The following is a 71,183-nucleotide window of genomic DNA, read 5'->3' as shown; positions in this document are numbered from 1 at the left end:
TATAATTTTTGGTCTTATACCATTAACAATATTCATTGCAAGATCGTAATCATGTTCAAAATTATTAAATGGTGGTTGTCCAGATGATATTTCCCACATAAGCATTGCAATACTATAAATATCAGATTTAAAAGTCTGTTCTCTTCCAATAATAACCTCAGGTGCTATATAAGGAAGATTTCCATATATACTTTTTAATGGTTTAGCTGCAGGCCCACAAAATCCAAGATCACTAATACGAAATCTACTTCTAAATAATATATTTCCGGAATGCAAATCTCTATGGATTTCATTCTCATAATGAATTTTTTCAAGTGCATTAATTATATCAATGGCAATTTGAATTCTTTCTTTCCATGTAAGTTGATTATGATTTTGTTGTAAATATTTTCTTAAATCTGTATCCAGTTTATTCATTACAAGCATGTAATTTCCATTTGATGGATCTTGTGTTAAACCATAACATTGGACAACTTCATTCCATTTATTGCTTATATTTAAATGTGATCTGGCCTATAAATAAAAAATATAATTAAAATTTAAGATATTATTAATGAAATTTAAAATATTTTAAATTCAAACCTCTTCAAACCAATTTTGATTTGCATTTTCAACATTTTCTAATTTTTTAAGTACTATTATTTGACTTCCAAATCTTTTTAATTGTTGTTCCTTAGAATCCCATTCTTCATATGTTCCTTCAATCCAAACTGCTGTATAAATTTCTGAAAATCCTCCCTTTGCTAGGTATTTAATATTTTGTAAATTATTGTATGGAATCCATTCTGGTATTAGACGTGGTGCAAGTGTTTTCATTTGACATTCTTGTATTAAATTATCAATATTATCATTTCCAGATGTCCAACTTGAAAATTTTGCTTTTAAATAATTTCGAACACAAAGTTCACAATATGTTATAGCTAAACATTCTTGGTTACAATTTTCACAAATTCTTTTTGTTCCTTTGTTATGAACAATCTTTTCTTCATCATAACTTTTAGTTATTATTCTTATTGCTTCAGATTTTTCTTTTTTTGTAAGTGATTCATCATCAAGAAGTGTTTGTTTTTGAAATTTATATCGTTTGTGTGTATCATTATGAACATTGTAATCTATTAATGCGTATGACCTCCTAAGTGCATTATTAATTAATTTATTTTTACCATATGACATAATAAAATACGTTATAAAGCTTTAAAATTCTTTTTAAAATATGAATTTGAAACAAAAAAGTTAAGCCGGTGTCCTAACTCCGAAATTCATCAAACTAACTAAATGAATATGCAACAATGTACTACCTATGTACGTCAACAAATAATGATGCCGATTGCCGATCATCCGGACCGGTTTAATCGCAGAAAATCTCCTGGAGTTCCACGACGATTTAGGGTCCGGATCACTGACGTTGCGGCTAATTATTTTTCGGCTAACTTCACAACAACATCATGCTATTATGCTTGTAATTATTTTCATTAAAAGCAAGATTTCACTGTGTTAGAAAAAAATTTTTTTTTCGAATTATAATATAATATCTTTCGTAAATACTAACTTTTCTTACCAGTCCATTTAGAGACATAATGATCATATTCGCTACTATGAATGTGACAAATCATTTTAAAATAAATAAAAAAAATAAAAAAAATTTAAAAAAAAAAATTTTATTCTACTAGCGCAGTTTCTGATTATAGGTCATTATTAAATGCGTTATAAAACTTTAAATTTCTTTTAAAAATATATTTGTGAATTCTGAAACAAAATGAGCCGGTAAATAATAGTCATCATTTCATTTTTATCTATATATTTTTTTTGTATGTCAAAATATTGTTTCCTTTAATAGTAATATCTCAACTTTTGGTAATTATAGCATTAAAGGAATGAAAATCGATCCTAATAATGGTGATTGAAAAATTCGCCATAGTGAAAGCAGCAAAAAGTGCTAAAAACGTAAAGCAGCTCAAGTTTGCATAATAGTGATGGGTGTAAAGTATAATTTGAATTATAATTTATATGAGATTTTGAGTCAATTAAAATATTCTGATTTTTCTGAGTCCGGCATTATGTCTCATGGTTTTTTTAGTAATTTCATATTTTCATGTTCCCGTACTATTTTTCTTCGAATATATATATATATATATTTGTAATGTTGTAGCAAGGTGTAATATTTATTAAATAGAAAGAACAAATATTTAGAGTTTAATTCATTTTAACGAACTTCATTAAAAAAACCGATTTAATAAAAAAAAAGGTCGGTCTTCCGGTTTCCTTAAAAAAAATCGATTGTTTATTAGGATAATTTGGTAAGTACTAACTAAGTACTAGGATTTTAACAAAGAAATAAAATAATACTAACCAAAAATGAAGATGAAGTCCACTGAGACTTATATTCTACTAGTTTATATTATTAATCATTAAGTTATTATTGTTAAAAAAAAAAAATTTTTTTTTTCTTCTCTGCATTTTCATTTATTTTATGTATAGTATATATATACATTACAAATTTTCTATTAGAGGATCAGCTCAAACCAATACATTAAATTGTATAGACAATTAATATTCTGTGAAAAAATTAGACGCAGTATTTTTAGATTATTAGTTTGGTCTAAGATAAGCAATTTTTATTTTATTTGTTTTAAAAAATCAGTATTTTAATAAAAATAAAGGAATAATACTTTGCTGAAATCGTTTAATTTAGACAATATACTGTAGTTGCGACGTAGTTCCTTATGTAACGTTAAGATCTTCGAAATCATGTGGTGCTAAAACAGCAATTGTCACATCATCAATAAAGTCAATTGTTGGTGGAATGATTATTATAAAATACGCTTTTTATAATTTATTAATAAACTTTATACTAGTAATATATTGACATAAATATTAAAAAAGTCTATTTATAAGATGTAAATAAGTTTATTTAAGGAAAATTAGACTTAAAATAATTAATTCACCGATCAGCTATCTTCTTTAACATGTAAAGTTGCATTTTAACTGAAGGTTTGAAAAATGCAAAAAAAAAAAATTTTTTTTTTGAAAATATATTAAAAAAACTTTTTTCGTAATTAAAAACTTTATTTGGTATTGAAATAATTACAGTATAACAACGGATATACTGTAGTGATATTTGATTCTATGAAAGAATGATTTAAATGAAAATATATTTGTAAATTGTAATAAAAACTGATGATACAGCACATATAAGATTTAATTAACATGATATAGGTCGTCCTATCACGTTATTCACGTATTGGAATAAATATTACCAGAAAAAAATTTCTAATCCAAACTAGTACTAACTACACTATTTATTGATTTAATATATTAATTTTTACATGCAAATATTATAATAAATGAAAGGACATTTACATCCATTTTTCATCTCTTAAAACTATCGGTCAGATCATTCGTTAAACTACTATCTACTGATCAGGACCCCGAGCAATATATGTATAGGTAACAATATCGTTTGCTTAGTCACATGCTATTTTAGCCACAGTTAGAGGTTAGATTTGCGTAAAATTAATGATATTTTTTGCCAATGTCATATTTTTCATTTGCTTATTTTCACAGAATTTTTGAAAAGTCATATATTACAATTGCTTATTTTTTGAGTAAATTTGGTATTATTTAATAATGCATTATATAACATTTAACTATATAAGCGATGGTATTATACTAATATGCAAAAGTTAATAGGAGATGAAAAAAATTTTAAGACAGATATTTTAGCTAAGATGATATTACTGTTGAAAAAAGTGAAATTGTAAATCATAAATGCGAGAAAATTTGATCAAATAATTTTTGTAAAATATAATATTATAAAGTCATATGGTTAGATTGCTTATTTTTGGGCAATTTGTGAAGTCACATGTTGAGTTTGCTTATTTATCTTAATAAAAACCTTGCGTAGAGCTATTATAAAAATTTTGACCTTTCTTGTTACCTATATATATATTGCTCGGGGTCCTTACTGATCATTTAATTTTTTCATTTTTTTTTAAAATTCTATTTATTTTAAATATTTTTTTTAAAAAAAAGTTTTATTGATTATTAAATTTTTTATGTGTGATTTTTTAAAAAAATTTGTCTAAGAAATTTTTTATATCAAAAGAAAAATTAGTTTTAGAAAAAGCCAATCAACCGAGACCGATTAATATTTTTATATAATATAACAAACCAATTAAAAAGTTCTTTCGGTTTGATAAGAACCGAAAAAAAAGTATTTGAAAAAAAAAATAAATTTCCGGTTTGCAAAGGGAACGGCTAATAATGAAATTTCATTAACCGGAACTGTATTATCCAGAATAATCAGGCGCAGACATATCATGTGCTTCCATGTTACACAACAAATTATTTTGTATAAATTTGTTCGAATAAACTTTTTCTAAATTCTATCTTTTCTCTTTCGTTCTGTTTCAAAATTCAATATTACGTCTCGTAATGGAACTTAATAAACAATTTTACCATAATCCTACAGAAAAAATATAAAGTGATGTTACGTAAAATGATGTTTTGATACTTAAAAGGAGGAAAATATAAGTAATTCCTTCGTTACTTTTTAATTTATCTTTTTTATATCGAATCGGAGCAAAGCGAAGGACTTCTCTGGAGACGAAATTGTAAATTTTGGTTATCCCCTGGTTAATAATTTGATTGGCAAAACGTCATTCCACAAAATTCACCACTGTTTCCTTTTTTGACAATCGTGTCATTTCCTTTTGAACCCCTAAAAATAATTGTCTTTGAAATGAATAATACGAATCATAATCATTTTTCTTTTCTTTTTTTCTTTTTTTTTTTAAAAAAAAAGAAAGTTTTAGTATTTTTTTTACAATTAAAATTTGAAAATTTTCAGTCGAACTTAGTCTCAGTTGTTATAGACTTTCAACGATTTCCGTTTTCCTAGTTTAATAACTTAAGAATTGAACTTGAAGATGAACAAAAATATATGTTTATCTAAGAAAATGAAGTAGACGGTAATTACGAAAATAACTGCTAAGATGATGATTAGATGATAATCATTACTTTCCTTCTCCCACGTTTCCTAATGAAGTTTAACGTAGAAGAGCGTTATGAGATGTCAAATACTTAATAAATCAAATGATGATGTTAATTTTGCTCGTATTGTAACTGTATTACTATCAAAAGAACATCTTAAAGCATCAATAACCAATGATACTACCGCTTTTAAATATGATCATCAATGGTTTAAAGCTGAAGATGGTATGAGATGCAGTGAAACTATTAGCGAGATAAGTTTTTGTATTATTATAAGAAGAATAAATGTATTTTTAACAGCCTGTTACATATCTTATTTGTAACATCCTTTTTTATTTTTTTTTAATAATAAATTTAGTATGTGGTTTACAAATAAAATTTTTATATGCAAAATTTAATTTGGAAAACTTTTACTTAATGTACTTAAGACAGTTTCATAGACAAAATTTCAAGTTATAAGCAGTTTCTTGAAATTTTTTAAAAAATTCTTTTGTCTTGGTTACACGACTGATCTTTTGTTTTTGTTTACATTACGCCTGATTTTAAATTTTAATTGGATAAAATTGGGGGTTGTTACAAATAAGACGCGTAACAGGCTGTTACAATTAGATTTATCCTTATAAGAAAATGATGAACTATTCGTAGAACTTGATTGCTACTAAGGATTGGAGATTTCGTAATAATCCTTTAGTTACTGATTCTCCTTAATAAGATTTTTATACTGGTGCTCCCTTTACGAACAGATGATGGTGATACGATATGTGTGATCGATCGTGAACCTAGGGATAGTTTTTCAAAAAGGATCGTTAAAGTTTAAGGGAAATTGCTAAAGTTTCATGCGAGAATTAGATTTATGGACTGATACTTTACATTTACGTGTAAGAAATAAGATACAAGAGAGTATAGCTGAATTTGGTAGATTTTGTTTGGAAATTCAGTTAGGTGAGTTAGCCAATAATTCTAATAATAATGAAAATAAAATAAATCTACTTTTGGTGATTTTATGCTTTAATATGACAGTTAAATTAATGAGGGACACTTTATACGTAGATTCAGTTTATTTATTAGAGATGCCTTGTTTTTATTTTCGTCCTTTATCTATAACTTCTCGTACTTCAAGTAGATGCTCCACTTCCTGATGTATCATCAAATCATTTAAGATCTCTCACTTCCGCTGGTGAAGTTTAATTATCTTCTGAAGCTGCTGTAAAAGCTTCTTTATTTCGCCTATTTAGTGCAAGCTCATTCACAAGGTTTGCATTTATCAAAATTCTTTACCTCCATTGCCGACCTCTTTCCTGATTATGTTCATTCCGGTATTGTTGTACCGATTTATGATGGTACACAAATGCTTTTGGTTTCTTAATCGCTATGACAAAGATCCAAGACAATTTAAAAATGAAGAGCGTGTTTATTTGAGTAATTTTGGTATAAATGTCGTTAGTGAAGTATTAAAAGAAGAGTTATCGTCGCTGATAGAGCAAAAAGGTGCATTCATCTTTTCTATCTCTCACGAATTAAGAACTCCTCTTCATAGTATTTTAGCTAATTGTGAATTAATGGAAGAAAGCAAGTTAAGTGAAGCTCAAGCTGAATTGGTTAAAACAATACAAGGTTTGTGGAACTTCTTTAATGAATATTATTAAAATTGTATTAGATTTTGCGAAATTAGAAAATGAAAAAAACAAGATTACGTTGAAGATCCAATCAACCAAAAGAAATTAGGTGAAAAAGACAATGATAATAAAATAGTGAATAGGAATAATAAAAAGAAAAAAAGAACAGATTATTAGAAAAAGTATTTGAAGCTTGTTTCGTGGGCCAACAGGTGGTTACCGCTTTATATAATGAAAATAATAAAATAGCCAATTCTATGAATAAAAACAATGATGATGAAGAAAATTTATTAATGGAGAAGAATAATAATACTGCTATAACACAAGCAAGGAAAACGTGTATATGATTTATTACATCCTAATCAATCTTATCATCAACAAGCTGATGATGTTTTACTTATGATTTGGTGGGTTGATGGTGCATTAAAACAATTATTAAATGAATGTAAATTATGAAAATAAAACATTACTTTTCAAAAGAAAAAAAAATCTGTTTAAATTAATTTATAATTTGATTATTTAGATTTTCGGTTAAATTTATTATTTGAGTTTGTGTCAATCGTAGTTTATCAGTTATTGACCTTATATGAGGATAAGCTTGTGAAGTATAATTTTGGATTTTACCAAAATTACACGAAAATTAGTGTGCACATATCAAAATAAGTGTAACAATAACAGATATAACGGATTGTTTATGGTAAATTAAAAGAAGTTGTTGAAAGATATTTTAAAGGATGGCTTAAAGTTAAAGAACTTATTTGTGAAGATAAAGAAAATGTTACTGATAGTAATTTAGATGGCGATATTATATTATTAATTATGATATTGGTCAACTGAAAAAAATTATTTCTAAAGTTGATACTAACAAGCTCCTATAGTATTTACTACTACTTTAGCAAAACATGGTAAAATAGTGTCATGTCGGCGATCATCATGTGCCACTCCGAAATTGATCGATGTTGCAAATGTTTAACATGATTAACATGTCGGACATAATTAATATGCCGAACATGATTAACATGTCGAACCTGATTAACATGTTGGTTATGATCAACGTATTGAACATGTTAGTCATATTATACATAGTAAATATATTAAATTTCTTCATATATGTATAATTTATTATAAATATAGGTCAATTTTCTTGTTGTAATGTTAGGGAATAAATAAAGTTTTATTTAAAGTTATAAATTGATAAGTTTTTATCAAGTGAAATCCTTTATTCGTGTTTGGAAGTATATGCCGACGTACAGCGCTATACAACACGTCTGATCGGATAAATTTTGATGTATTGTTTGTCTATACACTACATAAACCTTCTGCTACCTAACCATACAAATTGCTTAATATTTTTAAGCGTAAAGAACTGATACAACAAATTGGTGCCTTCTGCCAGAAATTTCCGATCCCTACCTTTAATCCCCTTTTTATGTTCCAAAATCATTTTGATCATAATACTATACACGACGCTATACATAGACAGTTAGGGCTAGATAACGTAACCGCCTATCATCGTGACCTTTCGTGTAATAACTGTTACCCATCAGAAATTCCCTTAACACCCACTTTTCAGCAGTTTTTGGATTGGATTTCCTCCAACTATCCGGTTGTAGAATACACCCGATACACTCAACAATATTTTGAAGAGGTTGCGTATTCGATTACTAACACAGATATCGATAACGCTATACATAACCTATTGTTCAGCATCCGATACGCTGATATAGAACCAACAATAGATTATACTCTATTGCGTCAGGACCTTATCAAAGCCTATAACCTAACTAACGGATTTCAACAGGACCCTAACGAAGTCCTTTATCAAGTTAGTGAAACTACCACCTCACCAGAACCTGAAGTTTTAAGTGACACCGAAACTGAAAATTCCGAGGAAGATATTCCCTGATTTCACATTCCATTACCACCTATATACGATACACCAAATAACCCAGCTCCAGTAGCCCTACCGGTGATTAACATGGCACAACCTAACCAACAGGACTTTCAGCAATTACGCGCAGCAATTGCTGCATTGACCCAAGCATTACCTAACACCAACAATGCTTTGGCCGGAAACACACAGGCCATTGCCAACCCGCCTAGACGAGAAGGAAAGGTGGCCGAGTTGCCATATTTCTATGGCAGCAACCAGGACCCAGTTGCGTGGTTAGAGGATTTCACCAGATCCTGTAATGCAAATGGTATTGCAAATGTACGAAAATTAGAAGTCGTACCAGCATACCTAAAAGGAGCTGCCTCTACTTGGTGGAATGCCAATCAAGCATTACCAAATAATAATCCGAATAAGATTGTTGCATGGACTGGCAACAATAACAATACCGATTTTATAGTGAATTTCCCCGCTGCCTTCAGAATGCAAACCTTGATCAAAATCTGGACCACAGAATTGGAACAAAGAAGACAGCAGCCTGGCGAAGACGTAAACACATACGTCGCTGCTCTACAAGAATTGTATAGAAGGGTGGAAACTAACGCCTTCGCATATCCAGAAGCTATTAAAGCTCGTAAATTTGTTAACGGGCTGTTGCCTGACTTGTACGTCACCGTAAAGCCCCATAACGATCAGACTTGGAATGCCGCAGTAGACCGAGCGAAGGCCTATGAGTTAACCCATCAAGACCAACATGCGGTAAACGCATATCTTAATAAATTCGCTCCTGCAGGCACTAATACTCAGATGGAAGACCTATACAAAGCCATTCAAGATTTGACTAGACAGGTGCAACAGTTGAGTACTGGAAATAAGGGATATAGGGGAAACAATTATCGAAATCCGCAGCAAGTGACGCCGCAGCCTCAACAATCGTTAAATAGAAGGATCGTTTGTTACTCCTGTGGACAGCCTGGGCACATAGTAAGGAATTGCCCTGACCGAAATAACAATACGACATCAGTCGCAAACAATGGTGAAGGAAGATCTAATCCTCAACCAACTAGTGTAGGCAATTCCAATAATAATCAACTCGCCCAAATACAACAATTACTAGCCCAATTAGTCCCACAAGAAACTGATAAGGATCAATCTTTAAACTAGGAGGTGTACCTCATGAGGGTGAGAGTACAAGCCAATATACAATTCCCTCAAACCTTACATTATTAGAAACTTATCCCGCTACGAGAACTACGAGAAGCAAAACCAGGTTAAATCCTTTAGAAGGAATAGCAAAGGATAAAACGGTAGAAGAGAATGAAGCTCAGATATGGGCTACACAATTTTATCCGAAGAAGAAACAACCCGTAAAAACTGCGGAACCCAGAAAAACGGTATTACAAAAAAATACCAAAAAGAAATCCACCACTACCGCTCCGATCAATAAGATGGTTGAACCCTATACCCTGCAACAGTTTTTCGACCAGGTAGCCAACATCACGAATGGACAATTGTTGGCGATGAATCCTAAGTTCGGTCTAACGATAGCAAAACAGCTACGAAAACTGGTTATACGAAAAAAGGATGAGGATCCTGAGAAAATTCAAACCAGGAACACTGTTAATAACGAGATGCCAGAAGATGGAGGTATAGCGGAACTACAAGATTTGATGCAGGCGAACACATCAAGTGCTAGCAAGTCTTCCGCCTTGTATTGTGATGCTTTGATCAAACATATACAATTTCCGTTGATCTTGGATTCAGGATCAGCTGGTAGTATTATCTCCCTGTCCTTGTTAAAAGATCTAGATATGGAGATAACTACATCAGGAAATTTTATAGCGCGAAAAATTGCGTAAGTTTACGATTTTGTAAGTTTATGAAAGTTTATGGCATAATATTTCGAAAAATTTCAAAATATTACGTAAGTTTACAATTTCGTAAGATTTATGTGATATTACGGTTAAAATATTACGTAAGTTTACAATATCGTAAGATTTACGCAATATTACGGTCAAAATATTCTGCAAATTTACGAAACTGTAAACCTGCGTAATATTACGGTTGAAATATTTTGAAAATTTACGAAACTGTAAACCTGCGTAATATTACGGTTGAAATATTTCGAAAATTTACGAAACTGTAAACCTGCGTAATATTACGGTTGAAATATTTCGAAAATTTACGAGACTGTAAATCTGCGTAATATTACGGTTAAAATATTTCGAAAATTTACGAGACTGTAAACCTGCGTAATATTACGGTTGAAATATTTCGAAAATTTACGAGACTGTAAACCTGCGTAATATTACGGTTAAAATATTTTGAAAATTTACGAAACTGTAAACCTGCGTAATATTACGGTTGAAATATTTCGAAAATTTACGAGACTGTAAACCTGCGTAATATTCCGTTTCGAAAATTTACGAGATTGTAAACTGCGTATGCAGTAGAACGTATACAAGGGGCATGTGATACTATTGAATAATCAAAAATAATATAAACACCTTTTCTTTTATATAAACACCTTTTTTTTTAAGTTTGGGAAAGCAAATTTATTTTTATTTACGAATTTTTTATTATTTACAATTTTTATGTTAAAAATTAAAGTAAATTCTAATTTTTATTATAACTTAATAAAAAAATATACATTTGATACTTGTTCGCTACTATTTTATAAAATAGTACCCAGGCTGTACGGCGTGGACGTCAGTATCAGTCACAGCCCAAAAAAAACGTGAGTCTCCAGCCGATATTTGGTACGGACTGGGCCTAGCTACTCACTTAATAAATAAAAAAATAAAAATAATTATCTTCTACGATACGTAGGTAAGTTTCTCCTTCTCCTACGATCGTCACGCGTATCTAAAATTGATCAAATTTATCAAATTTAAAATGTGAACGTAAAATAGAATGTAATATTAATTATAAAATTTTATTATAGTATAATTACCCGGCCTCTCCCAAAATCTCGTTCTAAATTCGCGATAATATCTTTGGCCGGTACGCGTCCACAGCCGCCGCCCAGGCCGATCAGGGGTACCATTACGATAAAGGACATAGTTCTAAATATCAAAATCAGTTTGAATATTCGGTAAATACATTTAATTTAAATGAATGTAATTTTATTTATTTACTTACATGGTAATCCCTGACGAGGTTCCTCCACTTTTGGCTGCACTGTTGCCCGGAAACCCTCGTTCGAAATATTCTATTTATTCTGATTCAATTAAATGGATTGGTTAATTTGAATTTAAATTCTTTCTTAAAGAAAATTATAGATATTAGTCATATGAACCTATTGGCAACAGAGTCCCAAAAATCATGGCGGCTTCTACCATTAATATTATGGTAGGCGCGGTTTCTGTCGCGGCGTATGTCGACAAGTTCGTCCATCATAGCCCAGTTCCAATGGACGTTATAGGAACGACGACGTGTTTGGCGAGGCATTATTAGATTTGATTTTATTTTTATAATTTGATTTTGGGATGAGTAAAAATTTGAAAGAAAGTCGTAAAATGTCACTTTAAATAAAATTTGAACAATACCTCTTTGGTTTGATTTTATTTCTCGTTTCAATTAAAATTTAATTTATTAGACTTTTCATCATTAAACATATTAATTAAATCTCATGCGGATATGGATTATCTAAATATAAATATCATGATTCTAAATATAAATATAAATCACTTAATTTATTTTAATTTTTTTTTAAAAAAAATCTTAGTTTGATTTCAATTAAAAATAATTAAAAATCATGTACATGTTTTGGTTATTTAAATATAAATATCAATATATTATATTTAAAAATAAACCAATTTATTATTAGCACATTCTATTGAATTTTAAAAAAATCAATTTTTTTTTTAAAAAAAAATCAATATATCATATTTAAAAATAAAACAATTATATTCTGATTAAATATTTTGCGTACATTTCTTAAAAAAATCATAAAAAAAAATCTTGTACGTCGTACATGCAATTACTAAATATCATCCCCTTGTGATAAATAAAAAATTACGCAACACAAATTCAACACAAACTCAACACAAATTTAACAAATTTAACGAAATTTGGCCAAAATTAATAATTTTTTACCAGAATTATCAACACAAATTGAACACAAATTGAACACAAATTGAACACAAATTTCAGTCACGATTTATTTATGTCACACCCGCTGTACAATATACATAATTTTTTAAAATGCGGATTTCCGTAATTTTACGATATCGTATTTTCTGGCCAATCAAATTAGGCTGATCCTTGCATGTGATTTAATCATTTAATCATTTAATCATGCACGCTGTAAACGGCCGAATATCAAGCACGAAAAGATGATAAAATTCAACCGCCAAATGTAATTATCAAGTATTAAGAACGAACAAATTAATCGTGGATTGGTGTGGATGGATAAATAATTAGCCGAAAAGGATAAACATTTAAGAAGAGTAATGATCTACATGATGTAATATTTATTGAATGATTGACAAAGAACCAATAGGATAAATAGAGTCGATCATTTGCGACTTAGCGATCTTTAACAATGAGAACGACAAGAAAGAATAATTATAAGCCACAAAAGGTAGATTATGAGCGAAACACATAAAGTGGATTAAAAGAATATATAAAATAATGTCGGAAAGATTGGAGAACACAAAATAATATAGAAGATAATATGAAAAGATGGCATAAAGATGGAATATAAAAGATAACATATTAAGAAGAACATATATAAAAGATAACACAGCCACAAAAGATGAATTATATCTTTACGACATAATATTTGAAAGATTATTTTAAAGAAAAGATAGCACAGCCATAAAAGATGGGTTATAAATTATTTCTTTACGATGTAATATTTGAATAATAGAAAAGATAATAAATAAGATAGCATATTAAAAGATAGCGTATTTAAAATATAGATAGTATATTAGAAAGATAGTTCAAAGATAATATGTAAAGAACATAAAAGATAGTATATAGATAGAATAGAAAGTAGCATAAAAATTGTATATATAGAGAACGGAATTCAAAGTAATTCCACAGTTCTCATCCACAGAACTCAATAAAAATATAAGTTTTATTTTTTAATTATTTGTTAGTAAAGTTTAATGTTAATTAAAGGTAATAGGTTCGCCCTAAACTTTAATTAATGTTTGCTTAATTAATTTTAATTGAATAAATGGAAATTTTAAGATGAATTAAATATACACTTTTGGAAAGTAATAATTCGTAGCGAGAGCTATCGAAGTTTGAAATTAAAGGTAAAAGTGGATATAATTTGGGGAAAATTTAGAGAAGTTAAATTTTATTTTATATCGTTCGACGTTTTATATTACTAACGCTATTTATTTTGTGAACCAAGAATGTTGTTGTTATATGTTGTTGTATGTTGTTCGTTGATTATGTTGTTTGATTATGTTGTTGATTAATTGTTCGCTCGTTTAATTGTTCGTTCGTTCGTTTATTCGTTCGTTCGACCATGAGAATGCCCGTTCGATGTGGCAACTCTGTAAATTGATGACAGAGGGAATTGGGGGATCTCATATGGTGCATGCTCGCAAGAAAGGAAATGATCATCATCACATGATTATTATTATAATGAATATGAAAATTTAATTTCGTTAGTAAGTCACTGATAGGTATTATTAATCAATATTTTATTTTAGAATTTATTTTTAGATTTCAGGTTTTGACGAGTTCAAAGGGAACCAATAAATCAATAAGGATTTAATTGAGTTAAAAACTTGAAAAGGTGAAAGATTGAAGTTTGTCGTTGTGCAAGTAATCACTTAATCGATAGAAAGCACAAGAATATTTCTTTCGGGAATAGAGTACCTGAGAAATTTCATAAGGAGATGGGGAAGTGAAAGATGAATTTTGGAATAAAGATTAATAATGGGAGAACACCAATGCATTATCTGGGGTTCATCTGTGTGGTATGGGTTACCTCTGAGTTTGAATTTTGGATAAATGTTCGAGATTGGAAAATTTTTATTCTTCGACATTAAAGATTATAACGTATGGGTTACGTCAAATCTGGATACCCAGCTCAATAATGCGCAAATTGCTTTGGGGACGGGGAATGAAGATTGTAAAGACACCTACTATCAAGAAACATTGAATGGATAAAATGGGACAAACCTGTAAACTATCATGCTTTTACCCAATGGGAAAAAGATAGAGATAAGCCCAGTATAGGTCCACCAATTTGAGGAAAGATAAGTTGGTTTAGATGAGTTTTATGGATAGCTGATGACTTTTGAAACTGGATTTTGGAAGGTTAGATTCACCCGTTAAGAGACAAGTCGGCCAACGAAGGAGGAAAAATGGATACGTTGTATTGTTACAGGTCCTAGGCTACATTTCAGATGAAGGTTCCTGGTGTAGTGTCCTAGTTCACGCTCTCATTACAATGTTCCGTTAAAAGAAGAAAAAATAGAAGGATATTTACACATTAACGAGCCGTATAATGAACACTACGTGCAGTATTTAATAATAGAGTAAAATCCGAAAAGAAGGACATTTATTTAAAAGAAGAACATTTATTTAAAAAAGAATATTTATTTGAAAAAGAACATTTATTTGAAAAGAAAGACATTTATCTGAAAAGAACGACATTTTGTGTGTTATAGATTAATTTATATAATATAGAATATATAATAAGAAAGATTTATATGGATGATAAGAAAGATTGGAAATTTGCAAACCTTAAAACTTCAAAATTTTCATAAAGTTTGTGATATGTGATATGTGAAATTATGAATCTCGGCGATAAAAGATAAATTTTAGAATGTGATATGTGAAATTATGAATCACGGTGATAGGGGATAAATTTTAGAATGTGATATGTGAGATTATGGACCTTGGTGACAAAAGATAAACTTTGTGGCACAGTAACAACCTCCGCAGTCTGAGGAGATCGTGGACTTAGAATAATTTTTGAAATTTTGAGGCGCAGTAAAAATTAATAGTAAAATATGGCGTAGCGAATACATAAAAATTGAAGGATGGAATCTAAAGATTGAAAGAAGCAACCTATTTAAAGATAAAAGAATGTTTAGAAGATCAAAAATAGAAATGATAAGAGTGAAATATATATATATAGAGAGAGGAATCTGATTGAGATTCTGGATGGATATTCATAGCAATTTAACTAAAGCATATAATGGAATGGTACCATCAATGGGAAAGCGAATATAGAACACATAAAGAGGAACACGAATTAGGAACGGAAGAATTGGATGAATGTTTAAATTGTGAATTATGTTATCCAATAGTAAATGAACCAATAGTATTCAAGAAATTTTGGGACGCGTTATTTAAATTTGAAGATGCAATAATAATATACAATGACGTAACGATTAAGGGAGTATTAGATTTATTAAGTATGAATAATTCAGAAAGGGAAGATACAATACATAAAGGGAAATGTAGAGACATAATGGATAGAATAACGGAATCAATAAGATATAGAATACAACCAAAAATGAAAGAAAGGGGATTACGAACAATTATATTAGTAATTGTAAGAGACTGTATTGAAAGAAATCTGGGGAATGAAGTATTTGATAGATTAATTGGAAATCCTGAATTAATAGAACACAAATATATTTTGGAAGATTGGGATGTTGAAAGAAGGTTTGAGAAATTTTGGCAATGGTATAGAATCACATCAAAAGAAATTGGACCATTACGAGTAGAGACAGGAGCAATAAAGACATTTAGGGAATTACTATATGAAGAAGAAGGAATAGCCATGAATGAGGGAAAAGTAAAGGAACTAATGTCCGAAATAGAATATGAGAACATACATATAGAAAATGTTCACGAATATCACAAAAATATGATGCAAAAGATAATAAGAATATTTATAGATACTAGGGGATTTACAAAAGAACCAGAAGATTCAGAAAGTGAAGATAGTCCAGCAAGTTACGAATTGGAAAATGATTCCGAGGAAGAATTAGAGATAATAATAGGAGATAAATCATGGAAATTTAGTGAATTAAGAAGAAGGTCAAATGTTATGGATGAAGATCAACTGAGGTACATTTGGAAGATAGGGATAAAGTTGATGATAGAAATGGATATATTGGTAACGAGAATATTTATGGATAAAATTCAAGAGATAGAGGAATTGGATGAAAGGGAAAAAGAATTGAGGATAAAAGAATGGTTAGAAAAAGAAACAATAAGATGTGAAAAATGTGGTAATAGAAGGTTCGAAATGGACGAAGCGGATAGCGAATGCGGGGAATGTGTTAAAGAAGCGCAGAAGAATGAACAAGATGAGCTAATAGAATTAAGAAACAACTTAGAAAAATTGGGATATGAAATAGATGTGTCAGAAATTCAAAGAATGAAGAGTTTTGGGGTAAATAATCGAATAATAGTAACTAAAGAATTTGTGGAAGAATATATGGAAATGATAGATTTGGAAGATAAAGAATTAAGAAAAGAAATTCATAAGTGGTTAAACAAGAATACAACTTGGTGTGAAAGATGTGAAATAAGATGGATGAATGATATGTTTAGATTGGGATGGATGGATGATATGTCTAGAGTAAGAGGAATGGTATGCAAAGATTGTGAAGAAGAAAATATCGATGAAATTGATGATCGGGTAAAAAGATTACAGAAGATTTTTGAAGATATTGGAACAATAATAACCGAAGAAGAATTGTTGAGATTAACTAGTATGGGATATACAGATGGAGAAATTTTAGATAAAGAATTCATTGAAATCTTTCAAGAAAATAAAGATGAGTCGGAAAAAGAATTGAAGAAAAAATTAGATAAGTTGTTGAAAGAACAAGCGGGAATAATAGATAGTGAAGAAAGTGGCGAAAGAAGCGATAATGAAGAATCAGAAGAAGATAATACAGATGATTCAGAAAAGATTGGAGAAATACTAAGTCCGGATGAAAGATGGGATGAAGATATTGAAAATTTTAACAAAGAAGAGTTTGAAGATGAAGTTGAAAATGGTATAAATAGAGGGGATAGCGATTTAAGTCAAAATTCAGATACGAATAGTTCATTAAATATTAAAAATTCTGACAACGAAAGTGAATTATCTGATTATAATTTACAAGATTTATTTCAAGAGAATATATTGAATATGGCAACCGAGGATCAAGTAAAGAGATTGATAGAGAACGCTTTAGGCTATCCGGCTAATACTTTGAACGCAGCAGTAGGAGCAGGAGGAAGTTTGATAGATAGGATCGAAAATGCAGGAAATGAAGCAGGAGGAACAATTAGTATACCACTCTTTTATGGAAGAGAAGATGAAGATGTTACTGATTGGGTTAGACAATTCGAGGTAGCATTTGCAGCAGTCGGAAAAGCAGCGGGAGCTAATGGCGTAAGACAAGCGGTATACGCAGCAGCACATTTAAGAGGAGCAGCAGCACAATGGTATAATGAAATGAAAGAAGTAAATGCAGGTCACTTAGTGAATTGGGCAGATGCAGATAATGATAATGATTTAAAGCATAGAATAAAAAGAAGATTTACCAGAGAGGATGTTAGAAGAAAGAAAATGCTAGAATTAAGAAAAACTCGACAAGAAACAAATGAAAGTGTTGAAGAATATACAAGAAGATTTAGACAAATATTAAGAATAGCAACTAGAGGACATGCATTAGCAGATGAATATCAAGTAGATTTTTACATCGAAGGATTAGAACCAACAATAGGATATCAAGTTAGAAGACAGAATCCAGCGAACTTAAATGGGGCGATAGAAATAGCAGTAAGAGAAGAAGGTGCAAAAGACGAATTTTTAAGAAAAGCAATAGGAATACCAATTAGTACGAAGATAGATATCGGAAAAGATGACAATAGACAAAATATGTTCGCAAAACCATTGAACGAAAATTATGAGGACGAATTAGCTGAAATGTTTAAAGAGAAGGCGAAAATTAGTAAATTAGAAAGAATGGTAGCAAATATGGAGAGAAGATTAAATGACGATAATAGGAATAGGTATCGACCAAATATGGGAAGGAGATTAAATAATGGTAATAGGAATAGTTATCAACCAAATCAGAATAGGGTACCAACGTGTTTCGGATGTAATAGAGTGGGGCATTACAAGAATAATTGTCCCGAAGGAAGGAATGCAAGAGTAAATATGATAGACGAATATGATGATCAAGAAGAATATTATTATGATGAATATGGATACGAGGAACCACAATATAACGGAATATATTACACACAAGGCTATTACGATGATTATGAAGATGGAGAATTAAATTATCATAATGAATTATACGCAAAAGATGACGCAGTAAAAGGAAGAAGACAATCAAGAAGAACGAGTCCAATAGTGGGATATAAAAATAATAATGAAGAGGGAAATTTACAAGAAGAATTAAGGGAAGCAGGAAATAGAATGGATGATAGAGAAATGCCAAGTGGTACAACGGCACCAAATTATATACCTGAACGCACAGAACAAAATGGGGGTAGACCAATAGGACCAAAAGGAATGAGATGGAGTAATAAAAGACAAGCTTATTACGACCCAACAGAAGGACTAAGAAAATGGAGAGAAGCAGGAGGACCAACAAAACCCAGAGAGTATGGACCAAGATTAACTGACGGAATACCACCTTATGATATTGTGGAAGACGTGAAAAATTGTAGAGCGAATATAACATATGGACAATTAATAAATGGGAATGTTAAGTATCATAAACAATTGAGAGAAGGAACATATAGACCAAGAAGTATAAACGAAAAAAATTGACTACACTCGGTGGGAACTATGAAAAATGAAGAGAAGAAAACTACAGCAATGAGAACAGAATTAGAAGTTGAAGATCAATTAGTGAGCGTAATAATAGATACCGGAGCAGCAGTAAGCGTGATAACAGATAAATTAAGAAGAAGATTGAATATACCTATATTTGGAAAAAGTAAATTTAGATGTACAATAGCAAATGGGCAAAAGATAGCAGCGTTAGGAAAGGCAAATATAACTTTGAGATACAAAGATGAATTGGAAATACTAAGAGAAGTTGAAGTAATCGATTCAGAAGAAGAGGATCTAATTTTGGGAAATGATATATGGAAGTTATATAATGCAAAAATAAATTTTGAAGATCATACCTTAAGAATGGAAGAACAGGGAGAAATAATAACAATTCCAGTAGGATACGAAAGGGAGGTATATGAAAGTGAGGAGAGCGAAGACGATGAAGAATATGAAAGTAACGATGAAGGGGAGGTATTCAGAATGCATCAGAATTTTAAATAAAGAGTCTTGGCTCTGAAGAGAGAGAGACGGAAAAGAGGCTCGAACCAAGTGAAAAATTTATGCAAAAACTAAGTATAGGGGAAGTAGAAGAACCAATTTGGGAAAATATGGTAAAATTACTATTAGAATACCAAGATATTTTGGAATATGACGAGGAAATAGAAGGAAGAACAAAAGCAGCGCAGCATGAAATAAAGATAAAAGAAGGGGTAGAACCAATAAAGCAAAGAAGATACAAAGAAACAGATGAAAAGGCAAGATTTATAAGCGAAGAAGTGGATAAATTGTTAAGACAAGGAAGGATAAGGAAATCAAAAAGTCCATGGAGTTCACCTGTTACGTTAGCAGGAAAGAAAACGGGAAAATATAGATTCTGTATTGATTATAGAAAATTAAACAAGATAACTATAATGGATAGTTTTCCTTTACCAAGAATGGATGAATTGTTAGACAAATACAGAAAAGCAAAATGGTTTTCAAGTATAGATTTAGCGGCGGGATTTAATCAAGTAGAAATGAAAGAAGAAGACAAAGAAAAAACAGCATTTGTATGTTCAAAGGGATTATTTGAGTATAATGTAATGCCGTTCGGTTTAACGAATGCACCAGCAACATTTCAAAGATTAATGGACGAAATATTAGAAGAATACATAAACGATTTTGTAGTAGTATATATCGATGATATTATGATATATTCAGAAAATTTGAAAGATCATATGGAACACGTGGAAAAAGTATTAAAGAAGCTACAGGAGAATAATTTGATAATAAAATTAAAGAAATGTAGATTTTTGGAAAGAAACATAGAATTTTTAGGACATATAGTAGGAAATGATGGGTTAAGGCCAGACGATAAAAAGATAGGAAAGATAAAAGAAATGAAGGCACCAACAACGGTGAAAGAAGTAAGATCATTTTTGGGACTTTGTTCATATTACAGAAAGTTTGTGAAAAACTTTTCAAAGATAGCAAGACCAATAAGTGATTTGAGAAAGAAGGGAGTACCTTTCATTTGGGGAAGAGAACAACAAGAAGCGTTTGAAAAATTGAAAGAAAAGTTAATACAATATCCGATATTACGACATCCAGATTGGAAGAAAGAATTTTTATTAATAACAGATGCATCAGGAAAAGGATTAGGCGCAGTATTAAGTCAAAAAGATGAAAAAGGAAAAGAAGTAGTAATAGCATATGCAAGTAGAAGTTTATTACCAGCAGAAGAAAATTATCCGATAACAGAATTGGAATGTTTAGGAATAGTTTGGGGAATTCAACATTTTCATAAATATTTAATCGATAGAAAATTTAAAGTAATAACAGATCACAGTGCATTAAAAGGACTAATGAATGCAAAGATACCAAAAGGAAAAAGAGCAAGATGGGTGATGGAACTACAGCAATATAATTTTGAAGTAATACATAGATCGGGAAAAGAAAACACGAATGCCGACGCATTAAGTAGATTATTAAAGATAGTAGAGGATCAACCAGAAATAGTAATAATCGACGGAGTAGATGGATTAGGAAAAACAAGTATAGTACAAAATTTAATTAAAGAATGGGAAAAACAAGGATTAAAAGTAAGATTCAATACTTTTAAAAGAAGAAGAAAAGATAAAGATGAATTTCACGAATCAAAGATGGATACAGAATGGAAATTTAGAAAAGAAGTAGTAGAACAAATAAATAGAAGAATGTTAGAATATGATGAAGATACAGATATAATAATTTTAGACAAATCACCATATTGTGAATATTATTACCAAAAGACGAAAAGTTTTGACAGAGGATTAATTACTCCACATGGAAATCATGAGATGGAAAAAGAAATATTCAGACTGAAAGAAACGATAGATAAATCAATAGTGATATTTTTAGAGAAAGATGGTGACGTATGTTGGAAAAATTACATTGGAAGAGAAACAAAGAAAACGGAAAAATCATCATATCCAACATTAAAGAAGGATGAATATTTGGACATGGTTAAAATGTTTGAAGAAAATCAAAGTGTGTATAAAGATACCAAAAGATACAGTCGAGTAAAAGTTAAAAATGACAATAGTAGTTGGAGAAAAGTATTTAAAGAGGTGGAGAAATGGAGAAGAGCACAGAACTAAAAATACAGAACACATAACGAAAATAACAAATTTAGAAGCGAAATCAATTAAAGAAATATTATGGAAGAAAATAATTACAAGAGAATAATTGACAATATCGAAAAGGAGAATAAATATGAATTGAAAGAAGGAATTCTATATAGAGTAAAAGGACAAAACAAATTTAGAGTAATCAGGGATTATGAATACGAAGGATTGATGTACATGATGCATGATAACGAATTATCAGGACATTTTGGAGTGGAAGCGACATTAGATAGAATAAAAGAAAATTATTGGTGGAAAAATATGAAAGAAGATGTAGAAGAATATGTAAAAACGTGTTGGAATTGTCAAATGAGAGGAAAACCAAGAGGAAAGAATGAATTATTGCCGATAAAGATAAATGAACCATTCGAGATGATTGGAATAGATATAGTTGGACCATTAAAAGAGACAGAAAAGGGAAATAAGTATATTGTAGTAGCAATGGATTATTTTACAAAATGGCCCGAAGCCGCACCACTGAAAGAAGCTACAGCAAAAGAAGTAGTAGAATTTATTTGGAGAGACATAATTTGTAGACATGGATGTCCAAAGAAAATAATTAGCGATAGAGGGACTCACTTTAACAACAAGATGATGGAAGAATTAGTAGAAAGATGTGGGATAAATCATAGATTAAGTACACCATATAGGCCACAAACAAATGGTTTGGTCGAAAGATTCAATAAAACTTTATGCGAAGGATTAGCCAAATTAGGAGAAGAAAATTGGGATAAACATATACCATCTGTATTATTTGCATATAGAACAAAGAAGCAGTCGTCAACAAGAATTAAAACTTTCTATGCAACATACGGAAGAAGAGCGAAACTACCATTAGATAAAGATGAAAACAAGATAACATTAGCTGACAGGGTAAAAACATTAATTGAAGAGTTACCGGTAATAAGAAGAAAAATAAAAGAAAATGTGGAAGAAGCTCAAGAGAAACAAAAACAACAACACGACAAGAGGGGAATTAGAAAACCTAAATTTGAAATAGGAGAAAAAGTATTATTATATGAAGCATGGAGAGAGAAACAATGGTCTGGAAAATTACAGAACAAATGGAAAGGACCATATTTAATTCACGAAGAATTTGGAAATGGAGCATATAAACTTAAAGAATTGGACGGAAGAATACTAAAGACACCACAAAATGGAGAATGGTTAAAGAAATTTTATGATCGAGGGGGATTTACACCAAAAATAGTAATTAAAGGAAAAGAGGTATTCGATAAGACCCGAGTTCGATTCAATTAGAATTATTATGAACGAGACCCGAGTTCGATTCTTTTAAAGTTATTTGTGAGGTCACAAATAGCGAAGAGGGGGATAATGTAAACGGCCGAATATCAAGCACGAAAAGATGATAAAATTCAACCGCCAAATGTAATTATCAAGTATTAAGAACGAACAAATTAATCGTGGATTGGTGTGGATGGATAAATAATTAGCCGAAAAGGATAAACATTTAAGAAGAGTAATGATCTACATGATGTAATATTTATTGAATGATTGACAAAGAACCAATAGGATAAATAGAGTCGATCATTTGCGACTTAGCGATCTTTAACAATGAGAACGACAAGAAAGAATAATTATAAGCCACAAAAGGTAGATTATGAGCGAAACACATAAAGTGGATTAAAAGAATATATAAAATAATGTCGGAAAGATTGGAGAACACAAAATAATATAGAAGATAATATGAAAAGATGGCATAAAGATGGAATATAAAAGATAACATATTAAGAAGAACATATATAAAAGATAACACAGCCACAAAAGATGAATTATATCTTTACGACATAATATTTGAAAGATTATTTTAAAGAAAAGATAGCACAGCCATAAAAGATGGGTTATAAATTATTTCTTTACGATGTAATATTTGAATAATAGAAAAGATAATAAATAAGATAGCATATTAAAAGATAGCGTATTTAAAATATAGATAGTATATTAGAAAGATAGTTCAAAGATAATATGTAAAGAACATAAAAGATAGTATATAGATAGAATAGAAAGTAGCATAAAAATTGTATATATAGAGAACGGAATTCAAAGTAATTCCACAGTTCTCATCCACAGAACTCAATAAAAATATAAGTTTTATTTTTTAATTATTTGTTAGTAAAGTTTAATGTTAATTAAAGGTAATAGGTTCGCCCTAAACTTTAATTAATGTTTGCTTAATTAATTTTAATTGAATAAATGGAAATTTTAAGATGAATTAAATATACACTTTTGGAAAGTAATAATTCGTAGCGAGAGCTATCGAAGTTTGAAATTAAAGGTAAAAGTGGATATAATTTGGGGAAAATTTAGAGAAGTTAAATTTTATTTTATATCGTTCGACGTTTTATATTACTAACGCTATTTATTTTGTGAACCAAGAATGTTGTTGTTATATGTTGTTGTATGTTGTTCGTTGATTATGTTGTTTGATTATGTTGTTGATTAATTGTTCGCTCGTTTAATTGTTCGTTCGTTCGTTTATTCGTTCGTTCGACCATGAGAATGCCCGTTCGATGTGGCAACTCTGTAAATTGATGACAGAGGGAATTGGGGGATCTCAACGCGTTTTTGTCTTATTTATTTTTGTTTCTTATTTCTTTATTCTTTTGTTCAATATTTTTAATTTTTTTGTCTCTTCTTTCTATTATTTCTTTAATTATATACAATATATTTACATATATTTCATAATTTATTGCTTTGCAGGTATAGAAATATTTGTTTATTAATACTAATTATTTTCATTTTTTTTTACCTCTTTGTTATTTTGTATCGTAATACTAACAATAATATCCATGTTTCCTTTATTCCTTTTTACTTGTACTTTAATACTAACGATACTAACAATACTAACAACATGTTTATTTTTTCCTTTCTCTTTATTTCTTTATTCTTTTGTTCAATTACTTTGCAGGTATAGAAATATTTATTTATTAATACTAATTATTTTAATATTAACGCGTTTTTTTTTTACCTCTTTGTTACTTTATGTCGTAATACTAACAATACTATCTACGTTTCCTTTATTTCTTTTTACTTGTACTTTAATACTAACGATAATATCCATGTTTCTTTTACTCCTTTTACTGTTTCTTTAACTCTTTTACCTTAATACTAACAATAATAACAATATTTCTTTTATCTTTATATCTAATACTAACGTTACTATAGCTGTTTCTCTTCTTTTTACGTCTAATAATATTGTTACTCTACTCTTTCTCTTTTTTACTTTTATGTATTCTGTATATATTAATAAATACTTGTAATTTTTTATGATTATATCTAATAAAACATACATTATATAAACTTATAGTACAGAAAATGAAGTATTATTTATCGAAATATTTTGAAATATTACGAAATATTAAGTTGTGTAAAATCACAGAATATTACGAATCGTCAAATTATGGAACATTACGCATCATAGAATTTCGAAATATTTTAAAAAGTTGCGAAGTATTACGCAGTAAAATTACGGAATATTACGAATCGTAAAATTACGAAGCCTTGCATACAGTAATATTTCGAAATATTTTAAAAAGTTACAAAATATTACGCTTACGCAAACTTGCGGCGGGTCTGAAAACTTACGAAATATTATGTAAAATTACGAAATATTGCGAACCGCAAAATTACGGAATATTACAAATCGTAAAATTACGAAGCTTTGCATATCGTAATATTTCGAAATATTTTAAAAAGTTACGAAATATTACGCTTACGCAAACTTGCGGCGGGTCTGGAAGCTTACGAAATATTATGATGTGTAAACTTGCGCAACTTTTCGCACTATATAATTTCCTGATGTAGAGCATCTAAAACGGTGATGGTAAACATAAACGGAGAACGGCGAAGACCACTAGGAGCCGTATCGAATATTCCTCTAAAGATACATGATCAGATCATCCCTATGGATGCTATTGTGACTGATGCTGATTCTTACGCAGCGATAGTCGGAAATGACTGGTTGCGAAAAACTAAGGCCGTCTTGGATTATGATAATGATACTATGACAATCAAATGGAAAGGTGATGTAATTAAAGTATCAACCGAATGTCGGGAAATGCCACATCACATCATCAGTATCGAAGTACCGGATATCGAACCCGATAAGGAACCAGACGATGAACCGGATGATGAAGCTATAGAAGATTCTGATGAAGAATACGAGAGTGAAGATGAAACCACTCAAGAGCAGCTATATTGTCATACACAGTTCATCACCCAAAAGGAAGCTCAGGAAATCGAAGATGGATTAAGGGGAACGGCTCTGATTGAAAACGATTATTATTATCAGTATAAGGAAACTGAGATCAGAAAGTTCCATACTGGAAATCTGGATGAAGACCAGCAACAGAAGTTTGATGAATTTATAAAAAAATATAATAATCTGTTTGCGTGGAGTTCAAATGGTTTTGGTCGGACATCGGTGGTTACACACAATATTGATACTGGAAGTGCGATTCCTATCAAGCAAAGGTTCTACCGGACGTCACATCAGAATCAGTTGTTCATCAAAGAGGAAATACAACGACTCTTGGAGGTCGGTCTAATTGTGCCATCAAGTAGTCAATGGACTTCTCCCGTGGTTGTAGTAGAAAAAAAGAACGGGAAGAAGTGCCTTTGTGTGGATTATTGGAAACTCAACAAGGTCATTAAAAAGGATTGTTATCCTTTACCACGAATAGACGATATGTTGGAAACATTATCAGGGTCTCGATGGTTCTCATCCTTAGACCTTGCCAGTGGCTTTTGGCAGGTCGAATTGGACCCAAAAGACCGGGAAAAATCAACGTTCATCACCAGGTTCGGGACGTATGAGTTTACCGTGATGCCCTTTGGCCTCTGTAACGCTCCCGCAACCTTTCAACGTCTAATGGATATGGTGTTATGAGACATCCTGTGGCAGTTCACTGTAGTATACATCGACGACATTAATGTAGGATCAAAAACCTTCGAAGAGCATTTGGTACATCTGGAATAGGTTTTCTCACGTCTAGAGAAGGCCGGTTTAAAATTAAGTCCTGGGAAGTGTTTCTTTTTTAAAGAAGAACTTCCTTTCCTAGGACATGTGGTGAGCCGAAAAGGCATCCATACCGATCCTGAAAAATTACGCACCATCAACGAATTTCCTATTCCGAAAGACTTAACGCAATTAAGAGAATTCATTGCGCTGGCCTCGTATTACCGAAAGTTCATGAAGAACTTCTCGTCTATTGTTGAACCGTTGAATAGGTTATTAAAGAAAAACATCCCATATATTTGGGATAAAGATCAACAAGCCGCGTTTGAGAAATTGAAGACTTGTTTAACAACGCCACCTATATTGGCGTATCCTAATTTCGAAAGACCGTTCTTATTATATACCGACGCCTCTACTTTTGCGTTGGGTGCAATATTATCCCAAAAGGATGACGATAAAAAAGAACGCGTCATTACTTATGCGAGCCGGACTCTAAATAAGCATGAACGGAATTATAGTGTTACGGAATTGGAGTGTCTTGCGGTTATATGGGCCGTCAAGCACTTCCATCATTATTTGCACGGATAACGATTTACCGTTGTAACTGATCACGCCGCTTTAAGATATTTAATGAACATGTCGAACCCTGTTGGTAAGCTCGGAAGATGGTTGATGACTCTTAACGGATATGATTTGGAAATAATTAACCGCCCCGGAAAACAGCACACCAACGTCGATACACTAAGCCGAATAAGAGTTTAATACAACCTATATTTTAATTTTTTTTATATACACACCGGATTAACGCCTTTTTTGACGCCACTTAACGGATTTCCCATTATTGACTTAACGGAATGGATACCACCATATATTATTCACTAATACGATTTTTGACGGACTTATCATTACCAACAGACATGACGAAAAAACAACAGGATGCAATAAGATGAAAAGCTCGATATTTTATTGTATTGAATGATCAGTTATACAAAAGAAATAAAAACAACCCAAATAGACCTATTAAGGTTGTGAAAGAAAATGAAATTGGAGAAATTTTACATTTTACCCATTCGGATCCGCTGGCCAGACACTTTTCATTAGACGAAACTTATAGGCGAGTAAAAGTTCGCTATTACTGGCCGCAGATGTACGAAGACGTTCGTAGATATGTACGAACTTGCGACGAGTGCCAAAGAAGGGGGAAAAATCGACGTGTAGAACCTCTACACCCGATCAAAGTTGGAATGCCTTTTGACAGGATAGGCATAGATATCGTAGGACCCCTTCCCACAACAAAGAAAGGCAACAAGTATATAGTTGTTGCCACTGAATATCTTACCAAATGGCCCGAGGCACGAGCCCTTCCTGATGCAAAAGCCTCTTCGGTTGTGTCTTTTTTCTATGAAGACATAATCTGCCGCCACGGGTGCCCAAAAGAAATACTAACCGATCGTGGGTCCCATTTTGTTAATGAAATGTTAGATTCATTATGTGATGAGCTTGGGGTAAAACATCGATTATCAACTGCCTATCACCCCCAAACAAATGGTCTTGTGGAGCGTTTTAATAGGACATTGTGTGAGGCATTGGCGAAATTTTCAAATGAAAATCATGATGATTGGGACATGTATGTGTCCTCTGCTTTGTTTGCATATCATGTAAGAAAGCAAAGCACTACGCATCACGAACCATTCTATCTCATGTATGGAAGAGATGCCGTTCTACCTGTGGATTTTGCAGTAAAGACTATACAAGCTGAACTGCATGAAGGAGATTCACAAGATGATTTATTAGCTAGAATACGCATGCTTACTGGAAGAGTCACAGAAGATAGATTGATGACTCAAGACGCCATATATAAAGCACAACAGCAGCAGAAGCAGCGTCATGATGAAAATCTTGTGAGAATATTTTACAAGATTGGTGATCTTGTATTATTATATAAGAGTCAGCTGAGGGGAAAGAAAAAGCTGCAAGACCGTTGGAAGGGTCCTTATTACATTCACGAGGATTTGGGGAATGGAGTTTACAAATTAAGGACATTACAAGGAGATATTTTAAAAACCCCAGTAAATTCGGAACGTTTGAAACTTTACAATCAACGGTGATAACGTAATGCATATATGTACATAATGTATTACAAATAATTAGACTGAAGATCATTTTTTTTTTATTATTTTTATTATTAGTATGGAACCCTATCAAAGTATTTTAGAAGATTTACTACAAACAACTCCAGTTGAAGTAACACCTTTTCCACTTCCTTATGAACCTAATATGAAGCCTGAAAGAAAATTTGAGATTCTTTGTAATGCTTTGAATCGGATTAAGCATTTTAACAATCGACTTTTGCTTCTTGTTCACTTATATTATTTGGGTCGATTTTTGGAAAAGGAGACTGAGTCTAGTGTGCAGCGCAGTTACTTTGTGCGACAGTTAACTGCACATTACAGGACCTCTGCTATTAGGATTTTTTATATTTTCGAAATTCCAGGAGCCAAACAAATTATGAGAACTAAAAAGACCAACGTAACATTGTTGAGAGAACTTAACACTCAAGAATATCAAGGTTTAGTTCTACGAGCTTCGGAAATTTTCAACGGAGTTGAAAATTAGGGAGGGGATGATGTCATGTCGGCGATCATCATGTGCCACTCCGAAATTGATCGATGTTGCAAATGTTTAACATGATTAACATGTCGGACATAATTAATATGCCGAACATGATTAACATGTCGAACCTGTTGGTTATGATCAACGTATTGAACATGTTAGTCATATTATACATAGTAGTAAATATATTAAATTTCTTCGTATATGTATAATTTATTATAAATATAGGTCAATTTTCTTGTTGTAATGTTAGGGAATAAATAAAGTTTTATTTAAAGTTATAAATTGATAAGTTTTTATCAAGTGAAATCCTTTATTCGTGTTTGGAAGTATATGCCGACGTACAGCGCTATACAACACGTCTGATCGGATAAATTTTGATGTATTGTTTGTCTATACACTACATAAACCTTCTGCTACCTAACCATACAAATTGCTTAATATTTTTAAGCGTAAAGAACTGATACAACAATAGCAGATTTTGTTGAAAAATTACAGAAAGAAATTGAAGAAACTCAACTTATAGAAAGAAAAAGAAGAAAAGTTGTTATCCTTACACGTCCATGTGGACCTCGTAAATTAGAGAAAGCTATTGTTTCTGTACTTTCAAGTCAAGAAGAAAAATTATTGGAAGAGGAAAATTCATATTTTCCAAAATTGATTATGACACCACCAATATCAGAAGATGATAATTCAAAAGATTATATTAGTTATAATTCTTCAGAAAAAACATCATCAATTTTTCCAACTATTAATGATCCTTCAGATAAATCTGATTGTAATTCATCATTACTTTCCGCTGCACCACCCTTACTACCTTGTTTTAACCGTTCCACCACACTTCTAAATCTTCATTTACTATCTGAAAATAAAGAACCAAATTTTTTACCTATTCCGAAATCAACCTTTTCACTTACCCTTTTCACTTCACCTTGTGCAACGCCTACTGCAATGTCATCTTCGTTACCAAATATGCCAGAATCACTAAATACAGTATTAACCCTCCACCTTTAAATGAATTGAAAAAATCCAAATCAGTGAATTCATTGAGTTGTAATTTAGGACCTAGAGTTTTAGTGGTTGAAGATAATGCAGTTAATAAAATGATTTTAGCTACATTTTTGAAAAAACGTGGTATTAGGTTCGATGAAGCTGAAAATGGAGCTATTGGAGTTGAAAATTTAAAAAAGCATTAGAAGATGATGATGGAGAATTTCCTGATCGAAAAGGATTTGATATCGTATTAATGAGTAAGTAAATTTTTATGCTTTTTTTTAGTAAATCTATGTACACGTGTATTTAATTAAAAAATATATATATTTATATATAAATTTTTTTTTGTTTATAGACATACAAATGCCTGTAATGAACGGTAATGTAGCAACTAGCAACAGCAGAAATACGTAAAATTGAAGAATTCAACAATCCGAAATTTTCATTATCATCAAGAGCAAGAACAACAACAAATACGACACTCACTAAATCTCCAGCTGCATCACCTACAATTACAAATTTTGAATTCCCTCCATCATCATTATTTAACAAAACTACTCCTTCATCACCAGTTTCAGAATCTAATAATCATTTAAAACCATTTACTCAAAAGAATAGATTTTTACAAAGAAGAGTATCAAATCCTGATCAATTCTCTTTTCAAAACAATTCATTTTCGATCACAAGTTTATTATTAAAACCTAAAATATCGATAAAAATACCTAATAAATCAACAACAAAATCCAAAACATCACCTTTACCATCCCCATCACCAATACCTTCATCACCATCATTTCCTATTATTGAAAATAATACTATCAATACTATTACTAAACGTTCTCGTTCTTTAATATTTGCTTTAACTGGATTAGCTAGTGAAGAAGATAAAGATCTAACTTTTGAAAGTGGAGTTGATGGATTTTTAACCAAACCTGTCAGTTTAAAAATGTTGGAAAAAGTATTAAAAAAATGGTCAGATAAAAATGAACAATCAAGTGAAAATAGTAGTGTTGGAAGTAGTAATAGTAGTAGTAATAGTAGTGGAGTAAGTACATGATAATCATAACCAAAACTAATTTATTATTTTTTTCATTCGTTTTTATTTACATTTTATTTTTTTTTTAAAAAAAAAATTATTAAATTTTTTTTTTTATTTATTTTTATTTTCCTAGTTGTAGATATTTTTTTTTTAAATTTCTTTCCATTCTTTTTTTGTATTAAAAAAAAAAGTTCATATAAACATTATATATTACGATATAAACATTTATCACGCATTGTACTTATTTTTATTCATTAAACCCTTAAAAAAAATAAGATTATTTATAAATTTAACAAGAGACGGAGTGGCGAATATTTTATCAATATAAAGTAATTATTTAAAAAAAATATATAACAGACAAATAAACGAATATTATATAACTTAATTTAATTTTAAACCCTTTTTCCTTTTAAAAATGTAAAATAAATAGATGTTGGGTGTTAGTGAGAACTCTATATTACCGAAGATGCGGTCGTGAAGGATATTGTATGTGTTTTAGATTCAGAATTATGAATATTCTGCTAATTTCGACAAAGAAATTTTCATTCATTTTAACGATCACCGTGACTTTAACTTATTTTTTTTTATACGCTATTTATATCATATCAGTATATTACCATGCATGAAATGTTATAAAATTTAAATTTAAAAATACGCTTTAAGATTTATTAAATAAAAAAGCGTTACGCTACTAATAGTATAATAATATAATAAGAAAGAAAAAAATAAAATAAAAAAATAAATTATTCAAATTACAAACTAAGAAGTCTTGAAAAAAATCTCATCAAGTCATAGTGTTTAAATAATTTATGATAAGAAAAAAAAATCAGGTATAATAATGTTATCTAATTTACATAATTCATCCGTATCTAAATATCTAAATGGAAAAAAAAAGTATTACGTTAAATTTAGTAATTTAACGTAAATTTTAAAAATTTAAAAATAATTCTTACTATCAGGAAGTTCCAATTCATCTTGTTCTTCTGAGTGAAGGTTAGGATTGTTATGTACTTCATCTTCGTCTATCAAAAATAAAATTAAAAATCATTAAATACTGTAGAATAATTATTTTAAGAATTTAAATAATGTTTTACCATACCATTATCATTAATATGAAGTTTCTTTATTTGCTTTCGTATTGATTCAATCTTATAATAATCTAAATAATAAATTATGTTTAATATTATAATAAAATTAACATATTTTAAATTATTTTACTTGCCATTTTTTAAGCTTCTTTTATATATATTGGATAACTTTTTGCTGCAAACTAAAAAACCTTAAATATAAGTTATTCATTCATTTGATTATTATGTCAAAATAAAATGCAATTCAATTACTTTTAAATAAGCTATTTATTTTTGAAGTACTATTTTTCTTACTATTTGATTTATTAAAATCATCAACTAAAAAAAGCAAATCAAATCAATAAATAACGCCTTGTTATATAATATTTAATTTAATTGCACTTACTATTATCAGGAATATGAAAATTATATGATTTGTTACTATGAAATGCTTTAAAATATATATATATATATAATCATCAATATTTATAAATTAAAATTATATAAGAAATGGCTTAATTTATACCTTCTTGTTCTTCTATCATCATTTAAATTAAAAAATAATACATTATTAATTTAATATATTAACAATCTCTTGAAAATTAATAATGATTAATATTATATATACCTTCTGTTGCATTTCTTGGTTCAGGAAAATTGTCAAATTGATGAAGTTTACTTGTAAATAGTTTGCTATTGCTAGTATAATTTTCCATTTCAAAATTGTTATTTTCTTCAAGCTGAGATAATTCGCTTGATTTAGTTTGATTAAAATAATTAATTTCTCTCATTTTATCCCCAAGTGTAAAAATGTCAGGTCTTTTTGATGGATTAGCATCCCAACATTGTTTCATCAAATTTTTATATTCTAAAGGAGTTCCTGGTACAATTTTTGGTCTTATACCATTAACAATATTCATTGCAAGATCATAATCATGTTCATAATTATAAAATGGTGGTTGTCCAGATGAAATTTCCCACATAAGCATTGCAATACTATAAACATCAGATTTAAAAGTCTGTTCTTTTCCAATAATAACCTCAGGTGCTATATAAGGAAGATTTCCATATATACTTTTTAATGGTTTATTTGCAGGCCCACAAAATCCAAGATCACTAATAAAAACTCTACCACTTTTAGATAATATATTTCCAGAATGCAAATCTCTATGGATTGCATTCTCATTATGAATTTTTGATAGTGCATCAATTATTTCAGCAGTGATTTGAATTTTTTCTTTCCATATAAGTTGATTATGATTTTGTTGTAAATATTTTCTTAAATCTATGTTCATATTTTGCATTATGAGCATATAATTCCCGTTAGATGGATCTTGTGTTAATCCAAAACATTGGACAACATCATTCCATTTATTACTTAGATTTAAATGTGATCTAGCCTATAAATAAAAAATATAATTAAAATTTAAGATATATATTATTAATGAAATTTAAAATATTTTAAATTCAAACCTCTTCAAACCAATTTTGACTTGCATTTTCAACATTTTCTAATTTTTTAAGTACTACTATTTGTTCTCCAAATCTTTTTAATTGTTGTCTTTTAGAATCCCATTCAATAAAATGTCCATTAATCCAATTTGCTGTATAAATTTCTGAGAATCCTCCTTTTGCTAGGTATTTAATATTTTTAATATTATTATATGGAATCCATTCTGGTATTAGACGTGGTGCAAGTGTTTTCATTTGACATTCTTGTATTAAATTATCAATATTATCATTTCCAGATGTCCAACTTGAAAATTTTGCTTTTAAATAATTTCGAACACAATATTCACAATATGTTGTAGCTAAACATTCTTGGTTACAATTTTCACAAATTCTTTTTGTTTCTTCATTGAAAGTAAGTTTGTTAAGATCATAAACTTTAGTTATTATTATTATTGCTTCAGATTTTTCATTTTCTGTAAGTGATTCATCAGCAAGAAGTGTTTGTTTTTGAAATTCATATTGTTTGTGCATATCATTATGAACATTGTAATCTATTAATGCGTATGACCTCCTAAGTGCATTATTAATTAATTTATTTTGACCATATGACATAATAAAATACGTTATAAAGCTTTAAAATTCTTTTTAAAATATGAATTTGAAACAAAAAAGTTAAGCCGGTGTCCTAACTCCGAAATTCATCAAAACTAACAATGAATATGCAACAATGTACTACCTAGTACGTACGTTCAACAAATAATGATGCTGATTGCCGATCATCCGGACCGGTTTAATCTCCTGGAGTTCCACGACGATCTACGCCTGAGCCGGGTCCGGATCACTGACGTTGCGGCTAATTATTTTTCGGCTCACAACAATCACAACATCATGCTATTATGCTTTTAATTATTTTCATTAAAAGCAAGATTTCACTGTGCTAGAAAAATTTTTTTTTTTCGAATTATAATATAATATCTTTCGTAAATACTAACTTTTCTTACCAGTCCATTTAGAGACATAATGATATTCGCTACTATGAATGTGACAAATCATTTTAAAATAAATAAAAAAATAAAAAAAATTTAAAAAAAAAAATTTTAATCATCTACTAGCGCAGTTTCAACTTTCTGATTATAGGTCATTATTAAAATGCGTTATAAAACTTTAAATTTCTTTTAAAAATATATTTGTGAATTCTGAAACAAAATAAGCCGGTAAATAATAGTCATCATTTCATTTTTATCTATATATTTTTTTTGTATGTCAAAATATTGTTTCCTTTAATAGTAATATCTCAACTTTTGGTAATTATAGCATTAAAGGAATGAAAATCGATCCTAATAATGGTGATTGAAAAATTCGTCATAGTGAAAGCAGTAAAAAGTGCTAAAAACGTAAAGCAGCTCAAGTTTGCATAATAGTGATGGATGTAAAGCATTATTTTGAATTATAATTTATGAGATTTTGAGTAAAATAACGCGATTATGATAAGAAATCCCCGGTTTTCTGATTTTTCTGAGTCAGGCATTATGTCTCATTGTTTTTTTTAGTAATTTCATGGTTTTTTAGTATTTTCATGTTCCTATACTATTTTTCTTCGAATATATATATATTTTTTGTTTCAAATGGTATTTATTACCGAATTTTATTAGTATAAGATGCAGAACTTACACCGGCAAAACCCGTATAACCTACATTTATGTCCATCGAATTAGATGTCACTCCTGCCATACCACGTCATTGTTATTCTTCCCAACTAAGAACAATGTTACCGACCTACTCTTTTAGTTCGGCAATTGCATTAACTAACAGTTACGCCTTTTTACTGTTGAACCTTAAAATTAAATTAACCCTCCCTCTTGTCTTCTTTCGCAAGATATTTCTTCATTTTCTCATTGTTAGCGTCAAATTCCTCTATCTCTTTACAGAAACTTTTAAAATCGAAACCATATATTGACCATATCGAAAATTTATCGTGAAACCTTTAATCAAGATTTGGTCACGATTTAGTCTCATAAAGTTATAATTTAGTATCGAACTGCACATTAAGACGATCGTCAGCTGATTTGATCGAAATTGTAAAAATGGGTTATTGAAATTTGTAAATAAATGTAAAATTGTGTTTTCGAATTCGTAAATAAATAGTAAACTATTATTAAATATTTATTAAATTATTCATTTTGAAATTGTGAAGTTTTAGAAAATAATTCGTAAATAAATAGTAAACTACTTTACAGAAATGTTTTAAATCGTGTATATATTGTAACCAAATCGTGACTAAATAATATAGTTATTAGCCATAAATTTGAAACGATTTTGTATCATACTAGTTAATATGTAGTCAGTATTAGTCTACATGCAATTTCACGACCTCGACACTGTTTATAAAGAATTTATTGTACAAGTTGTTACGAATTAGTTTAAAATTTTTAAATGTATAGTAGATAGTTTATAAATACGGTTTAAAGTTTAGTGAAAATATAGAAAATATGTCACAAAGAATTAATAAATTTATTAATATAATTTAGTAAATACTTTGTAAATATATAGTAAATATATCGCAAAAATTAATAGTATTATTACGAAAATTTAGTAAATACTTCGTAAAGAATTAGTAAATGATTTGTTGCTAATTGTTCATGTAATATATAATACTTTGTAGCGAAGTGATAATATATTATATAGCTTTGAAGAAATACATGTTTTTTATATATAAATCATTCCCAAAATCGTGACAACTACCGCTGATACATTCATCATCATTACAATAATGAATAAAATGCGCTGTGCTATTTGTATCAAGTTCGCTTATAGGACGGATCCTTTGTGTATCCCGAAGCCTATAAACTGGACATTCTAACTTCTTTTGATTAGTAATTTCGAACTTATCAATGACAATAAAGGCAAAACGTTGATTATTCCTTTTATGGCTAAAAATTGATTGCAGAAGTGCAAAAGTTTCACCTTCTTCTTCGGAAATAGTGGTAACAACATCACCGACATGCAGACGATATTGTGTATTAATTCCATTATCTTCTACTGAAAAACAAATAAGTTCATAGTATCGACATGAACTTTCAAAAAATGCCGCTTCATAGCCCATTTCTTGGTATACTGATGCCAATTCTCTACGAAAGCCAGAATCGTTTGGCACAATTTTTTCAGCATATTTTTTTGGTATACGCTTCTTTAAAACTATATTTGAAATATATTCATCTAGTGAAGAAATAGTAAATATCTAACATAAGATTATTAATTAAAAAATTCATATAATTCAATAAAGAAACTTTAACCAAACCATTGCTTATATCTTCTTCAGGATCAAAGGGTTTTTCAACAATGAACCAGTCATTCATCAACCGTTTTAAGTGATATGGAAGGTTTGTTAAAGCATTATTTGTAGAAGAAAATCGTTTATCAATACCTCCATCAAATAGATGGCGTATTGCAAATAATGTTGTATATCGTTTTAATAAGTCAAGTTCAATATTCTTTCGATTTATTCGTATTACAATATTTTTGAATATGCGGTGCACCATTTCTTTTGTCCCTACACCTGTATTTAACAATGTTGCATAATTTCTTGCGTGGAGCAATAAATGATAATTAACATGTAAATTTGGAAGATTCTCGAAATCTTCAAATGCCTGTTTGTAATTATTGTAATAAGCAACATAAATAATACAACTCATAATCATTGCGTAATTCCAACATTTATTAATTACCTGCGAAAATAATTTTCTTTCACTATCTAAACATTCATGCAATTGAATATAATCCTCTTCTGTAAAAGAATGTTTAAATGCTATTGTCATTGTTCTTGCCATCAATACCCAACATTTTATCCAAAAGTTCACAGCTAAATCACTTCGGGAAACTCCTGTTTGTCGTTGAAATAAAGCAAGTTCAAGTTTTTTGAAGTGTGTGGGCTTTAAGAATCTATTAAGAATAAATGGTATCATCATGGCCAAATGTAAGCAATCTGACATCATAAAACTATCAATATGAGAAATCGGATTTGGTAGTTTTTGCAGGACCCAGAAATATATATACAGGGGTAGGGTACACAGATGCGTCGCCATCATAGTGGAATTAGACGGAGTAAAGTTTTGATTTGCGTACAATTTTAGAATTTTTCATCTATAGTTAGGTCATCAAGATTGCGTATTTTTTATCAATTTTTTTATATGTAAAAAATTAGTTTGCGTATTTTTGACCTAAATTTGGCTAATCTTATATATATAATATATTTACTGTACGTACTTATTTAATTAACCGAATTGTAAGAAATTTCTAAGGGTTAAAAAGTGAAATTTTAGAAAAATATTATTAAAAAAATGGTAAATTCTATTTTTCACATTAGTATTTATAATATAGAAGCCATGATAAAATAATTAATAACTTAATGTCTGAAATTTTATTTGCGTATTTTTGCAGGATTTTCAATATCAGGTGTCAATTATGCATACTACTCATATAAAAAGTCTCTGCGTACAGCTCATAGTAAAAAAATTTTTCGCCACCTGACCCCTATATATATATTTCTGGGTCCTGTTTTTGCCATATTCTTGGATATTCAAATGATTTCCAAAACTTGATGAATTCAGATTTTCCTTCCAGTGAAAGTGCTTCAATTGTTATCTTGAGAAATTTTAACACTTTGCCAGATGTAAGATGATAGACATCTTGTGGTGACTGAAGATGCCTTTCTCTTTTTAATTCATCGAGTATTGATGGCTGTAGACGTAATCCATACATTGTAGCAATTTCATTACTTCTTGTTATATTTGCTGCTAATGAAATTTCTTCAAATTGGTTATTAGTAATATGATGATAACGAGAAACTAATGATAAATCAAGACCTTCAGATGTCCAAAAATCCTTTGATACATTACATGTACGGCATCCTTTTATGGCACTATGTCTTTTAACCCCAGCTAAATCATTTCCTTGTGGTAAATCAGCAGTTACATCTCCAAGACTAGCAATAACAAAGCTTCTATTTCCTTGTACATCCATTATTATTCCTTTTTCCAGCTGCTTCATCTCATCAACAAAAGGCCAAATGAATTCATTAAAAGAACCCCAAATGGGACAAAACTAATGACAAAATGATTTTTAAGTTGTTTCCTTTTATCAAAAGGCAAATTTCCGATTTGAACATAGACACCACCCAATGAATGGTATACATTTCTAAATGTTCCAAAATCATCGTAATATAAGTCAATATATAGCTTATAGATTGGAAGATTTGTTACCAGCTCATCTAATGCAGCAAATTCTGAAGGATGGCGATAAGAATATGCAACATTTCTTAATTTCCAATGCCCTTGATGTTTATATAAAATTTCACGAATAAAAATTGAAGTAATATTATTAATATTGTCTTCATTGTAGAGAATAATTATTGTGGCAAGTCTAACAATCTTTTGTAATTCAATTATTATGATTGCATTTTCCATTTCTCGATCTAACAGCCACACTTCATTATATGATCTTTCTCTTCGATTTCTGCTTTGCAAGTTGGTTGGCAATTCGGCAAATTGTATAATACGTTGAACTAATATTTTGAGCTTGCCATCTGTATCCACTATTGCTAAGATTTGACCAAAATTGTTTCTTGTTATTGATTCTTTATAAACTATAAACTCTCCACAATTGTATGTTGCTAAAAATTAATAAAAATTAATAAAACAATCATTGTTCTTAGTATCATTGTTTATTATTCATTAATTATCTAAATTTAAAACAAAATAAGCAGGATAATATATCACGTACTTCCATTCATTTGAAAAGATGCATGCCCAAATCGTGGGGATTCTTTCCATATGGTCCCATGCCAAAGTTCGCGATTTCTTTTGACTATTTGGCCTGGTCCAAAGTACATTTTACTAAATAATGAAGGGTTATTGAGAGAATGCCAAATGATATCAGTAATGGATAGATAATACATTTCCTTGATATTTTGGGAAGTAGATGGTGTTTTTTGGCTTGAAATATGAATTTTTCGTGTTTTAATTGGAAGTAAAGGTAATCTTTGCCGATACTTTCTAAACTGACGAATGTTTGTTACAACATCTTCTCTTTTAAATTGTGGATGACGAATTATATCTACTAATTCATCATAAGCTTGAGTAGCTATTGAATATACATAAAATTTAAGCTTTTTGTTAATTTAGTTTTATAAAGTGATTTTGACTTACATATGTTGTGGTTTTGAATCCAGCAAAACAGTAATGTACTGGTAAAATTTTCAAAATATGGCGCAAATACTCCACTCATAGATGGTACTTGTTCACTATTTAATGCCTTATCAACAATTTTATCAGGTTCTTCTTCATTTAGAGTTCCATTGTTAGAATCTATTGACATTTCATTATCGTTCAGTATTTCATCATCAAAATAATCTTCATAATCAATTTCATCATCAATTTCATCATTTAATATTTCATTAAGTAAGTTTTCATTTGGTATTAAATAATCAGTTTCTGTTTCATTTGGCGACTCATAATTATTTGGTTCATCATAGTCAGTTTCTGTTTCATTTGGCGACTCATAATTATTTGGTTCATCATAGTCAGTTTCTGTTTCATTTGGCGACTCATAATTATTTGGTTCATTATAGTCAGTTTCTGTTTCATTTGGCGTCTCATAATTATTTGGTTCAACATAGTCAGTTTCTTCATTAATATTTTCTTCATCATCCAAAGACACATTAAATGTATTATGTGGGTATCTTATATAATTTTGACGATGATTAAAAGAGACGTAACGATTGCGAAACATTTGAAAAATAAAAAAAAAATCTTGCAAAAAGGAGTTTATATTATATATTGTTTAATGAATTAATATTAATTGTTTTATGGAAAGAAATATTATTTTTTATAAAGTTTAATTTACAATCACTTTTTATTTGATAAAAAATTTTTACATCGAATAAAGTTTATTTACATAAGAAGCAAGCTTACTAATAGTTTATTATATAAAAATAAAGTTTGCTAAACTTAAATCGTTAACCTAATTTTGTAATATTGCAATCTAAAAAGTTAATTTGCAAGAGAAAGTATAATTTTATTTATATAATATCAATAAATAAATTAGACTTTTGAGGGAAATATTTAAGGTTAATAATAATAACGATTATCACTAAATAAACTTTCAAAAAAAAAAAGTTTAATTTTATTTATAAAAGTAATCTGTAAATAAATCTCATCTATAAAAGTAATAATAATATTTTATTTTTTCCTATTAATTATTACAGAAATAATCATGAATTCTAGAAACGCTAAGAAACGTGCAAATGATAAAATAACAACAGATAATATAAATAAAAGAGGTCGCAAGAAACAAGAGATGGTTGTTCCATCTTTAGAAAACCTTAATGATCTTTTGAATGATGCTAATTCTCAACAAAGTAAAAGCAAAGGTGCTAAAAGAGGTCGCAAAAAGAAACAAGAAATGGTTGCTCCTCCAGCATCACAAATAATAAGTGAACTCCTGTGTGATGATGCTGATTTTAATGCAAATGATGATCTAAATGATGGTGACAAGCGAAATGAAGATGAAAACAATTTTCATGAAACTACACCTCAAAGTCCAATAATTACACTTTTAACAAGAACCAATAGTCAAAATCAAAAGGACGATGCTCTTTCAAATTCAAGGGCCAATAATTCATTTGATTATATTTCTTCAAATGAATCAACACCAGCCCTAGAATCAAGGAATGAATTTGTTCCTTTAATTAGAACTTCAAGAACGGTATCACCAGTTCTAGAATCAAGGAATGAATTTGTTCTTTCACATAGAACGAGATCAGCAGTAGATTTAAGAAATGATATTTCAAATGAATACATTCATTTGAATAGAAATTCATCATCAGTTTCAGATTCAAGAGAAAATAGAATTAATATTATAAATAATACCCGTAATATGATGAATACTTCACGCCATCATTTTGACACAACCACTAAAGTTGTTCCTTCACCATTTGATGAAATGACTATTTACCAGCTTTGTTCGTGGTTATGTGCGAACCCTGATATTCTGCAGCTGGCAAATAATATGCATTCATCAATGCAAACGCCAGTTGTAAAAGGCTTACGATTAATGACTTCTACCACGCCTGGATCCTTGACTATGCCACAACATCAAGAGAATAAGATGCAGTCTTGTCGTGATTTTCTGGAGGAGCTAAAATGTCTCTTCCTCCGCGTTCGGAATCCTCAGAAACGTGTGCTTGAAGAATTGATACGGAAGGTCATCAAATGTGAACTCAATTCTGCTGAAGGCATTGAATGGCTTCATACAGCAAATAGACACTTTGGTGACTTCCGTAACAAATTAGTCAATGGTATAGTGGATTTGATTGATAACTTCAAGGAAAAAAGGCAATTTCTATTTCTATTTCTAAAAATATACATTTTTTTACATATTTTCTGAATAATATTCTTTATTAATTGTAGGACTGTGGTGGGTCTATTAAAAAAAGAAGAAATTGTCACTTTTGTAGACGAGTCTGTGGCTGAACACGTGCTAAGCTGGTGGATAAATGCCACCAATTTGGATGAATTGCGAGCTAAAAATTCTATGTATTACTTATGTAAATTTATTCGGCACACGTTCGCTATTAATTATTCATTAAAAGACACTGAAGGAACGAAAGCTCTGGATAAAATAACGAAAGACATTGCAGTGCCATCACGAAATGGTCAAAATTTCGCTAGTAATTTAAAATTATAAATTTTTACTATTTGTATTAGTATTTTTATAAATTGTAATAATTGAATTAATTGAATTAATGAATAATTTGCAATATTCGCAAAAATTTAAACTTAATTAATTCATTTTGTAATGTGTAATGTTATACAAATTATTAATTTTGTATTAATTAAAATGAATTTATTATTTTTTTTATAAAATATTAATTTATAAAATATAATTATTTTCGATTTATTTGATTTATGGTTAAATAATCGTTAAAAATTCTTATACATATTGTAAATTAATTTATTTGACAAATTTTCTAATTACTTGCTATTTTTTTAGATACATTTATTATAGTTCACTACTATTTCGAGACGAAAAGTTATCCTAATAGTTTGTGTTTCGTGACGATTCGTACTGATATCGTTGAAATAATATTCAGTTACGTAATCGATGCGAATTTCAGACTAACCTGACGCGATCACGTGACTAATTAGTGACAAAATACTGGGTTTCTGTAAAGTATATTAAATATTTCATTTTGAAATTTTGAAGTTTCAGAAAATAAATAGAAAAAATACATATTTCGCACATGAATTATATCTAAAATTGTGGCTATCCTCAATATTTCATCATTAAACTACTAAAAGACTTTTGCCAGTCTTTCATTCGTAACCTAATTGTATTTTAAAAATGTGCGTCAATTATGTCTTTCACGAAATTTTATTTATTCTTACTGGTACTTATGTTAGAGGATAGTGATATAACTTGTTTATACAAGTCCAAATTCAAAAAAGATCCAAAAAAGTCACCTAAAAGAAAGTGTAGAATGTTAACAAACATTTTGTTAAAAACATTAAAAACATTAAAATAACTAAAAAGAGGTCAATACTTTACCAAAGATATCACATGTCCGGTATCTGGCCATTGCCCAGATCATACTTTGCATTCAATATTTTTAAGGATACCACTACCTAAAAAGAAAGAAAAACAAACTGTTAATAAAGTTTGTTAAAAAAAATCCGTGTTCAAAGAGACTCCTAGAATTTCCCATCAGAAATCCCATAGTTCTCAAGTCGTCTAAAAAAAAAGATAAATCATTAGCGTTAGAAATCATTTCAACAAAAAAAAAAAAAAATTAAAAAAAATTGGACCGATTTCTACCAATCTATGCAAATAGCAACAATACAACATATCACATTTGAATTGTTTTGACCATTCGTGTAGAGATTCCATAATTCTAAACCTGTCTAAAAAAAGAAGAATTTGTTGAAAGAAACAAATTAAAAAAAATGTGAATGACCCACAAAATCCTACGCGTTTCTCAATCAGTTAGTTTTGATATGCTTTGTGATACTTTTTAAGTGATTTGTCTTCTTAAATGCGCATGATTCATCTAGAAGACAAAACATTAGCAATGTTTTGTTAAAAAAAATTAAAACCAATTAAACGAAAGGTGATTCTTTACCGAGATCCCATACGTTCAGACCCAAAAACAAGCTGTCTAAAAAAAAGATAAAAATGAAGTGTTAGTAACCATTTCATTTGAAGAAATGTTTCAAAAGAAAAAAAATAATCAAAATCTGACGTTCAAAGACCTGATACTTCTTAAGCTTCAAAATCCAATTTTGAGCTGGTCGCCTAGTCCATAAATAATAATTTTTTAAAACTTTCAAAAATGTCTTAAAGTTCTGAACCAGTTTCCAAAATATTAGTTTTTGAAAAAAAAATTGCCTGGTGTAAAAAAAAAATTTAAAAAAATTATTATTCCCACATTATGACCTGAAGAAAAGTCACTTAAAACAAAAGAATTAAATTCGAAAGACATATAACCCCAATTTCTTTCCCATGTGTCTATCCTGTCTAATAAAAAGATAAAATTTGAAATGTTAACATACATTTCGTTAATCAAAAATGAGATCCCACGCATCCAAAGAGACCTGAAGAGTTCCTAAAAAAAAAAGAACTACAGTCAACCCTTGTTATAACGAACCCTAGGTTCCAGACCTCAACTTCGCTATAGGGCTATAGTGAAGATTTTAAGAGATTTGATTGGTTAATTCGTTATAGCAAGGGGAAATTTATTATAGTTGTCTGAAAAATTCACTATATCAAGGGTTCGCTATATCAAGGTTTGACTGTATTAGTAACCGTCCATTAAAATAAATTTTAAAAAGAAAAAAAAATTTTTCTAAACTCATATAGGAGACGCCTAAAAAATGAAATTTTATAATGTTTCATTATCGTTATAGAATTTAATCTTTTTTTGTGAGTTTCTTCAACTCTTTTTTAAATAAAATACGAGAGAAAAAGGAAAAGATAAGAGAAGAAAAACGAAATTTATTTTTTTATAAAAAAAAAATTAAAAATATGATGGGTAAAAAATATAAATTTTTTTTTTAAGCAAATTATAAAACAGAGTTTTTTTAACAGAAAAAAAAATCTTTTTTTAAAAAAAAGATATAAAACAATAAAGGGAGAAGGAATGAAGAGAAAAATGAAGGAAAGAAATGGGAAATGAAAGGTAAAGAGCGAAAGGGAAGATTTTCACTGGAAAAAAAGTTTAAAAGTTAACAAGAAATTGACTTATTAGCAGGGGAGCTGCCATTCGATTCATTCATTGTGTTATAAGATAATAAGAACCATCTAAAAGAGAAAACCAAATAGTAAAGCTTTATTTACTAATAAATTATTATTTAAAAAAAAAATGATTATTAAAAAAAAAAAATCTATATAACTAAAAAAATTTCTAATGTTTGGATTAGTCTCCGTATAAATAATTTGAATTGTGTAATTTGAAATCCCATGCCATATAATTAAAACCCGTGACAAGCCTCCGCCTGATCTATTTATGGTCAAAAACTATTCGATCCGTGTGCATTCCAATCAACTAATCCAATTTCAGTTAATAAAATTTTCATTTTTTTCGGAAATTTCCCTTTTTTTTAAACTGATTTCCTTTCTTTATTCTTTTTCTTCCCCCCAAATTTTTTTATTATATTAAATATATTTACAAAATTATTATTTTTATAAAAAAAATCAATATAACAAACATATCAGATATAGGAAAATTGACCAACACGAGTAAGATTTTTTCAATTAAATTAAATGCTGGATAAATAGTTTGATTTTCAAATTCATAAAAATCAATTAATTATAAAATATGTAAAAATGTCAATTTTTTTTGAAGAAATTGTTGATTTAATAATAGATTATTATAACCAAATCCATATCCAAAATTGTCTAAATAACTATCAGATTTTTGAATAAAGATTTTAATTCAAATGGTTTAGTTAAATTAAGTACCAAAAGAATAATAATAAATGAAATGAATAGATTCTAATACATTTAATTATTCAAATATTTTTTTTAAGTTGGTTATAAGTTTAAGATTGACGTAATATAAAATAAGAAATAATTATAAAATTTATAATTAATTAAAAAAAAAATATTTGTAGTATTTTCATAATATTAAAGTTTTTCGAAAATATTTTTAAAAAATTAATCAAAAAAATGAGGGTGAATGAAAAAATAGGGAGATAAAAGTATAAAAGAAACGAAGGAAAGTGAGGGAGAAACGAAATGGAGCAAAGGGTGAGTGAAAAAAATAAAAGGAACGAAAAAGATCAAGTGGGAATGAAAAAAAATGAAAAAAATGGAGGGACGAAATGGAGCAAAGGGGAATAAAAAAAAATGAAAGGAACAAAGGGTAATGTAAAAAGAAGTGGAAATGGGAAAAAAATGAAAATGACAGAGGATAGTGTAAAGGAACAAAAAAGATGAAACGGGAATGGAATAAAAATGAAAGGAACGAAGGGTAGTGTAAAGGAATGAAAAGATGAAGAAACAAAAAGGAAATAAAAATAACAGAAAAAATGAAGGAAGGGAAGAATAAAAAGAGCAAAAAAAATGAAGAAACAAAAAGAAAACAAAAAAATGGAAAAGGGACGGAAATGAGATAAACAGTAAAAACCAAACCCATAAAATTAAAAGAAGAAATAAAGTTAGTAGGAAATGGAAATTACATGTAATAAATAAACAAAAACAAAAAAATAAAAAACATACCTTAGTAGTTATAAAGAAGAATCGAAAGACCTAAAAAGAATGAATTCAAAATGTAAAATGATCAGCACATTAATTTAGCCAATAAAATTTAATGTGAAAAATTATTAAATCACCCAGGGTGAAAATACACTCAAACGTCAAATCATTAATATAAACTATATTATTCTAAATATAATTTATATCATTCTAATATTATAAATATAATTTAATACATGTTATTTATTATTTTTTGTTAACTAATTATTACCATATTAAATTCCTAATTATAAACAAAAAACTACTGTAACCATCTTTAATTTACTTAGTATTGCATTACATTATAATACTAAATTTTTCTATTTAATAAACAAACTCATTTGTCCCGGTGCATGACTGCTAGTAATAAACTAATACTAAATTGTACTATAATCTAGATTTTTTGAAGATATAATAATATTATTAAGATTAATCACTTTTTTAAGAACGATAAATCAGCTGTAAAATAGTGATATAGTGATCTGCAAATTCGTATACATCATAAAAAAAAAAATTATTATTACGATAAATCAGCTATAAATAGTGATATAGTGATCTGTTAAAAAAATAATAATAATAAACTAATGCTAAATTGTACTATAATCTAAATTTTTGAAGATATAATAATATTTATTTTTAATTTTAATAAATATTTAAAAGTTACTGTAAATTTTATTAGTAAAATATTTTTAGTGGAGTAAAATTATTATTAAAAAAAAAATCAAAAATTTATTAATTAAGAAAACATTCATTTTGAAAATTTTGAAAGTATTTTTCCTTTTTAAAATTTTATGAATTCTTTGATAAAAATTTTTTTTGGAATAAATATAAATTTTTTACGAAAAGAGAAAAAAATAGATCAAAATGGAAAACCATTTCCTTTATATTTTTTACGAAAAAAAATAAATTAAAAAGGAAACCCATTTCCTTTTTCATCTTATAAATTTTTTTGATTTTTTTATGAAAAAAAATTTTTACAAAAGGAGAAAAAAAAATTAAAAAGGAAACCCATTTCCTTTTTTCATTTTTATAATTTTTTTTTGATTTTTTTTTCATGAAAAAAAAAATTTTAACAAAAAGAGAAAAAAGTAAATCAAAAATGGTAGGGTATTTCCTTTTTTATTTTTATAAATTTTTTTGATTTTTTTTTTTCAACAAAAAAAAAGTTTTTTACGAAAAGAGAAAAAATTAAAGCAAAAATGGAAAGTTATTTCCTTTTTCAATCAAAAAAAAATCTAAAAAACGTTAGCTTCGCTATTTTTTTTTTTTTTTTTAAGGTTCAACTTATAAATTTATTAATTTTAGAATAAAAATACAAAACGCGAGTTACAAAAATAAAGCTCTAGCTAACTAGTTACTAAATAGTTGTGGGGGGGATAAGAATTAATTGCTCTACGAGACGATCTAAATCCCACTGCCGACCCATAAACAACTTTCACCCATCTACTTGATGGACTACTGGAAGACGTATCAACCTTAATAGCGTTTATAAACTACACTAACACCTACTGCACCTTTAATTAACTACACTACTACTAATAAATTAAAAATTCTATAAACATAATAACAAAGAGCTATGCTATTATGGTACACAACAATTATAGTAATCAATTATTTTTCCTCCATATCTAATGTAATTAACTAATCCTTCTGTATCATTATATTTTTTATCTGTAGGAGGTTTTTTTGTTGTTATACATTTTTCTTTACCATATTGTTCTTTTAAAACATTTTTTGTAATTCCTAATGCGATATTAATTTCATGATAGACAGAACATCGTTCATTCCAAAAATCTCTAATTAAATTGAAAGAAATTTTCCAGAAATTATATAAAATTTCCTTTGTTTTTTTATAATTTTTTAATTTTCCATTAATAAATTTACATAAACTTAAAGGAATTATTCCTTTTATTATATCAATACTTGTAAAAAAATCTTCTCTAATTGAATTATCCCAAATATAAGGTAAATCTGGCAAATCAATATCTTCTACATATAATGCTTGATTTTCTATATGATCATTAATACTATCAATTAAAATTTGTTTTATCTGTTAAATTAATATAAAATTGTCTTCTGATCTTTGGTTACATGTCCAAACATGATTAAATTCTTCTTTTTCTATATTACATATTGGACAAAAATGATCTTTAAAAATTGAAAAACATGATTTTTTAATATGTTCTATTGTAGGTATTTCTTCAATAAGAAATTGAATCTTTTTTCGCTTTAACTTAGATTCATAAAAATCTGTATGCATAGTACCTTGGTCTCCTTGTAGTAGATAAAATGTAATTTCCCAATCTACTTGTAGTTTTCGATATTTATAATTTCGATTAAGATTTAAAAATTGTTCCAGATTAAAAATATTTGTATATATTTTTAAAAATTTTCTTAAACTTAATTCTATTGGTACACCATTCCATTTAGGAAAAAATTTAATTAATGATAATGACGTTGTTTTAATATTAATTCCTAAATGTTGTATGTAATTATATTTATCTTTCAAATGTTGATTAAATATCGAAAAATTAAGATCATTTTCCTGAACAAGTAAGATATTAATATTTAATGATAATGTTTTAATAATTTCAAAAATTATAATCCACATATAATTATGGTGTTTTAATTTAAAAATTTGTCGACTCGTTAATGAAAAAAAATTATTAATTCTATAATTATTATATGTTTCTATTAACGATTTATCTTTTGTAAGAATAGTTATTCTACTATTTTCTGGTAATATAATTATAGAACATAATAATGCTAAAATTAATGCTTTTGTTACTGATATATAATTATTATAACTTGAAAAAAATTCTAATATAAATGTCGAATTCAAATCAAATGTACTAAAACCAAAAATTGATTCAGCTATAATCTGTGCCTATGTTTTTTGCTGATCCATCTATATAAGTTAAAAATTGTTTAACATTTATTAATCTTTGAGAATATAATAAATCTGATTTATTTAAAGATAGATCTATATATTTATCAATTATATTAACATTTTGATTCTGAAAATTCATTATAAACCTTGAGTCCATAACTTGATAATATTGTGGATTTAAATTTAAATGTTGATTTATTTCCATTATCTGAAAAATATCTACGTATTGAGTTTTTGGTAGAACTAATGTTTTATTTTTTTCAAATTTATCTGTAAAATTTTTTGTTTTTTCTCCTACTAAAAACATATTAGATGTTTTAAGCTTTAATAAACATTTTTTTGATTCACGAGTATCATTTGCAAAATTACAACCAGAACAAGTTTGAACTTCCATATAAATACTTTGTTTATCACTTGTAACAATATAATGTCTAATAATGTATTCTTCTCCCTTTTTTTCTTCATCAAAAATTCTTCCTATTTGTAATCCATTATTCCAAAACATTATAAATTGTTTTTTCTTACATTCATTTGGCGAAATTAATTCGTAACCTTTTAAATTATTAATTACACATAGATAGAAAAACTCTTTCCGGAATTATTGTATACAATATTTCTCGGCAGAAAAATACCAAAGGGTATATTACAAAAAGATAGAAAATATTTTATTTTATTTTATTTCAATTTTATTACTGTTATCGCTGCTACTAACTACTAACTGTTTACACATCAGCATTAACGTTACTAACAACATGAACCATAGTAAATTTTCATTTATTTTTAAAGGTTCTTGCATTATTGATAAAATCTTCTCGGATGAAGATAAATATAAAGCTTTAGCGGAACTTGCAGGCCCACTCATTTTACATGATGAATATTTGCTTGCACAACGGCTTGGAAATATCAAAGTGCGTTGGCCTTTTGGATAAGAAGAATACAAACGTCTTTGACAAACGATGACCAGGAAGCCTTATACACGCGTTTATTATCAAAACAACAAGACTTACTGATTGGGAATCATGATTCTATATTATACAATGATAATCTTAAAACAAATTTACCCCCTGATTGTACACACAATCTAGCCAGTAATAAGGTAGTCACGATGTGTACACCTGATGGTTTCATGGATACACAAAGTTGTACTACATCACTTGCTAAGCCGCCTCAGTTAGTGCTCTGAAACGAGTCGAGTCGAGTCGAGTCAAGTTAAGCCGAATTAAACATAATTCCGGCCAAATTTATGGAATTTCCTTTTTTGGAAATTATGTTACACAAAATCCGAGACGAAAAATTTTTGAAAATTACAAAAATGGAATTTTGTGGAACGGCTATCGCCAAAAAAGGAAATGATCGGCATAGCGAATTAAAATCACGTGATTTAATTCGATTCGGTTTGACGGGCCAACTCGACTCGAATCGAGTCGAGTTTATATTTTTATAATTTTAACTCGACTTGACTTGACTCGATTTAACTTGAGTCGAATCGAGTTTACATATAACTCGACTCGACTCGACTCGTTCGGAGCTCTAGCCTCAGTCACGTGAAAATAGCAATTACGCAATACCAACGAACAATAAGAAGAGAAAAACTAAGACTAAAGGTTCACATTTTTCTGCTATGCCGGATGTGAATAAAGTTCAACAACTGCATAAGAATATTGTACAAAATGACTTTTGCAGGGAAAACCAGATTGAAATGGAGACTGAGTCATTAAAGAATTTTGAACATATCGATAACAACACTCCAATGGAGGATGTTTTTCTCCTTCCAGCCCTTGATAGTAATCCGCAACAATCTGAAATATTGGTAGATTTCTCACCAGATAGGAACGATAACACATCGTTGCCAATGCAACCATCCACAACAATGAATACGCGTCACAAATCGGATACTATATGGAGAGAATTATAGTTGCTCAATCAAGATGTCATAATGAACGAGGCTGACGATGATAGCGATAAAAATATCACCAACAATAATGTAAAAGGAACAGTTATGGATCTGTTTCCTCCCAATCCACTTCATCATTACAAGAATTCGAATCAGCTATTAAAGCGGCTCCAAACACCACTGACACAAACACTGATGATGCGATGGATCATAAATGGTATCCCCCATCAAAAATCAAAAAACCATCAAAAATTCTTTTAGACATTAAAAAACACCCATCATGCAACAATGTATCTATCCATGCATATACAGAAGAGAAAGTTGCCACGTATGATGCGTTTATTTCAATTAACGACATTGATCATTACAACACGGTCAAGGATAAGATCTCTTTTATAGAACTCAATGTACGAAATATGTCTGACTACGCTGGCATCGAGTACAATGCAAAGGATAAACAGATAATTATAAAAAACTACGTTCTTGGAGGAATGAGAAGAATGGTTCATATTTTCAACCATTACTTCAAGACTAGCAATTTCAAGATGATCGAAAAGAAGTACTACACGTTACATGGTCAACGAATCTCAAGCAGAGAATTCAAGATCCTAGAAGTCCCCAATAATACAGACAAGAATGCTATAGAAAGCAGCATTTGACGCCTGCTACATAGCTGCCCATTTTTTATAACAGATAAGAGTTATAAATATAGATCTGAGACCACAATGACTGTTTACTTTACGGTGAAGAATGAATATGCCAGACAATTATTGAAAAACGTCTGGTCCATTGATATAGAAAACTATATATATCGTCTTGGCCCCGTGCATTTTAAAACTAGTGATTTTGATGATAGAAAGAAACATATAGGAGAATTCATTGGCTTTAGCGATGAACATACAGCAGCAAAGGCGATGGAAATGACATCTCCATTCAATCCGAAGAGTACCTTCAAACAAAGCCTGGACAAGATAATCGTCAAATTCCAAAATGAGGCAGATCTCTTTAATGCTTGTGAGAAACGATACCACTTCAATGATTTTAGTGTTAAAGGTTACCCAATTGGTTATAATTGGCCACAAAGAGATCAAGCCATCAGCAAACTTAAAAAAGCACAAAACGTTAATATTCATCATCAGACATGTAATCAATCAACATCAGATGTTGCCAATGTGCACAACATTAACACGACCCGTTGCTTCAGTGACAACGATAAAACGAATAACGTGGCCAACAAACAACACAAGTTCATAGAATATCAGGGAAATAATTCGCAATGGAAAATATACAGGAGAGATACTAGCGCAAATAAATCTCGCAGAAACCAGAAAGAGTTTAGTCACTTACCATCGTGCGCTAATAGCTCTAATAGCATACCTCTTGGAGTCAATTCAAGGAGGAGATTAAATAACAACAAGAACAACTCAATTAGTACGAGTAAAACACCCTTCGACACATCAAGTACGCATAGTAATACACCCATCAATATCAATCGCCAAGGGGATTGGGATGAGGTGATGAGTCTCTGCTAATTGCAACCTCTTCACTTCTTATTCCTTTTCCGAAACAACTGTCGAAAGGAGCGAGGGGGGACAATAGCTGGGTCCCATTTATTCCCTCTCTAACTAAACACGGCTTAACTTATGACAACACGACTGACTCCACGCAAAATCAAAATGCTCAAAATTATAATGGAGCCATCGGAAGTGATGACCCTAATAACAATGATTTTACAAATTCACAATTCACAAACAATAACAATAATCCTAATTATAACGCAAATGAAAACTTAATGAGAGACATTAATGATTTTCTCACAAAAGAACGATGTAGATTCCAGGAAAACGACAGACAACAATCTCAGTTAATTTTCCCTAGCTTATCATTTGCCACACACAACATCAATGGTATTAAGACCAATGTAGATAAATTTCATCTTTTATTACAAGATTTACCGGATTACGATATCATTGGAATCAATGAAACGAACCTGGATAAAAGTGATGCGATCTCTTTGAATAATAAATTACCAGATGGCAGACTCATCTACTCAAAAGGAAACTCGAATAAAATCAGTGGAAAAGGAGTTGCAATATATATGAAACATAAATGGAAAAAACATATAGGTAGCATTGATAGCCCTACTGATAATATTTTATCTGTTACTTTAGTTTTCAAACAATGCAGAATAATTATTACTCAAATCTATATGCCACCTAATGACACAACCGCACGATCAGAAGTCAACAATTATTTAAAGACATTAGTCAATGTATATCAAAATACAAATGATAACACAACTTATCTGATCATTGCAGGTGATTTTAATGCCATCGTCGATAAATATATGGACAAGCTTCATGTAACAAAAAATTGGTCAGCCAACACCAAAATTTTAGATTTTTTGAATAATAATGGTTTTATCGATACATTTAGAGAAGCTAACCCTGATCTCAGAAAATTCACGTGGTCTAACAATGTGAACGTGACTCGTATAGATTATATATGGCTGAGTCCTAACTGGTGTAATGAATTACTACACAGCACGATCATAGATGCACAAATGTGCACTTCTAGTGACCACAACATAGTGACTTGCATTGTTAACACGTCGGATATTATTAGAAATCACAAAAAATCAACCTGTGCAAGAAAGAATAATGAAAGAATAATTTTCGACTACGCAGATATGAATAAGGAAAAATGGGACAAATACAAATTGAATACGCACGATTGTTTTAAAGATCCTGAACTCTGGAAAATCCTCGATCAGCCCCAGCATGATATACAGGATCTTAATAGGATTTGGTCGATTATTAAAGAACACATGCTCAAATGTGCAACTAGCTCTATACCGAACAAAAAAATTCGTATGGGCGCAAATATGTCAAAGAAAAAAGCAGATTTACTAATCCCAAAACACTTGTACGTGCAGTTAAGATGACTTCGTTTAATGTATTCAACATGCAAGAGATTAATGGGTAAAACTATACCACTAAATACGAAAAAAAGGTTTATTACATACATTAACCACATCAATCAGCAATGCAACAATGTTAAATTACATGCCCCTGATGCAGTCTGGAACGCAGTCTGGGCAAACCATGTTAAAGATGCTTGAACAGTAACTATGAACATTATCAAACAACATCGAACATCTGCGCAGAACAAGTTGATTGAGGATTTTATTAACAAAAGAGCTTCCATGATACAAAATAACCAAACCAAGATGCTCAACAGTTTATTAAATAGACATAAAGACAAGATTGTTATGGAAGACTGATTCAAGACAACACAACAGACAACTCGATCAAGTTGATCACTGAACCTGAGGAAATTTTAGAAAAATGCATTAAACACTACCCGGACCTACAAAAAAAGAGACTACACAAATTTGATACAATCTCAGAAGAGTGGAGTGACATATATGAGCTGATTGGATCTATTAACGATGATATTTATAAAGATATAATGGAACAACCTACAGTCGATGAATGGTTTGCTACCTTAAAGGAATGTAATGACTCATCAGCACCAGGTTTATCAAATATAGGGTACAAACTTATTAAAAAAGCTGGCGACAAGGCACAAGACTGTTTTAGACGTTTAGCTGAGATTACATACCAAAATGCCATTTTTCCAGAGGAATGGACAACATCACAAATTTTTCCAATCCCGAAACTGAAGGAATGGAAATATTGGCTCAATAACACGCGCCCCATTTTATTAATAGAATGTTTAAGGAAACTTACAGTTAAAATTATCACAAAAAGACTGAGTGCGTGCTTGCTACAACACGACGTCCTCAAAGGACCAAATTTCGCAGGCCTCTCAGGAGGTTCCACAAACACTCCAATTCATGTGATCAATAACATTATTGAAGACGTACACGCTTCAAAGAAAGAATTGTGGATTTGCCTACATGGATATGGCGAAGGCTTTCAATTCTGTTGGAATGATCCCGTTAGAAATGGTGCTAAAAAGGATTAAGTGTCCACAACCCCTAGTGGATTTCATTATTAATTTATTCAAAAACAGAAAACTTCGAATAATCACGGCATATGGACTTTCGAATGTTTTCCAGGCAGGGGACGGCATAGATCAGGGAGAAACAATTTCACCACTCATTTGGCGCATTTTCTATGATCCTCTCCTTACACGGATACATCAAGACAAGAACCTTGGTTATAAACTCAATACGAATTGGCCTACCATAGATTTTCACAATGTTATTGCATCTGAAACTACACTTAAGGCTTCTTGTATAGCATATGCAGACGATACTGCATGGATTGCTTCTAATAAAGATGAGATAACGAAGATCATCAGCATATCGAACTCGTTCTTCGAACTTAATGATATTACGATCAACAGAGAAAAGTCTGAACTCCTGGTTTGGAACACACCCAAAGGCACTACAAATGAAATTAATATGGGAACCGAATTGACATTGATAAAAGCCAACCCTCCCTTAAAAGACGCTAGATATCTGGGCATTTATATCAGAAGTAGAGCAGGCCAGAGTCATGTAATTAAAAGAGCGCAACAAGAAATTACTTCAATAACTAACGCACTTAGATACAAGAAGGTCACAGCAAGCCAAATAGCATATGTCAATAATGTAGTTTTAATGGCAAGACTCGAATACAGACTGAAAACTACTTTGGTCAGTGAAAATCAATGCCAAACAATTCATAATCGTATGATTACTCTACTTAAGACAAAAATGAGAATCATAAGGTCCACGAATAATAATATTTTCATGCACCAAAATATTGTTGGATTGGTGCCATTATCTCAGCATTTACATACAGCACAATATTCAGAATTTATTATTAGAATTAATTCACAAGATTGGGATGGAATAAGCACGAGAATCATGCTCAGGAATGCACAGCTTCGCATAGGAGTACAAGGATGCATATTGGTTGACCACACAGAGCTGATTCTAAAAATCAATTTACAAAATAACTTTAACTTTAATTTATTGAAATCATTTAAGGATCAAATGTTTAGCTTCAGGCCAACAGATCTTACCGCATGGAATTTAACCACGCAACATCAACACACTATTATTTCAATCTTGCATACATCTGTTGATGTGGGGCATACGAATTTCAGGAAACTAGAACAATCAAGGATAAAGGCCATTGAATCTTTTATCAAACGACCTGCGGAATTACTCGATATTAACTTTCTAGATCACATTACACACAACAATGGTGTAGATATGTTATTCTGGACTCAGATCAAAAAGATTTTTGGTAAAAATCCCAAAGGGCCAATCCCAAATTTTTTTAAATACTTGGAAGAAATAGCTATCAATCAGAATTCGAACGGACAACGTACATTAATAGAACAGTACCAAGCTACGAATATCCCGACTAATAAGATAGTTTCACTTACACCTTCTCCTCCTTCAAGAGACGGAAGGCGTAAAGAATGGATCATTACACGCGATAGAGATGAGTACCAATTCGGAAAAATTTTAAAGAAAAATCTCACACGATTCTCATATCAACATTGGATCAGACAAGACAACAATAATTTGATTACCCAATGCGCTGGATGCTCAACCAACTCGACTCATATAGAGGATGATCCTGTGTGCGTAAAGAAGGAAAAATATCACAAATCAACAATTATTGACGTAAAACGTTCAACTAATAATTACCAGGACACTTCTACTTTTGAAATTTTGACACCTGTTGATTTGATCAGGACGAGAATAATTACAAAACCTTCGTTGTACGAGAATGAATCCCTTTTGTATCACTGGATATCCTGAGTTATGACCTAGACATTATTAAAAGAACTATCTCATCAACATTACTAATCACAGAGCTCTCAGATATCCTCGGATGCCTCGAACAAATTGACAATCAAGAGTTTCACTTTTTTACCGATGGTTCAATGGATTTGAATTGTATAAACAATGAAGATGTCATTGTAATGGGAGCAGGCTGGATTTTAAAAAATACAGATATTAGCTTCTCATGTGGAATAAGATTCCACCCCTCATCAACCAAACCTGAATTGCTTGCCATACTGACAGCTTTACTAGTTGCCCCTAGTGAATCACGAATACACATTCATACGGATAGTCAGGCAGCGATCGATGGTATCAACACAATTAACAATATGGTATCGAGACATGGCTGCAAATTTCTTAAACTTAATAATTATATCATTCTTTTTGCCATTTATGATATTATCACGTCTAAGAGATTGGACATTGAAATACATAAGGTCAAAGGTCATTCAGGTTGTCATTGGAACGATATGGCTGACGCGATAGCAAAAATAGGTAGAGAAACGGTGGTTGTCAATTCTAATAGATTAGTTGACTTACAATTTATATGCAGTTATAGTTTTCCTTTATTATTTCTGCCAGTTTGGCATAGTATAGAGATAGATAGACGTGTTCGACAATTTTGTAGAATAGTTTCAGAATCATTGGAAGAGGTCACATGGTTTTTGAATAGTAATTGAAAGGATTACTTCGATAACCAAACACATGATATATCAATAGAATGGAATTGGACCGCACGCTGGCACTATCTTAATAACATTAACAAGAGCCGTTGTGATAATCTTGATACTAACAATACCCTAATTAATTTCATAAAGTCTTCAAATAACTTATTACCTACAGTTGACAATCTCAGAAAACGTAATGACATTTATGATGATGTACCGTACCCAGCTTGCCGTGATCATGAAGAGACTTTGAACCATTTAGTAATATGTGCTGGATTGGAACAAGCGTTCCTCACTGCTGAAAAAGAAACGATAGATAAGATTCGGAAATATCTCAAACGTTTCAAGTGCAAAAAATCTGTCACAATCAATGAACTCTACATCAGCATAATTGAATATAGAGACCCAGCTTTCCCTGAACTGAAACAAAGGAACAGACAGGAATTACTACGTGGTTTAATTTCACACACAATTGTAAAGAAGCTTAGAAAACTCACATCAAAAAGAATTGCTTCACGCCTGTCTCTAAAGATCATTAAATACTTTTATGAAGCTTTTAGAGAATATGTTTGGAAATCGCGATGTAAAATGATGAATGAACTAGAAGAATCATTGCATATTACACCTCAAGACAAGTGTAAGACCTCAAGGACACATAAGGAGGACGTAGAAACTCAACGCGATCACTATCGACATACTCTAACTGCATTTCGTGAACAAAAGGTATCAAAATATAATGAAAGCTTGCGTCAATGCAAAGATCATCTATACCGTTTGGTAACAACTGGTTTATTGCCTCCCTGGAAGTCTAGAAAAATTTCCATTCAACATAAAAATAATAATAATAATAATAATAATAATAAAAATTATGATAAAGTTGCAGCGTAGTGGGTCCCATGATCACCAGACATTGAAGATAGGGCCTTTATGGCTAAGATGACCCGTTACTAAACGAAGTCTACCTACGGAGTCAAACGATCACTAGACAATGCACACGTGGGGTACTACCGGTATGACGAGTGGTTTGTAGTTTAATTATATTAGAGTAGTTATTAGGAAATTTTACTTTGTATATATCTTTTTATTTTTTTACTTTAATAAAACTGCAAATGCGCTGCGGAAAAAAAAAAAAAAAATTATTAATTACATTACTATACCGATAACGTGGTTTCAATAAATTCGTATATTTATCTTCTATTGTAATATTATTTAATATTGAAAAAATTTTTGGGGTAATATTACTTGATCTTAAATTTCCAACAAAACGTCATTGTTTAAATTGCCAAAAAGTTAAAAAATAATCTCCTTTTAATGTAGTTAGTTGATCTAGAAACATTAATTTATATTTTCTTAATTGTTTCAAATATTTTATATAAACTTTTGGTGTAATTATATTTATAATTAATTCATGCCCACCTATTATTTTATTCAAATTGGAAATATCCAATTTATCTAATTCTATTGAAACATTATTTTCCTTTATTAAAAAGATAATTTCTTAATATACACTAGTGTGCGAAACACGGATCACGTGACTATAATTTGTCACCCATGTCACACCCCTATAGTTTTCCATTTTTACTATTTATTCTAGGGACTTAGAATTTTTTCAGTAGGAAAAACCTTATTTGTCACATATTATATGTCACGTCTACTAATTTCAGCCAAATTTTATAATTCCAGCCAAAAATTACCATAATTTCCAATTTTGGAAATTAGAGTAGCGTTACACAACCCAAAAAAGGCAATTTTGTTTCTCCGTAAAAATGAAAATTCGTTACACAAATTTCCAAAATAGGAAATTTTTATGCAGATCACCGAAAATGATAATAATCACGTGACCCGTGTTCACACACGTAGTGTACAAATAGAAATAGTCTATTAAAAAAATATTATTTATAATAAAATTATTTTTAAATTTTGGTAAAAATACATTAATCTCTTTTTTTTGATATGGCATGTCTACTAAAGGACTTTTATCTAACCATAACTTATTTTGAATATCTATTATTCTAATTCTCATAATATCACCTAATAAACCTCTGTCATTTATTTGTATAAAGAAATTATTTATCTTTGCTTGAATCTGATTGGCCCAGATAGAGTGTATATTATATATTAGATTATTCTCTACTATTGAATTAGGCGCTGTTGATGCAAATTTAAGTTTATTTTTAAACATTCTTCTATATGGTACCATCATTTGATTACATTCTTTTTCTGTAAAAATCATTACTTGAGATCTATACTCTATTCTAGAAAGTATTATTGAGTTAAAAATGTAAGCCGTTTGTTTATCTGTAATAACTTTCCTTTTTAAAGTATTTGTAATTAAATTAAGAATATCATTTTTGCATTGATTTAATACAAATTTTCTATCATCATAAGCATTGAACCATACTCCTAAAATCCTAATTGAGTTTTCTTTTGGAACTGGAAATATACTAATTTTTTTATCTCCAAAATTAATATTAATTTTTTCTTTTTTTCCAAAATCATAATTCTTTGATCGTAAAAGTAATTCACTTTTATCCTTATTGATCTGTATATCATTTAATGTATAAAATTCATCTGCAATAGATAAAAGTAATTCCAATTCATGTTTGTTTCCTGATATTATATTAGTATCATCCATGTAGGCTAAATTAGAAATATATAGCTTATGTTCCTTTTCGATATTCTCATAAATATTTACAATCTTTTTTGTTGATAATTTGTATCTCAAGTGATGTTTATTTAATTCGCATAGAAGAGGGTTATAGTATATACACCACAAAAGAGGAGAAATTACTTCCCCTTGATCAATTCCTACAAGAACATCATATTCAGGGGTTAATCCTCCAGCTGTGAATACTTGATTTTTCCTATTTGTAAATAGACTTAATATTAATTCAATAAAATTTAATGGAATTTTTAATCTTAGTAGAGCTTTCCTTAACATATTTATATTAACTTTATCATACGCTTTTGACATGTCTAATGCCAATAACCAAAGTTCTTTGCTATTTTCATTAGCATCATTAATTAATTCTTTAATAATTCTTATTGGTTCAAATGTTGAACTTAAAGGAAGGCCTGCAAATTGATTACCCTTTAAAATATTGTATTTCTTCAAAATTTTTGATAATCTTTGATTTAATATTGCTACCATGAGTTTTCGTACTGTTTCAAGCAAAGTTATTGGTCTGGTATTAACTAAATCACATCCCCACAGTTTCGGCTTTGGTATGGGATATACATTAGCTAATCTCCAATCTTTAGGTATTTGTCCATGTTTAAAGATTCCTGATATCATTTCTTTAATTAAATTCAAATATTCTGGTGATGCATGTTTAATCATTTCATAAGTAATGGTTGATGGACCAGACGCTTTATTATTAGGTAAATTATGTATAAAAAATTGCCATTCTTCATCAGTGATCGGTTCTAATATATTTTTATATATTTCTGGATTTATTTCATCTATAGGTTGATATTGATATTTCCAATTTTCTGGAATTTCTTTTTCTCTGTTAACACTTCCAGCCACAGTTTGAAAATGATTATTAACTATTTCTTTAATTTTATCTATATCTGTAACTAAAATTTTTTTTCCATTATTATTTGTTGTTAATACTTTATCTATAACTATAGCTTTAAATTCTCGTTCAATAATACTATCAATCATCTTCTTTTGATTATCTTTATAATCTCTACAACGTTGGTCAACTGCCTCTAAAATTTTATCTTCTTTATATTTTGTTATCTCTATATTATATTGTGTATAATATAGAATTTCTAAATTATTTAATGCATTAAAAATCTTTTGTATATTATCAGCAGATACACGAATATTCCAATCAAAATTAATTTTATCATAGAAATATTTTGTTAATTTTTCTTTGTATTTTGTCCAACTTTTTTTAATTTTAACTATATTGGATGGTTTCTTTAATAGACTTTTTAAATTTTTAATAAATTTTAAAAATTTATACGCTGAAGACTGTCTTAAAGGATTACTTCTTTGCTTGTTGTTTTTGATTTTTTCTACAGGAATATTTCTTTCACTTGTTTGTAAAAATCCTTGTTTAATTATATTCCAGATTGTTTCTAGATTATTTTGATTTGAAATTTCTTCTTTTGATAAATTATATTTTTCTATATATTCATTAAGATCTTGTTGATATTGTATCCATTTTTCATTATCCATTTTATCATATTGATAGATTATTCTATTAATATCTATTTTTTTCTTTAGTTTTGATAAAGAAATACGTCCAACCAATTCATCTGTCCACATAGAAAAGGTTAACATTTTATGATCAGTATTAATTCCAAATTCACTTGTAAGTTTAATAATTGTAGTATCTTGTTGTTGCATAAATAAACGTTCTGTAACCCAAATATAATCTAAACGTCTTGCCCTATGTTTTTTATTTTTCAGTATAAAGGTTGAAATGCGATTATTAGGAGAAATATTATATATTAATTTAACTGGATCATATAAATTATATTTATTTTCTAATTTGTCAAATATCATATCTTTGTAATTGATACTTTTACCCATATATAAATTTTGTTTATAGTCTTCGTAATCACAATTAAAATCTCCCATAACCAAAATTTCTAATTGGTTAGCTCTTCCTTCTTTAATAATTTCTATTAACTTTGTTGTATATTTCTTATCTTCTTTTTTACATTTGGCAGTTAATTCAGTAGTTATACCATAATATTGTATAATATGTATTTTATTATTTCCCTTAAATGCTAAGTCTATAAAAATTATTCTTCCTTCAAAAGAGCCAGAATTATATACAAATTTTGAATAATTATTTTTTACAATTATTCCTACTCCAATACTTCTTGATTTTTCTATATTATTATGATAAAACATATAATTTTGTTCATCTTTATATATATATTTTGCAGATTTATTTGATATCCATGTTTCTGCTATTCCCATAATATTTATATTTTTTTCTTTCATAATGTCTGTTATCATTATTTGTTTTATTCCTGTTAATCCACTTATATTTAAAGTAGCTATTGTTAATATATCTGTTATAGAATGATGTTTTTTGAATACTTTTTTAATAATAATATTATTATTTTTCCTATTTAAATTTTTTATATTATTTTTTTCTTTTTTGTGAAGGGGTTAAAAATATTTGAATGATTATAATAATTATTATTTGGTTGTACTATCATAATTAATGATTATTGGAGGTATTATTATTGAAGTCATTATCGCCCCCATCGATAATTGCTTCTTGTTAATTTGAGTTAGAATCTAAAAAAGTGACTTGTTTGGTTAAATTTTTTTTTTTTTTTTTTTTTTTAATCGCAGCACATTTATAAATTTATTAAAATAATTAAAGTAATATATAATAAAATTACTAAACTACCTAATTAAACTAATATTATTAATTTATAAACTGCTCGTCATATTATTAAAATACCTCACGCGTGCACTGTCGAATGATCTATTATGCTATACAGGTAAACATATGTTGGAATATGTTTTCTTAGCCAAGGGCCCTGTAGTCAATGCAAGGGTGATCATGGGACCTACTATACTGCAACTATGTTTTCCAGAGCCTTTTGTTATAAGTGAAAGGATATTGTTCTTGCAACGTGTCATAGTTTTACGCAAAAGTTCATTTTTATCTAGTGTTTCATTTGTCTGTTGTATGTCACATTGTTGGGATATAGAACACGAATGGCTTCTAACAGTATTCCTCTTGTCTTTTTTAGTGATGCCCAATTTAGCTTCAAGTATATTCATTTCATAGCATCGCGGATTCCATATGTACTTCCTGAAAGCCTTGTGGAAATGTTTTATAATTCTAGTGACAACCTCATTGGTTACTTTTTTAGACAAGAAACGTCGAAGTTTTGTTATAATTGTATCTGAGATAAGCCCTCTAGTAAGTTCAATACGGTTACGTTCTTTAAGAATAGGGAAAGCTTCGTCCTTATATTCAAAGATAATACGTTCTAACTGTCCCTGTACTATTTTTGTTGAGGATGTGGATTTTTTAATAAATTTCATAATCTTGGATGTTACTTCTGACTCAACCTGCTGAAAACCATCTTCGTGACCTGGACATATAACAATATGTCGGATATCTTCATCATCATGTAAGCACATTGGACATTTGACTTGATTATACAGTTCGTTCCATTTTCTAAGATTGTCTATGGTAGGTAATAAATTATTTGAACATTTTATAAAATGTATGAATTTATCATTGGTGGAGAATGATAAGCAATGTCCTTTGTTAAGGCTATTAACGTATTGCCAAAATAACCCCCAATGCCATCTTGAAGTTGTGAATGTTTCTTCAAAGTAAGAACTCCAGTATTTATTAAAAGACCATTGTACTTCTTCTAACGAATCAGCCACTAATTTAGTAAACGATCTAATATGTCTATCTATGCTAATATTATTCCAAACTGGGAGAAAGGTTAAAAGGAAGCTAAAGCTACGGAGAAGTCTAATGTCTATAATTCTATCATTATTGTAGCTTGCTGCATCCCTCCCTTGTTTCGCAATTTCGTCTGCCATGTCGTTCCATCTATTGCCAGAATGTCTGCGGACTTTATGTAAGTTGAGCGTTAGTGATTTTGTTTTAATGAGATCATAAATGGTGAAAAGGATAATATAATTATTCATTTTTAAAAATTTCCTTCAATTGATCTTATACGAAGCATCAAGCATACGATTAATTCCTTCAATAGCTGCTTGACTATCTGTGTATATCGCCACTTCAGCATTGTTCGGTACTGCCAGCAAGGCAGTCATAATAGCCAAGAGCTCTGGTCGCGTAGAAGATGGGTGATAGTTAACGCCACAAGAAAATGATAAATCGTGATCTTTAATAATCCAGCCGGCGCCCATGACTACCTCTCCTCTGGAATTTCTACAATTAAGATCCAGCGACCCATCAGTGTAAATTTGAAATATATTATTATTTTCTCTCTGCAACGCGCTATTGATATCGCACAATTCATGAGCAAGTAATGGTGAGGTGATAAAACGTGAGATTATGTTATGATCTATCAACGGAATGTCTACTGTGATTAACTTTTGTTCATTATTGAAGGCCGCTGTTGAAGCGATTGTGCGTCTTTTGATCAGGTTGGTTGGTGTGATGGTCCTAAAAGAGGCTTCTTCGATCTTCTTAGTAAGGCCACTCCAATTTAATAGTTTGTTTAACGTACCCCACCCCCCTCATTTTTGAAAATTTTTTAAAAATAAACAAACATATGTTATATCACGTGACTTATAATAACATCACCGATCTGTATAATATTTAAAAGAATTTCTTTCCAGTGTATTTGAATCTACCAAAGAAAATGGTATAATTAATAAAAGTAATATATGTAAACTTATTAATTGCATTATCTGTAATAAATTAAGATGTATTTTTAGTAAAAATGCATTGAGTAATAAAGAAAAAACTATGTTTATTTTTAAATGTTTACTTAATTTGACCCCCTCCCCCCCCTCAATTTTTATATAAAGTTAGGACGTTAAACAAACTATTAAATTGGAGCAGCCTAAGTACTTCTACTTTAATTACCGTAGCTTTGCTAAAGTGACCTCGTCTAATGCATGTTCCTGTCGATGTTTGTCCATTCATGGATGAAGTACTACATCCTGTGCATTTTATAAGTAAGTCTGAGCCTTCACGGATGATCCAATGTTGGTACAGGAAAGTCATTACCGAATTCTTTTCCACGATTTTTCCTACTTCAGAGAGTCAGTTTGTATTAACTATGACCCATTCTTTCCTTAGTCTATCAAGAGATGGATGTTGCGGCGTGATAGGTTGATATCTAGGTGATGGAGTAAGGTCTACAGTGATTCTTGATGTTTGGTCTTGATGTTGTATATTTCTGTTTAATGCGTTCGATAGCTGTTCGATAATGTACTTAGCAAAATATGGTAGAGGTCCAGCGGCGCATATTCCTAATGTCATTTTAATTTGATTAGGACGTAGGATAGCTTGACCTTGGCCTCCTAAAAATTGTTTTATGGAATTCAATGAAATATAACGGTTGGATCTTTTAATAAAATTGTCCAATGCCTTTAGTCGTTTTCTTTTTGACAAATCATGGTCCAAACGTGTATTATTGTGATTGTAGTTAGGTTGTAATAAAAAGTCTAAAATTGTTGTATCAAGTATATCCAAATGCCAATCGTCCACGTTTATTGCGTCAAAATTGAATAGTTGATCTTTCATATCTTTTAATATATTGAAATTAAAGTTGTTCGGTATGTTGACTTGCAATAATTTAGACGGCTCTATTGTGAGTATACATCCTGCTAGTCCTGCACGAAGTTGCGCGTTTCTAAGTATAATACGTGTGCTAATACCATCCCACTCTTGAGAATTGATTCGAACAATGAAATCTGCATATTGCGCGGTCCTAAGGTGTTGTAAAAGCGAGGTCATTCCAACTAGGCCTTGATGAGTAAAGATATTATTGTTCACCGATTTGGTTATTCTCATTTTTTGTTTCAGTAGCAAGATCATGCAATTGTGTAAGGTCCTGCATTGGTTTTGGGTCAAAAAGGTACATTTCAACCAGTATTCTAGTCTTGCCATAAGTACCACGTTATTAACATAGACCACTTGTGATGCTGTTATTTACTTGTATTTCAATAAATTGACCATAGATTTGATTTCATTTTTAACACGTTTGACTATATGTGATGAGCCTGCTTGGCTTCTAATGTATACGCCTAGATATTTTGATTCCTGAGAAGGTTTTTTTGCTACAACTAAATCGTTGTTTGTGCCCATTTTGATTGATTTGATTACGTCTTTGGGAGCATTCCACACCAGCAATTCTGACTTATCTCCATTGATTCGAATATCATTCAGTTTGAAAAATGAATTAGAGATACCAATAATTGTTTCCATCTCCTTTTTATTACTGGCAATCCAAGCTGTATCATCAGCGTTGTTAACCGACTCGGTACGTTGAATAGATTAACTATGATTTGCAGTCAGGGAGATTAAGTACGTTTAACTATGACTGAAATCCAATCAAACAAGACACGCTTAAAATAGGGAGTTCGTTTATAGTGTAAAAGGTTATACTTTATTATAGAACTTTATAATTACAAGAATAAGAACTAATAGGAACTAAAGGTAAACTAATTCGAACTGAAGGAACTAAACTTATAACGAGGGAAAATACCAACGTTATTTATATAAAAGTTACTACATATAAAGATATAATAAATATAATAGATATAACTAATATAATAAATATAACTAATATAATAAATATAATAAATAAATTAAATATAATAAATAAAATAATTATATCGATTATATTAAATATAATTAATATAATAAATATAATAGAAATAATAGGCTAAGTAGGCTGCGGCTAGGTCGGCTTGGCACAGTTGGGCACAGTAGATCCTAATTTTCCACATGATCTTCTGGCGCAGTAAGTTGTAACTCTACACGTGACTAGGGGTAACAGGTTCCTCCTCTTAATTTGCAGCTCCTGCGAAAATCAATAAATTATTTCTAAGTCTCCTTATTTGAGGTCTGGTAATTTTTCTAATAACTTGGACGTCCAGTTTCTTCGTCCTTAAGATTTGTTCTGGAAAAAACTCAAAAATATCAAAAGTTTTCTCTACAATTGTTGCATAATGTAGCGACATCTTATGCTTGTATTTCAATCGTTCGCTAGGAGTTGATAGTTGGTCTAGGAGTTGTCCCAAATAGAAAGAGTTAATCATCGCCAATTGTGTGTCCTTTAGTCGTATTGACTTCGTTACACTTCTTAAAGTTGCAGAAAATTTAATTTGGAAATCTTCATCTTCCATGTAGGGTGGCGGTGGAAAATTAATTTCTTCTGAAGTAGTTTGTTGAATATCTTCTAATATTTCTGAAAAATCCATTTTTCTTCAAGCGGTTTAAACTCTTTTGTCAACTTATCCACATCTATATATATGTTTTAAATTTCTGTAAATCATTTTGCTGATTAGATTTTTGTTTATTTCTGATGAGATTTTTGTATTACTTATCATGTTTCACCACATCTATCAGTTATTTTTAGCGCTTAAATTATTTAACCGCATTTTTCTATTTTAAGATTATTTTTCCTTGTTCTAAAAATATCTTCACATTTTTCTCTAGAACTTTCCAGAAATATTTTCAAAAGTGATTTTTGCGCGTCTTACGCGTCCATATTTTTCATAATTTTTCGCGTCATGATTTTTCGTGATATTTTTGTTATGCCTGATCTTAACGTGTTTTCGCATCGTGCCTATTTCTTATATAAGGTCTAAATTTTTCCCTTTCTCTTTTTCTTATCTTCACGTAAAATCTTTGATATTATCCCAAAATTTTTCCAAATTTTTCCTTGTTTACCTATCTATCTATCTACCAATCTATCTATCATGACCTGTCGTCGATCTAATACCTCACGTCAGAAATCTCGAGCAAGATTTCAAAGACTTAAAGAAGTGCGTAAGATGAAAGTTCGTCAACTTGAAGGTGGGTATTGTACGCAAAGTTCTTAAGATGTCTCTTGAACGGTATGATTGCCTGTAGACAGGGTTTCGACCTTATATCCGGTTCTTGAAAGGTTGATTTTGTGCAGCTTGTAGACGGGGTACTTGTACTTCTAGGATATTTAAGTCTTGAAAGGCCTCTACCTGTAGAACTTTTTTGTACTATCGACCTTATTCACTTAGTTTTTAACTAACTTGGAGTGACCATAAATCTCCATTTTTATTTCTAATAGAGGACCTTACGAAAGCTAAGGAAGAAAAAGAAGATCTTCAAGAGAAATTTGAAAACTTGCTGGAAATGGGGACCCATAAGAGTCTCGAGACAGAATTCCAAAATAAAATCTGGGCTGGGGAGCAGCGAAAATTATGGGAGGCCCAAAAATTAATTATCGACCAGCAGCGAACAATAGAAGGTCTGGAAGAAGGAGTTTGTCAATTAATTTCACATAATATTAGCTTGCAGAGTAGTAGAGATCGTGCTGAAGCAGCATTTGAAGAAGCAAAACAAATGCTTTTTGAGGAATGTAATATAATTTTGTCAAACGGTTCTACTTCTTATCCTAATTATGAAGAAGTTGATTAAATAAAATTTTTCTCTTTTTGATTTTCTCTAAAAATTTTCTAATATATTTTTGTAATAAATTTTTCATTAAGTTTTTCACAATAAAATTTCTAAAAATTTTTTCATCTTTTTTTTTTTTTTTTTTTTTTTAATAAATTTTTCTGGGGCATTGAGTCGCAAATTCATTTTGATTATCTGTAACACTTGTAAATCGTACTAAGTAAAATTAACTATTTGCCACGAGTTGTAGATCTTAATCGTGACTAATTATACTACAATTATTGGTTCCCAATTTTGTCGATCGTGATACAATTTTAATAAACTTCCATTTACAGGAGTTTGTAAGACTTTTCCATCTATAGTTCGTAATTTGTACGCTCCTTTTTCTCCAACTTGATGAATATAGTATGGTCCTTTCCATTTTGGATTTAGTTTTCCAGTCCACTGCTTTTCTTTTGCTGCGTCATAATATAAGACTTTATCTCCAATAGAAAATTTTATTTGATGACGTAATTTTCTATCATGTCGTTCTTTTTGTTTTTGTTGAGATATTTCAATATTTGTCTTAGCTATTTCAATTTCTTGAGGTAGTTGGTCAACCAAATTTTCTATGTGATTTATTAAAGTTGGATTTCCATTATTTTCTAATGAATCAGTTGGTAGTTTAGCATCTCGTCCATATAATAAAAAGAAAGGTGCGATTTTTGTAGTTGAATGTTTTGTAGTACGATAAGCAAATAAAATTGGTGCAATATAATTATCCCAATTATCAATATGATCTGTTGATAATCTTGCTAAAGATTCTGATAAAGTACGATTAAATCTTTCTACAAGTCCATTTGTTTGAGGATGGTATGGCGTTGAAAATAAATGTTTTATCTGAAATTTTTCCATTAATTTTTCAATTATTTGATTTCTAAAATGAGTTCCTTGATCTGATAATATTTTTGCTGGACATCCATGTCGACAAATTATTTCTTCATAAATAAAAAGTGCAGCTTGTTCTGCAGTAGCTTCTTTTACAGGTCGTGCTTCTGGCCATTTTGTTAAATAATCCATTGCTGTAATTATATATTTGTTTCCATTTGTAGTTATAGGTAAAGGTCCTACAAAATCTATTCCTATTTGATGAAAAGGACTTTCTACTGGAATAGGATGTAAAGGTAACTTCGTCTTTTGTTTTCCTCTTCGTTGGCAAGAGTCACATGACATGACATAAGATCTGATGTCATTGTACATTTGTGGCCAATAATATCTTGATTGAATTTTGTCAAACATTGTGTCAACTGAAAAATGCGCAGCAGTAGGATCGTTGTGGAACATAAAAAGAACTGGTTCCAATTCATGTCTTCTAATCACTCGTAATAAATTATTTTGTTTCTTTTTATCCTTTTTATAAATGAAATTATTTTTGATAATAAAATATACTGATTGTTTTTGAATTTGTTGTTGTTGTTGGTTATTTAATGTAGAAGGTAATTGATTATATTTTAAATAATTATATATGTTATTGTAATGTTCGATATCCATTTTTGAAAATTTAGGCTGTCTCGTCACGATGCGGACACTTTCGCTTTCACCCTTTGATACTTTGTTAATTATAATATGTAAAAGAGGTGGACTTTTAGTCCAAATTGGCAATGAAAGGTTCCAAAGATACTTTGTGAACTGGTAAATCATTCATTAATCGTTCGATATATTTAAGATAATTGATATTATTTTCAAGTTGTACTGCTTGAGGTTCTTTCCACCATTGATTATTAATAAGAAATTTGGGATTCATATCTGGCCTAATTTTTCCTAAAGTGAATCCAATGATACAGTCATGTATAATAGTTCCATAAAATAAATTCTTCTTGCACATCATACAATATGTATGCACGTGATGATTTTCTGTATCACATTCCATGGTACAATGACTTCCACCATGATTGATTGGTTGACCGGCGATTACTTGTTTAATTTTGATGTTTTCTAGATACATGT

General features: G+C 29.7%; 8 protein-coding genes across 8 annotated transcripts; 3 read left to right on the top strand and 5 right to left on the bottom strand.

Moving 5' to 3' along the window:
• Nucleotides 1-5,066: 5,066 nt before the first annotated feature.
• On the top strand, nucleotides 5,067-6,638 carry OCT59_002433 (uncharacterized protein; the record flags this gene model as incomplete). The annotated part of the gene is made up of 2 exons (XM_025312036.2): nucleotides 5,067-5,217; nucleotides 6,373-6,638. The coding sequence occupies 2 exons, from the start codon at nucleotides 5,067-5,069 to the stop codon at nucleotides 6,636-6,638; spliced, it is 417 nt and encodes a 138-aa protein (XP_025165901.2).
• A 23,251-nt stretch (nucleotides 6,639-29,889) lies between these two features.
• On the top strand, nucleotides 29,890-31,559 carry OCT59_002432 (uncharacterized protein; the record flags this gene model as incomplete). Its single annotated transcript, XM_025309689.2, has 3 exons — nucleotides 29,890-29,896; nucleotides 29,985-30,502; nucleotides 30,891-31,559. 3 exons carry the CDS (start codon nucleotides 29,890-29,892, stop codon nucleotides 31,557-31,559), a joined length of 1,194 nt encoding a protein of 397 aa, XP_025164980.2.
• A 5,178-nt stretch (nucleotides 31,560-36,737) lies between these two features.
• Nucleotides 36,738-38,049, bottom strand: OCT59_002431 (uncharacterized protein; the record flags this gene model as incomplete). Its single annotated transcript, XM_066144503.1, has 4 exons — nucleotides 36,738-37,276; nucleotides 37,359-37,484; nucleotides 37,617-37,707; nucleotides 37,786-38,049. 4 exons carry the CDS (start codon nucleotides 38,047-38,049, stop codon nucleotides 36,738-36,740), a joined length of 1,020 nt encoding a protein of 339 aa, XP_065995661.1.
• A 541-nt stretch (nucleotides 38,050-38,590) lies between these two features.
• OCT59_002430 (uncharacterized protein) lies at nucleotides 38,591-40,846 on the bottom strand (the record flags this gene model as incomplete). Its single annotated transcript, XM_066144502.1, has 4 exons — nucleotides 38,591-39,160; nucleotides 39,319-39,728; nucleotides 39,839-40,198; nucleotides 40,264-40,846. The coding sequence occupies 4 exons, from the start codon at nucleotides 40,844-40,846 to the stop codon at nucleotides 38,591-38,593; spliced, it is 1,923 nt and encodes a 640-aa protein (XP_065995660.1).
• Nucleotides 40,847-41,329: 483 nt separating this feature from the next.
• On the top strand, nucleotides 41,330-42,802 carry OCT59_002429 (uncharacterized protein; the record flags this gene model as incomplete). The annotated part of the gene is made up of 2 exons (XM_025332949.2): nucleotides 41,330-42,413; nucleotides 42,573-42,802. The coding sequence occupies 2 exons, from the start codon at nucleotides 41,330-41,332 to the stop codon at nucleotides 42,800-42,802; spliced, it is 1,314 nt and encodes a 437-aa protein (XP_025164984.1).
• Nucleotides 42,803-48,428: 5,626 nt separating this feature from the next.
• On the bottom strand, nucleotides 48,429-50,241 carry OCT59_002428 (uncharacterized protein; the record flags this gene model as incomplete). The annotated part of the gene is made up of 2 exons (XM_066144501.1): nucleotides 48,429-48,873; nucleotides 49,883-50,241. 2 exons carry the CDS (start codon nucleotides 50,239-50,241, stop codon nucleotides 48,429-48,431), a joined length of 804 nt encoding a protein of 267 aa, XP_065995659.1.
• Nucleotides 50,242-65,855: 15,614 nt separating this feature from the next.
• OCT59_002427 (uncharacterized protein) lies at nucleotides 65,856-66,608 on the bottom strand (the record flags this gene model as incomplete). The annotated part of the gene is made up of 1 exon (XM_066144500.1): nucleotides 65,856-66,608. The coding sequence occupies one exon, from the start codon at nucleotides 66,606-66,608 to the stop codon at nucleotides 65,856-65,858; it is 753 nt and encodes a 250-aa protein (XP_065995658.1).
• Nucleotides 66,609-66,746: 138 nt separating this feature from the next.
• On the bottom strand, nucleotides 66,747-67,022 carry OCT59_002426 (uncharacterized protein; the record flags this gene model as incomplete). Its single annotated transcript, XM_066144499.1, has 1 exon — nucleotides 66,747-67,022. The coding sequence occupies one exon, from the start codon at nucleotides 67,020-67,022 to the stop codon at nucleotides 66,747-66,749; it is 276 nt and encodes a 91-aa protein (XP_065995657.1).
• Between the last annotated feature and the right edge of the window lie 4,161 nt (nucleotides 67,023-71,183).

Source organism: Rhizophagus irregularis, chromosome 10, assembly GCF_026210795.1.
Source record: "Rhizophagus irregularis chromosome 10, complete sequence".
In the NCBI taxonomy this organism is placed as follows: Eukaryota; Fungi; Glomeromycota; class Glomeromycetes; order Glomerales; family Glomeraceae; genus Rhizophagus; species Rhizophagus irregularis.
This window is presented reverse-complemented; position numbering and strand designations above follow the sequence as displayed.